Source organism: Ahaetulla prasina, chromosome 13, assembly GCF_028640845.1.
Source record: "Ahaetulla prasina isolate Xishuangbanna chromosome 13, ASM2864084v1, whole genome shotgun sequence".
NCBI lineage: Eukaryota > Metazoa > Chordata > Lepidosauria > Squamata > Colubridae > Ahaetulla > Ahaetulla prasina.
The window spans coordinates 20,154,547-20,219,426 of NC_080551.1; the positions used below are offsets into that span (position 1 = coordinate 20,154,547).

Below are 64,880 nucleotides of genomic sequence, written 5' to 3' on the forward strand. Positions count from 1 at the left end.
GCCGCCTTGCAAGGATAGCAAACTATGTTAGTTTAAAGATTTAAGGCAGGAACTTTGCTTACTTTCTGAAGGCAAGGAGAAGATCTATTTTGCATTAATGTTTGGGACAGCTAAGAACTGAGCTCTGAATCAACTCAGCTTTTGCATAGAGGCATCCTAGATTTTAAGCAGCATTTTAACTTACCTCAAACCTTCAAGTTTAGATCAATGATCATCATGGGTTTGCCCTTGACCCCAAATGGCACAATTTGCAATAAGCTGACTTTCGCATCCTGCTAGGGTTGCGCTGGCTGTTCTTTTGCATCCTACAAAAATGTAAACTAATCCTGGAAGGAGCTTTTCTGGAGAACAGGCCAGACCTGGGAAAGCAAGTCTGTTTTCTTAGCAAGCCCAGAGGATGGCGCAGGAAACTTGTCTGTGTGTGATACTGATGCTGTGGAAAGAAAATGGGGTTTGCAGTGGAGATAACCTCTCTGTGGCCCAATTCCCACCCCATCTCTGCATTATGCTGGAATTGGAAAAATAACACTGCATTTTTTTTTCTTATAAACATGTTTGGGTGAAGTCACAAGCAGAGAGAGATGACAACCCACACACACACACACCCGTAAGAAATCTGTGACTATGGTTGTTGAAGAAAATAGGATTTTAGGGTGCTGGCTGCTTCCTCCACCCTGTGCCCTTTTTATGACCGTCTATATTGGGCATTACCCTCTTTTCAAGGCAAATTTCTAGCTAAGAATCTCCCATCCCCCCTCCCTTTAAAGGTAGTCATAAACAATGCAAACAGACAGCGAAACCGATTGCCAAGTTTAAAGCAAAGAGATGATGCTAGCAGAATCGTGAAGCTTTGCATTTTTTCCTGCCTTCGAGGGCCTGCGCCAGCAGCTGGAAGCTTTCCAGAGGGGGGGGAAAGAATTTTGGGGGGGCGTGGGCGGGGCCAGGAGAGAGCACCAAGCCGATAATGTGATCTCTCCTTGCTCGCTCTCTGTGGCTGCCGCTCTGCTACAGCTGTTGCCGGAGGGGTGGCTGACTGTAGCCACCTCCCTTGCACTGCTGCTAGCTAAACCCCGGCTCGTCTCGTCTCGTCTCTCTCGCTGCTGTAAGAGAGACGTTCCTGGGGCTGGCTGGTGGCGGCTGCACCTCCTGCATGCTGCCTAGATTCCCATGGGCAGGTTTGCTCTCCACCTCTCTCCACTAAGCGAAGATGTGGTTGTGTTGCATGGCCGAGTGACGTCTATGGCACACGGTAAGCATCAGCAGTTCAATCACATGCTGGGCCAGTCGGTAGTGCAGGCGGGATAGGAAGGTGGAAGGTAGAAGCGAGCTCTGTTTACAGGCCATATGGTACTTTCGCTCCGGCTGGATGTGAGAAGTCGCTGCTTGCGGAAGCATCCCTTGAACGCTGCGAGATTGGGCTGGGTGGGGAACTCCCCAACACCTGTGCGGGTCCTTCTGGCTTTTCATTGTGTTTCTTTTTCCCCCCCCCCTCCGCCCCCAATTCCTGTTTGAGCAGAGTTTCCAGACTCCGAGGGAACAGGGACCGCAAGCAGGATGCTCTTCCCCGCTTCTGTCCAGGAGTCTCCGCGTGGTTTGCCCGACGCCAGCGACCTGTGCCTTGGATTGCAGTCTCTCAGCCTGCCAGGGTGGGATAGGCCATGGAGCACCCAGGATACAGATGCTGCAGCCCAGCCAAGCACGCAGTCTGGTAAGGGAATCTGCTGACGCACAGCAACAGTTGCTGGATTGCCTTTTGCAGCTCTGTCATCAGTAGCCGGTCTTGGTGAATGAACAGATCCCGGGCAATTTTTCTTCCTTCCTTCTTTCCTCCCTTCCTTCTTTCCTCCCTTCCTTCTTTCCTCCCTTCCTTCCTCCCTTCCTTCCTTCCTTCCTTCCTTCCTTCCTAACAAACCCACCCATAAGGACTCATAACTTTCTAAGTTTGCAGCAGTACAGAGAATATATGGGTTAATATTTGGAAGCGAGTTTTTTTTCCAGCCACATTTTTGGGGATGGTCCTGCAGGCACATGGGTTGGTATATGCAGACTGTTGTAATAGAGACGATGGAAAGGTTGGCATTTATTTATCCGGTCCTTAACTCCCAAGTGATTCCAGGCAGATTTAGACTGGTTAGTAGTTGTGTGTGTTCAGACTGTGGGGATATTTATAGTTGCTCACTGGATGCTCTGGAGCTAAACATTAAAGAGATGAGTGACAATGCTGCTTAGATCTGGGGTCAGGACTCTTCTTTTTGTGTGCTGTTTATTTTATTTTTTTAATGTACTTGTACTTCTATTCTTAGAGAAGATTGTGCTCAGTTTTTCCTTAAACCCAAGCTGTCCCTAAAATATGGAACGCTTATCTTACCTGTTCCATATGGCGTTGGCTTCCCACATTTGACCTTCTTGGTCAAAATGTAGCACTCTACAAAGGACAGTGACTAGACACCTATTGTGGTGAAGGCGTGTGTTGTGCCTCAATCCCGGATATTCCAGGATCCATGATGAACGTTGGGAACCTATAGTATTGTGGCAGGACCTCTCCACATATACCATTGGTTGGATTTTTAGAGGACTGGCTAGGCCGTTAACAAGCCCTTATGGCATCCACCTATGAATTCAAATAGGTTTTGAATGGCTTTGGAGGAGCTAAGTAAAAAGTCTCGCTTGTCTGCCCCTTAGACTGCTGAAGCTTCTTGGTGCCCATCCATTGTAACTGGACTAAGACCAGCTATTTTATGCTGCCATGCCATAAGTCTTGCTGCGGCTCTACAAGGCTATCTACGATTACAGATATGGAGAGTAGAGAAGAACCACACCTAATTGCACTTCTTTGTTGCCATTGCTGGCATTAGCCGTCTGGAATTGGCAAATTGAACTGCAGCCTTTCGTCAGCTTGGCCTCAGGTTGTGGCTGGTGGGGGTCTAAATGGCAGGGGCTGTCTGTAGAAGGCTTTTATAATAGGCTGCACTTAGCCATTCTTGGCATCTCCTGGTTGTTTCAGAAGTCTTGGACCTGCTAATTGTAATCTTTAACTCCTTGTCTTGCTGTAGGGTACAGTTGTCACACAGGCTAGGGCTGGGTCTTTCTGCAGACATCTTGAGGTGGGGCAAAACTGGAACTTGCCAACCGTGGGAATGTATAAAACAATAAAGGTCTTGCTTTTTAAGAGGGCCTGCGGGGAAAAAGTTAGTGGTGTTTGGTCAGTTAAGATCAAAATAGGGTCTTCTTCCTGTCCTTAACATCGTGTCCCATGTGGGTCAAAGAGTTCTTACAGTAGGAAATGAGGGGGAAAAAACCTCCTAAATAACATGTAGACAGCACTGAGGGTTTCTAAGAAGAGGAAAAATTCCCAACCCTGTCTGTTCAAAATAATTTTCTCAGATTTCCTGTAAGCCATCCTTTTGGCCCAATTATAAAAGCGCATAGCTTCGGTGCTGGGTGAGCAGCACTCCAATTTATCAAATTGTCATTTTGTCTTTGAAGAGAACTGCTCTGACATCAAATGGACAAATTCCACAGTTCCAGCTGATGGAAAATTAAATTTTATTTACCGGTCTAAAGGCGTTCATTGTCTGAGACTGTATTCCAGAGACATGATTGCATTGCAGAAATAGTTGAATGCTCTCTTTCTATTCCTTTGGCATTTGAATTCTATTATTCTAGCACCGTGGCGTGATCTATATAGTGACCCTGATACTAAATATACTTCCGTGTGAAGAATTATTGGGCACAGTGAATTAACCCTTTGCCGTCCCATGTTCAGCTCAACCTAACACTTAACATCCTTCTCGGTTTAAGAGAAACTGGCTAGAGAATTGGGTTAGGAGTAGCACCAGATTTCTATGTCAAACTCGGAAGCTGAGTTTATATTTGTTCATCCAACTTCATGCTGCATTGTAAGACTGCAGCTTTCATAGAAACCTCACCCTGATAAGGAAAAAAGTAGGGGTGAGATATCAAAAGTACCTGAACAGGATCTGGGAAACGAGAGAATTCCAATTCCGAATCCAAGTATTACACTTGGGAATTAGTAGTGGGCTGTATGGAGTGTGCAAGGTTCCAAATCCTGCGTAGATACCTGTTTATTTTTTTTCTCCAGCCCCACCCCCTATATATGCATAAGAGCACAAATGTGCCTACCGTTCCTGTTCTATTGTTTCCTTTCATTATATCCAATTAATATAGTTATTACATACTTATATATATATATATATATGCTTATATATTATTATATAGTTAATTTCATGCTTATGTTTATATATACTGTTGTGACAAAATAAATAAATAAATAAATAAAATATAATGACTTTGCAACGGAGGGGATGCAGATGCAATATTGGGGGGGGGGGGGAGGAAACGACCATCCGTGGGGAAGAGAGGCTAAATGCTCCTGTGCATTATTGGGCAGAGGGAGAATTCCCTTTGAGAAGGTAGCTCCTCTGGCCAAAAGCTTTAGGATGCCTGGTCTGGAGTTAGATTTCAGCAGGAAGCTCCCTTGCTGGGTTTTGATGCAGCAGCTGGCAGAACTGCAGCATTGCCTGGGTTTGTCGAGATCCCAGCTCGTGGGGTAGGGATGAATGCCCCTGCCAAGGAAGGAAGCAGCATCTTTGGTCTCTGGGCAGTTCAGAAGCTTCTACAATGACTCAGCTGTACCAAGCCTGAGGGAGTTGGCTGGCGAGTGCAAAAAGTTTGCAACCGGGCTAAAAATACGATTGCTGATTTGCACTCTCGGAGTGCTCGGGCTTTGCCTTCGGATGTGCTTGGAATCCAGGTAGGCTGTTGTGACTCTTCTAAATCCGAATGCCTTTCTTGGGTGGGGCCAGCAGGGATTTAAAGGATGGAGCTTGGTGTTTGTGTGTGTGTGTGTGTTAAATCAGGGCGTGCAGCCATGCTGTTTCTCTTGAAGCCCAGTATTGTTGGAGGGTGCTGGCAGATACCCTGGCAAGGAGTTGTATTCCCCTGCAGAAAAGGTGCCCAAAGTAGACAGCCTGGTACCCATCTTCCAGGGGAGGCTGGTAACCTTAGGAGCAATTAGCATATGTCTCCAAGCCTCTTTGCCATTGGCTTCAGAAGGTCAAAGGCGGAGACAGATAAAGCAAATTAAAAGCACCCCCCCCCCGGTCTAATAATGGAGGCACCTGGCTATTTACCGGGAGACGATGAGTTCTAGTTCTGCTTTAGGCATGAAAGCCAGCTGGGTGACATTCGACCAGCCGAACCCACCTCATAGGGTGGTTGTGGAGAAAATAGGGAAGGAGCGTAGCCCTCTTTGAGTTACTTGTAAAAATAATAATAAAGGCGGGATATAAATAAATATCGCCTCCTGGTTTTACTGCATTGCAAATGATTGCAGGTTTGGCCGTCTGTATTTTTGTTTGGCCATCCACTTCCCACTTCAATGATTTCTTAAGGATGCTGCAAACAATTTGTTCCCGATTTTGAGTTTCCAGTCTGTCTCCTCTGCCCCGTGGCAATCTCATCTCCAGCCAGAAATGTTTAGACAAGAGATATAATTTCAGATTATCAACAAACAGTATCGTAGATGTGGGAAAACAGATGCTCCTATTTTGGGGTATACACTGTTATATTTCTATATAAGTAATCCTTGACTCCTGATTCCTTTTTGACCAGAATTTGGGTCTCTTTAAGTGATGCTGTTGTTAAACAAGTCATCATGTCACCGGGTCCAGTTTTATTTTTACTGTGGTTGTTAAGCAAATCACACAGTCACTAAGTGACTCCTGATTCTGCCATTGACTTTACTTGTTGAAAGCTGGCTGGCATGGCCGCAAATGGTGATCGGGTAACTCCAGGACACTGCAGCCATCATAAATACGGGCTGGTTGCCAAGTGCTCGAATTTTGATCACATGACCCTGGGGATACTGCAATGGTCGTAAGGGTGAGGACCTCGCGTGAAAAAAGTCACATTTTTCAGTGCCATTTTCAAAATGGTTGCTAGATTGTAAGTCAAGAACTACCTGTAGTCAGTATGCATAAAGAGAGAGAGAGAGAGAGACCCACTGTCTTCTCTTCCTACTATTTTATGCTTAAATGAAGTATTAGATGCAGAATTTATTTCTGTAAATAAAATAAGGAGTCCTTTATTTGTAATATAGTTTGAGCAGGTTGGGAATCCAATCAAGGCTCTTAAGTATGCATCAGCAGCAGTCAAAATTGTGAATCATGCAACTATGGGTTTATTCACACACTGTTTTCCCAAACTGTCGTTTAGTAGTGGGTTGCATCCTTTTTGAACCCTGGGATAGGATGGGATAGATATAGGACAGGCTATTTTTAAAAAAACAACACAACAACAACAACCTTCTAACTCCTCATTGAGAAACTGATACACAGCAATTCTCATCTCTTGTCAAGATGATTATTTTTAATCTGCTACTTGGTTGTGACATTTTGATGTCAGAAAACCACATCGCTCCCAAAGTGACCAGTGGTGAAGACGAGAACATTTTGAGTGCTCCTCCGCTTAAAATTATCATTGGCTTTCTAATAAAAGCCACTTTTTGATTTATTTATTTTTGCAATCCGTTGTTTAAGAGTACAAAGGGTGAGGTCCTGGGGAGATTAATTGTTATCAGCAGGGGTGTCCCTCCAAGTTTGCTAATGGGTAGTAGGGACTTAGAGAAACCAATGCAGTCCATGAATTCTGAACTTCTGCGGTTGGTTACGCTACAGGGGAGTTACATTTTCCATTCCCCCCCCCTCTTTTTTACTGCCCAATTTACTCCAAGGAGGAGATTTCAGAAGAAAAGCTGAGTCACAAGTGTTAATAGATGGGCAGTTGGCCTTGGGGAGTGGCAGATAGACAAAAGCAACAGAAATAAATCAGAAGATAAAAAAGACCTGCTTAATTTTATTCCTGGGAGAGGCTGTTCCAGAGTGAGCATGCTGAAGTGATGCTGTGAGACATCATCTTCTAATAACGTCTTTGGAAAATGTCGGTTAAGAGGGTTCCTTTGTGTTTCCTCGCAGGTTTATTCTGAAGGATGTTTTCTTAAAGATGGATTTAAAGGGTCTTCTTAAAGCTGTGGCTGTTAAGAGCAGAACTCCTGGTTCGTCTTGGCTTGCTTTGTGTGGCTGGTCTTCGGTGATATTGAATTGTTCGCTTTCTGCGCTGTGAAATAATTTTGGTTGAATTTAATTGTGAGCTGTGCTTGGGAGGAAAAGACAAGTTTCTTAGGTCGCCTTTAGAGTGGAGATGGAAGGAATGAAAGGAAGTTAATTTCAAGGTTGTCCGAAGTTTGCTATCTTGACATGGGGATATATACGCCAGCTTGCTAGAACTATCTATTTCAGTCCAGTAGAAAATTCGTTCTTTTTTAACCTGTCGTGGGTTGGCTTAGCTCTTCTGTGGCTTCTCATTTGTGCTATAGATGCTTGATAGGGACTTCCTCACTGGAAGTTTTTAAGAAAAGATTAGCCAGCCATCTATCTGAAACGGTATAGGGCCTCCTGCTTGAGCAGAGGGGTTGGACTAGAAGATCTCCAAGGTCCCTTCCCAGCTTTATTCTGATGGAGATTGCTGTTTTTTTTCGGGAACCTTTGATTTCAGAGTGACTGTAGAGAGTTGCGAATGCAATAAGAAGAATACGGAAAGACTGTTTCCCTAGGATAGTGATGGCAAACCTTTTCGGCACCCGGTGCCGAAACTGGAATGTGCGTGTGTGTATGTGTGCCGGAAACACAAAGACCAGCTAGCTGGCATGCACTTGCCTGTTTTTTGGTCTTTTTCAGGTCGTTTTTTTGGTGTGCTGAAAACAGCCCAGAAAATGGCCTGTTTTTTTCAGCCATTTTTCAGCTGTTTTTCGGGCCGGTTTTCCGGCGCCCTGGCACCCACAAAGGCCAGCTGGCCGGCGCACCTGAAACTAAAAGAGCAGCTGGTGATGGCGCATATGCCCACAGAGAGGGCCCTGCATGCCACCTCTGGCACACGTGCCATAGGTGTGCCATCACAGCCTTAGGATCAAACTTCTCGGTTTGTACACCTAAAAGAACGGCATTAAGCGATCCCCTGCTCAAACAAATCATATATATATATATGTGTGTGTATCTATATATCTATATATGTAGGTCTTTGGTTATTCGGGTTTTCTCCCGCGTAAAATTGGAAGTGTCTTGGCGACGTTTCAACGAAGTCTCATTCGTCATCTTCAGGCTTCAGCTTCGTACCATTGCTCCCAGAAGCACGAAGCTGAAGCCTGAAGATGACGCATGAGACTTCGCCAAGACACTTCCAATTTTACACGGGAGAAAAACCCGAATAACCAAAGACCTACATATATAGAGATATAGATATAGATATAGATATATATGCTTGTGTTGGGCACTGGCATTCTAGCAATCCTTCCCTAAAGTCTACACAACACAACTCCTGATGCAGACTGTAGTTGGTGCTGCAGAATTCAAAGAATTGTGGATATAGAATTCTGGGAAAACAAATTTGTACTCTAGATACCTTTTTTGCAGTAGGATCTTAAACACACACACACAGACACATCCACACGCACGCACACCCACCATGGTTACAGGAGGGAAAATAGCCTCATTTATATTGGAAAAGATCAGAGTAATTTTAATCTGGAGTGAGGTAGGGGCTTTGCAAGGAAGGGCAGTTAGACTGCTATTTAATTCACCCCTTGCAAGGGTTTAGTTGCACATTTTAAATCTTCTGATTGCATTAGATTGCTTTTTTATTACCTTGTGGTTTTAAGGCTGTCGTTCTTTTTTACAGACTTATCTTTTTTATTATTTTGCTATTGCCAAGTGTCTTAGGAATGTAATGGAAGGGCATTGTAAAATGTTACTGTGCAACCCACATAATGGTGAGTTTCTGTTCCTAAAACCTAATTTGTCTTTTTACCTTTTCCCCCCCCTCCCCCTCGATATTTTGGTTTCATTTTGCTGTTTTTCATTTTTGTAACCGGCAAGTACAGTTTTACAATTAATTCACATAAAAAATATTAATCTATGTTTGTTAGATAACAACCCACCGATTCTGGCAGGATTGGCCGGGGGGGGGGGGGTGAGAGAGAATGGAAGGATTTTTTTATTTTATTTTATTTTATTTTTTTGCAGTCATCTGGTCCCTGAGACCTCTTGAGGCCACTTGGCGGTTTATCTGTGCCCTTGTGGCCCCCTGAATAGTGCAAATGGGTGGTGGAAACTTCTTGGAGCTGCTGAAAGGACTGTATTGTAGACAGGAAATTAGGTGCTGCCTTATCCCTCCCCCTTCGTTGATCCATCTTTCATACCAGGCGTCCTTTCATACCTGCATCTTTTCAATGATATAACGCCATGAGGGCGAACCTATGGCACGCATGCCCGAAGTGCAACATGGAGCCATATCACTTGGCATGCGCGGCGTCGCTCGTTCCTCTTCCGGGTTTCTGGCGCGCATGTGCAGGCGACGATCAGCTGGCTTTTGTGCGTGAGGCAGTTCCAGAAACCGGAAGAGCTGATCTTTGGTTTTCCGGCATGAGCATGGGCGCCAGCTAGCTGATTGACGTGTGCATGCACCGGAAACCAGAAATACCTTATTCAGCGCATGCATGTCCCCTGGGCAGCTCCTCTTCCTGACAAGCGCGCACTCAATGCCGAAAAGGTTCGCCATCACTGATATAAGGTCTCCTTATATAGAATAGAATAGAATAGAATTTTTTATTGGCCAAGTGTGATTGGACACACAAGGAATTTGTCTTGGTGCAAATGCTCTCAGTGTACATAAAAGAAAAGATACCTTCATCAAGGTACAACATTTACAACACAAATGATGGTCAATATATCAATATAAATCATAAGGATTGCCAGCAACAAAGTTACAGTCATAGAGTCATAAGTGGAAAGAGGTTGGTGATGGGAACTATGAGAAGATTGATAGTAGTGCAGATTTAGTAAATAGTTTGACAGTGTTTATTTTTATTATTTATTTACATTTATTTACATTTATATCCCGCCCTTCTCTGAAGACTCAGGGCGGCTTACATTGTGTAAGGCAATAGTCTCATTCTATTTGTATTTTTATATACAAAATTAACTTATTGCCCCCCCCCAACAATCTGGGTCCTCATTTTACCTACCTTATAAAGGATGGAAGGCTGAGTCAACCTTGGGCCTGGTGGGACTTGAACTTGCAATAATTGCAAGCAGCTGTGTTTAATAACAGGCTTCTTACAGCCTGAGCCACACCGCGGCCCTTAATAATTCCCTCACCGTGTTGAGGGAATTATTTGTTTAGCAGAGTGATGGCCTTTGGGAAAAAACTGTCCTTGTGTCTTGTTGTTCTGTTGTGCAGTGCTCTATACCGTCGTTTTGAGGGTAGGAGTATATAATTATATATAAGGACTATATAAGCACCAAGGACTCCTCATATAAGGATTCCTGCCATGAGCAGGGGGTTGGACTAAAACAGGGGTCTCCAAGCTTGGCAACTTTAAGACTTGTGGACTTCAACTCCCAGCTTTTGCTGGCTGAAGAATTCTGGGAGTTGAAGTCCACAAGTCTTTCAAGTCGCCAAGCTTGGAGACCCCTGGACGAGAAGTCCTCCAAGGTGCCTCCCTGGTCAATGCTTCTACCTCCCCCTGAATGTAGTTTCTGCAGTTTCTGGCTGACAAAAGGGTGTCGGTTCCTACCTTTAGATCTTGAAGCACAGCATGTTTCATTAACATCTAAAAATAAACAAACTGCTAATATAGCAGTTGCACAGTAACTTGTCTCGGAAGAATTATTTATCCGAGCCCCTCTCGGCTCACGGTGTTCCAGCAATCTCTGCAAATCTCTTGGGTTTCCTGATGTTTACAGTGAGACTCGGTTGGCTTTCTGTGACCTCGAATACCTGAAAGGGAATATTTATTTTTTTCCCCCCCGAAAGTTATTCCCTGGGGTCAGTTCCGTTTTGTTTGCCACCGTGATCTTAGGAGGCTTCCGAAGTTGGCAGTCATGAAATAGAGGCAGTCTTTGAGTCACGACCACAATCAAGCCCCAGATTTTTGTTGCTAGGCGAAATATTTGTTCAGTGAATTTTGCTTCATTTTACGACCTCCTGTGCCACGGTTGTTAAGTTGAATTGCTGCCGTTGTTAAGCTGGTTAAGACGGTTGTTGAGTGAATCCAGCTTTCCCCCATTGACTCTGCTTGTCAGGAAATCGCAAAAGAGGATCACGTGACCTGGGGACATTGCAACCGTCATAAACATGAGTCATCCAATGGTCTGGATTTTGATCACGTGACCATAGGGATGCTGCAGCGGTCGCAGTTGTGTGATAAGTGGTCATAAATCACTTTTTTTTCAGCGCTGTTGAACGCCCACAAAACGAACTATTGCAAGCCGAAGACTATTTGTACTGGAAGTTAATTCTCATAGCATCAGCTAAGAAGGCTCACTTGTTGACGTCCTTAAATCCATGATTTGATTCCAGAATACATAAGAAACATTGCCTTGTTTATTGCACGTTGTACAAACAGCTCCTGCTTGGATCTTCTCTCATCTCTTGTCAGCCAAGTTCTTAAGCGGGATGTTCGTTGAAGACGGTCACAAATATGAGAAACGCCCGTCTGACATCGTTAAGGGCTATAGAAACCGTCTTTTGAAAGGTCCAATTTAAACCTTCTGACCCTGTAGATCAGTGTGGCATCTCCTCTCTTCTTTAGCCCAACGTGGTGCAAGGATTTTTGTGTATTATTTTTGCCCTGGAGTTTGTGTGTGCGTGTGTCAATGCAACATGCCTGTGTCAACCTCTTTGTTAGAGAAACATGGATGGGGAATGCCAGCCTCTTTGGCTGTGTGTGTGTGGTTTTTTTTCTTCTTCAAATAAAGGTGCACAAGCTTCTGGCTGTGATACACAGCCTTTAGTGTACGTCTGGTGATTGGTCCATGTGATTGTAGAAAAGACAGTGGTGTGTAGGAGGGAATGTGTTTTTTTCCCCCCAAGAGTGGGAGGGCCGGCTGTAAAACAGATTTTATCCATCAGCTTCCAAAGATTTTCTAAGCTGAGAAGTCGAATAAATTCAGGATGGTGGCTTGCGGGTTTACAGCGTTACAGGTGACACTGCTGAAACCAGTGGTTTGCAGTAACCAGGTTGAGACTAACAAATGAGGAAATGTAAGATACCAATGGCAGGCCAGACAGATCAGTTGGATGGAAATGCGTCAGATATCCCGGAGTTATCAAGACAAATACAGGTATTCCTAATCTAGACAGCCTGACTAGGTGGCTCAAGCGGCTAAGACACTGTCAGTCAGAAAGGTCGGCAGTTCAGTGGTTCAAATCCCTTGTACAGGTCTCCTGTGGGAGCAGGGGGTTGGACTAGATGACCTTCAAGGTCCCTTCCAACTCTGTTAGTCACTTATCTGAAATAGTATAGGTTCTCTTGCTTCAGCAGGGGGCTGGACTAAAAGACCCCCAAGGTCCCTTCTAGCTCCTATTCTACTCTACTCTACTCTACTCTACTCTACTCTACTCTACTCTACTCATGACCACAGTTGACCCAAAAAATGACCATTGCTAAGTAAGGCAGTTGTAAGATCGGTTCTGTCCCATTTTACATTTTTTGCCACAGTTGTTCAGTGGATCACTGCAGTTGCTAAGCGAACCATCAGTCACTAAGCGAACCTGGCTTCCCCATTGACTCAGCCCTGGGAAGTGGCAAATAGCGATTTATTACGTGATCGCGGAACAGCGCAACCGTCATAAATACATGCCGGTTGCCAAGTGCCTGGATTTTGATCACGTGACCCTGGAGATCCCGCAACGGTCGCAAGAATGAGAAACGGCCATAAATCGATTTTTTTTTGTCAGTGTCGTAACTTTGAACGGCCATTAAACAAAGACTTGTAAAAGTCAGGGACTCCTTGTATAGCCTTGTTTGCATTTTTTAGCATTTTGAGAACCGGCGTCGAGGGCTGATAAAATTCAACCAGCCAAAATGGAGGCAAATTTAAGGCAATGCTTAATGAAGTCAGATGGGTTTGTTTTTTTTTAACCTCTCCAAGAATGGGGAAGAGTGAGTTTGTTTAGAGCAGGGGTCTCCAACCTTGGCAAGTTTAAGCCTGGAGGACTTCAACTCCCAGAATCCCCCAGCCAGCAAAGCTGGCTGGGGGATTCTGGGAGTTAAAGTCCTCCAGGCTTAAACTTGCCAAGGTTGGAGACCCCTGGTTTAGAGGCAAATCACCTGGCACTGCTGACTGGGGAATTCTGGGAGTTGAAGTCCAGATGTCTGAAAGCTGCCAAGGTTTGAAAAACACAGGTGTAAATTAAATATTGGAAGTCCCAAAGGGGCTTTTTTCTTTTTTTCTCCTTCAAAAGGCAACTGGACTTTCTTGGTTTTTCTTTGAAGATGTTTCGCTTCTCATCCCGGAAGCTTCTTCAGCTCTGACCGGATGGTTGGGAATGGAAGAATTTCCTCAAGGTGATGCAGACAAACCTCTAAGTGGCCTTGATGACCCTCTAAAAGGATGCAAATGACCAGCTGTCTGCAAGGAGTATCAATCTTTCCATTGCTCACCATCCAGTCAGAGCTGAAGAAGCTTCTTGGATGAGAAGCGAAATGTCTTCAAAGAAAAACCAAGAAAGTCTAATTGCTTGTTGGGGGAAAAAAGCACTTTTGGGACAAACCCTGACTTGGATGACTAAGAATGGACCTAGATAAATATCAGGAGCAGTTCTGCTTCCTAGTACATCTTAATGCAAACCCATAATGGATTTCTTCCTTTCAATTCTTCTTTTTTTTCCCCCGCACCCAAAAGATAGCTGAGTTTGAAGGAAGCTGACGTTCTGTGCCACTCTAGGAACTCTTACGTGCCGCTCTAGGAACTCTTCATTCACCACCTTTTCTGTCCTGCTTTGCAGTTCTCAACATGCTCAGCAATCCTTTCGGGAAGCCGTCGTTGGGCTTCCTGCCACTGGATCCCATCGGCTCAGAGCTGAGCGAGAACCTTCCAACTCCGACCTTGAGGGCCTCCCGCTTGGACAGCAGCCGTTCCCTTCTCTATTCACGGTCCAGCAGCCCCTCCGATTCTGACACCAGTGGATTCAGCTCTGGGTCTGACCACCTTTCAGATCTGATCGTAAGGAAGCCATGGATATTTTTTTTTTCTTGCGCGTGGTTTCAGGGACGGAGGTGGAAGGAAGGTAGAACTTCTCGAGTTGTGCTTAAACTTGCTTTAATTACCGTATTTTTCGGAGTATAAGACACACTCCTTCCCCCCCCCACCTTAAAAGAGGGTGAAAATTTGGGTGCGTCTTATACTCTGAATGTCGCCCCACCCAGCTTCTCAAACAGCATGATCTATAAATATGAGCAGGTTGCTGGCTGGGGAATTCTGGGAGTTGAAGTCCGCCACTTTTCAAGGGGGCCAAGTTTGGACATCCCTGCACTAGATGGATCTTCTTTAAGAGAGGAAACTCATAATGTGTCTCCCCATTGTGGTGGGTTGGATAGATGTAAGCAGGAAGGGTGGTCCTTTAAATCAGAGGTCTCCAACCTTGGCAACTTTGCGACTTGTGGACTTCAACTTCCAGAATCCCTCAGTCAGCAAAGCTGGCTGAGGAATTCTGGGAGTTGAAGTCCACAAGTCTCAAAGTTGCCAAGGTTGGAGACTCCTGCTTTAAATAACCTGACCCCCTCCCCCCAAGCCAAAAGGTGAGCCACACGCCACATTTTGAACTCATTGAAGATTGAATTTAGTGGGAGTTTAATTCTCGCATTGGTGTGAGGCTGGGTGTGTTGCTGCCTTTCCAGTTTCTTCCCAAATGTGAATTATTATTTTTTTTCCACGGTGCCTCTGATGACCGTCTTTTGCAGTCAAGTCTCCGTATCTCACCACCTCTGCCATTCCTGCCTATCGGAGGCATCACCAGAGATTCCTTGAATGGAGCGGGGTCTCGCCTGGATCAAGAGCAGGCTGCCTTGGCTGCTGTCGCCTCCTCCACTCCAGCCGCCTTGTCCAAGCAGTGGCCTGGGGCCTCTTCTTGGCCATCCTGGAACATCACTGACTCCCCAGAAGATCCCTTCAGCATAGAAAGAGAAGCCAGGCTCCACAAGCAAGCTGCAGGTGAGCCAAACCTGGACTGTGCGAGGGATGACCAGAGAGGCCAGGTAAGAATTCCCACCACTCTCCCCACCTCATAGATGAAACTCTTCTGTGGCTTTTGTCTTCAGCTGTGAACGAGGCAACCTGCACTTGGAGTGGGCAGCTCCCACCTCGAAACTACAAAAACCCCGTTTACTCCTGCAAGGTGTTTTTAGGAGGTGTTCCCTGGGACATCACCGAAGGTGAGTTCCTTGACAGCTCTTGTGCTCCTTTCGTGTGTTTTTTTTAAAAGACCCTATTTGGGTGTCCTGTTAAAGATGTGCCACGATAGTTCTTAACTTGTGGTGTGCAGGGGTGAAATCTACTTAGCTTCCTTATTGGTTCAGAAGTTCAGGCGCTTCCAAACTTAAAACCAGGAAGTAACGACACCTGGATGGGTGGGCGGAGCCTTACGCCGCCATTGCTACCGGTTCTCCGAACCACCCACCGCCATTGCTACCGAATCATCCGAGCCGGGAGCATTTCACCCCTGGTTGGTATGGCTTTCCAAGATGAGTCAAGGTGTGTCCAAAGGTTTCTCAGTGGCCAAGAAGTCTCATTGGGGTTAGCATGCTCAACATTGAGGTCTCATGCTGCAGTATTGCAAACTTGGCCATTTTTAAAAACTAGAATCGCTTTTGTGGTTTTACATTTAATTTTGCAACTTCATGAGGGTCACCGAACCCTCAGGAGTTAAGGCCTAAAAGCTTCAGAAACCCAGGAAGTCTCTTAGGTCCAACAAAAGCCATAGAGCAGGGATGGCGAACCTTTTCAGCACCAAGTGCCGAAAAGGGGGCGTGCGCGCGCCTGGGCCACAACCTGGAAGAGGAGCTGCCCAGGGCGCATACGTGCACCTGAAAATGAACTTCTGGTTGAAGCTAGTGAACTTCCAGTTCCAGCCAGGTACTCTTCCGGGCTTCTGGCGCACATGCGCACGCGACAGTCGTCTGGCGTGTATGATCATGCAGGAAAACGGAAGACCAGCTCTTCTAGTTTACGACACTGCCACAAGCAAAAAGACCAGCTGATCCTTGCACGCACATGTGCGCCAGAAACTCAGAAGAGGAACGAGCAACGCCGCATGTGCCAGGGGACATGGCTGCACGCGCCATTTCGGGCATGCGTGCCATAGAGGTAGTCCCCATTTAGTGGTTTCAGTTGGAACCAGCAACTCCATTGTTGAGCAGCACGGTCATAAAGTGAAAGCTCTCATGAACGTGCCCTGCTTATGACGGCGGTTCCAGAAGTGATGGTGAAGGAAATGGATCAAGGACGCTGCGATCACAACTTGTGATTTCCTGCTGGCTCCCCCAGTGACTTTGATCACTTGATTGTGGGAGACTGCGGCCATCATAAATGCATGCCAGTTTGCCAAGCACCTGGATTGTGATCAAGTGGCCATGGGGGGACACCGCAGTGGTCGCAGTTTCAAGGATCGGTCACATCAGTGCCATCGTAACTTGGAATGATTGCTAAGCGAGCGGTCATTTTTTTTTTTATATATCCCGCCCTTCTCCGAAGACTCAGGGCGGCTTACAGTGTATAAGGCAATAGTCTCATTCTATTTGTATATTTACAAAGTCAACTTATTGCCCCCCCCAACAATCTGGGTCCTCATTTTACCTACCTTATAAAGGATGGAAGGCTGAGTCAACCTTGGACCTGGTGGGATTAGAACCTGCAGTAATTGCAGGCAGCTGTGTTTTAATAACAGGCTTGTTACAGCCTGAGCCACACCGTGGCCCAACTAATCTTGCATTAGGTATTTGCCATCACTGGGGCAAGGGGTATAGAAACGTCCTCCCCCTATCCTTCCTCGCGGGGTCAGAGTGGGGAAACTGGGTTTTGTTGGTGTTCCTCCTATCTTAACGAAGTCCGTCTCTTCCACGCAGCGGGTCTGATCAGCACCTTCCGTGTGTTTGGCTCGCTGAGAGTGGAGTGGCCTGGTAAGGATAGCAAGCATCCCCGCTGCCCTCCCAAAGGTAATATGCCTAAAGGTAATACAGACATGGTAGGAATTCTTTTTATCCATGCTTCGTATAGACCACTGAGGGCTCCTGGGCATGAATGCATGCTGGTGACGGACAAGGAGAGCACCGTAGGTGGGCGGCCTCCTCCTGGTGCACAGGTGCTTCCTTTCACCACCTTCTCCACTTTGCCTAGGGAAAACGGCACACCTGAAGCTATTCAGGGCTGAGGACAGCAGGACTTTGGGGGGGGGGCAGGGGGAGAGGGAGCCCGGGTGCCCTCAACAGTTGTCCCCTTCACGGGCATCAGGACCACATTATCCTAAAATCCTAGGTGAGAAGGCACCTTGGAGCAGAGGTGGTATTCAGCCAGTTCGCGCGAACCGTTGGCGGAAATTTTTGAAACCCACCACTGCCTTGAAGATCTGGTCCAAGCTCACAAGGAATATAGGACACTGAGCTTGGAAAAGGAAGGAGAGGGCCATTAAGGAGGGTACCGTTTGTAGGGGGGGGGGAAATCAGGCAGCCCAAAGAAAGAAGAAGTGTGAGGAAGAAACTCAAAAGTGCCCAATGCCTTGATTTTGTTCAGTATAGCAATAGCACCTAGATTTATATTCTGCTTCACAGTGCTTTACAGCCCTCTCTAAGCAGTTTGCAGAGCCAACATATTGCCTCCAATAATCTGGGTCCTCATTTTACCCACCTTGGAAAGATGGAAGGCTGGGTCAATCTTGAGCCAGTCGGGATCGAACTCCTGACAGTGAGCAGATTTGGCCTGCAAATACTGCATTCTAACCACTGCGCCACCACAATTCATGGTATAAAGTGGGATGGAGAGAAATAATCTTGGGCAGGCTTTCAGGATTCCATTTTTCCTAGACTGCCAATCAAGGATATTCCTGGAATCCTGTTTCTTGACCTACCTGCTTTTGAAGGGTTCGCATCCACCTTGGAAAGCCTGCCCAGGTTTCCCTCTGTCCCTGCCTGAGCCCTGAACCAAAATCAAGGTGTGGTTATCAATTGCTTTCCCACGCTTCTCTCCATCACAGGATCTTTTCGGCAACTCCCTTCTTACCTGTTTATACCTTCCTTCTACATTGCTTTACAAACCCTTCCTGTCCAGAGCAGGAACCCTGAAACCATTCCAGACAAAGCAGCTACCCAGTCTTGAGACTTGAAAACCTCCAGTGATGCAACAGGGACAATTCCATTAGTAAATGCTTCTCTTAGTCAAGACGTTTGGGCAGTGATGAAATCCAAATTTTTTACTACTGGTTCTGTGGCTTGGCGGGCGTGGTGTGGTGTGGCTTGGTGGGTGTGGCAGGGGAAAGATACTGCAAAATCTCCATTCCCACCCCACTCTGGGGCCAACCAGAGGTGTTACTTGCCGGTTCTCCGAACTGCTCAAAATTTCCGCTACCGGTTCTCCAGAACCTGTTGGATTCCACCCCTGTTTAAAGCTCCCCTATTGGTTCCTGTCCTCTACTCAAGAGCTAGAGAGAATAAATTGCCCCTGTTTTCCTTGACAGCATTTTACAGCAAAGTATTTCTCAACCTTGGCAGGACTAGAATTTCATGGTCCTCCCGGCTTCTACCCTGGTGCCTTAATCACTGGACTAATCTAATTAGAATATCCTTGTTAGTATTGTGCTTCCTCCGATGATCAGTTGTGGGGAAGTGTTACTGAATATTCCCAAAAGAGTTGAACCGGTTGGGTCTCTCTCTCTCTCTCCGATATACAACAAAGCACTTCTTAATATTAAATATCCTTAACGATGAATGTGGGAAGAAGAGAACAGATGTGTCCTGCAGTCTTATATTCTTCCCCTTCTCTCTCTCTCTCTTAACCGTAGGTTATGCCTACCTAGTTTTTGAATCTGAGAAGTCTGTTCGTGCCTTGCTCCAAAATTGCTCCCGTGATATGCTGAGCCCCAGCGGCCTGAGCGAATATTACTTCAAGATGTCCAGCCGTAGAATGAGGTGCAAGGAGGTGAGTGGAACCGTCTGGCCTCAAACTCGAGGCGCAGATGAAATGAGCAGGTTAAGATGAGTGGTTGCACGCAAACATGTCCACAACACGCACATGGCTCGTTCTCACTTAGTGGCTGCCTCATTGAACAACAATTCATAAGTTACAACAGCGATGAAGAAGTTACTTTAATCTTCGTGCTGGTAGTCCTTGACTTAACAACCCTTCATTTAGTGACTGCTCAAAGTTACGATGACACTGAAAACAGAGATTTATGATTTTTTTCCCCCCCCTGCCCTTAATGACCTTTGTAGCATCCCCATGGTCATTCAGAGGCTTGGCAACTGGAATCTACTTATGACATTACAGTGTCCCAGGGTTATAGGATTCCCTTTTGCCACTTTCTGACAAGCAAAGTCAACAGGGAAGGCAGATTCACTTTAACAACCGTGTTGCTAACTTAACAACCGTTGCGATTCGCTTAACAACTGCAGGAAGAAAAGTTGTAAAATGGGGCAAGACCCACTCAACAACAGAAATGTTGTGGACGTAAGTTGAGGACTACCTTTATTTACGATGTTCGTGGGTCTGCATGCAAGTGAAATTGTGAAATCCTGAACTTCGCTTAGTTGCATGCTTTAAACGTGGAACCTTGCAAATATCTTTGGTGCTTAAAACCATAGGCAGGTACAAATGCCTGCATTTGCCAAGCAGCGTCTGGAGACAAAGAGGCGTCGTTTGTGCCCAAAGGACTGGTCATATAAGTCAAGCCTTAGATGGCATTTGGGGAGGTCAAGTCAAGCGGACTTAGTTTTTTGCAGCTCAAATGAGCCCGGCAATAACAGGGGAGATGCTGGCTGGGGAATTCTGGGGATTGAAGTCGCAGAGCTACCTGGCGCTTGGTTTAAAGCAGCGGTTCTCAACCTGGGGGTCGGGACCCTGTTGGGGGTCGAATGACGATTTGCCAGGGGTCGCCTAAGACCATCGGAAATATGGGAAGTATACTTGCGAGTCAAAGAATCGCGCTCCAATGGTTGACTCCACAAGCCAGCTGCAGGCTCTTCAAATTGCTAGCCGAATTCGGCTTCAGGCGCGATGAATTAAAAAAGAGAGAAATCTTTGCTCTCAAGCCAGCTGCAATAACTCCCAATCGCTAGCCTAATCTGGCTTCAGGCGCAATAAACTTAATAGGGGAGGAGTCTCCGCTTTAATGCCTCCGTTTTCAAGGCAATCGCAAGCAGTTCAGATCGCTAGCCAATACGGCTTCAGGCGCGATAAATTCAAAATGAAAATAATTTTACAGTTGGGATCGCCACATCGTGGGGAATTGTATTAAAGGGGTCGCCACATCGTGGGGAATTGTGTTAAAGGGGTCGCAGCACTATAAAGGTTGAAAACCACTGGTTTAAAGGATGGTGTGGGAATTTGTGCGGATGGCTTGAACAGCGCTAACCATTGTGCTCTCAGGTGCAGGTGATCCCATGGGTCTTGGCCGATAGCAACTTTGTGCGCAGCCCAACTCAGAGGCTGGACCCTGGGAAAACGGTCTTCGTGGGAGCCCTTCACGGGATGCTGAATGCAGAAGCCCTGGCAGGAATCCTCAATGACCTGTTTGGTGGAGTTGTGTATGCAGGTATTGACACAGACAAGCACAAGTATCCCATTGGTAAGTAAAGCCGGTCCTTGGCGGTCGGTGCCTTCGGTGGGGATGGCATCTGGGGCTTTGTGGAACCAGTGGCACTCCCCATATAGGAAGTCGAGGGAAATATAAGAGACTTAACTACCTTGGTTTCACTGTTGGACTGTCGTGAGCATGGGTGGGAGAGAAGGGCTGGCTAGTGGTCATTGTAATTGAATTGGAGCTGGATGAGTTTGTTAAGAGCCATGGTGACGCAGTGGTTAGAATGCAATATTACAGGTTAATTCTGCTGATTGCCAGCAGCTCGATCCTGACCGGCTCAAAGTTGACTCAGTCTTCCATCCTTCCAAGGTTAGTCAAATGAGGACCCAGATTGTTGGGGGCAGTTATGTTGACACTGTAAATCGAGTGCCATAAAGAACTATGAAGCAGTATATGGAAGCACTATTGCTATTTTCTAGTTGATCTTTGCCAATTCTTGACAACGGAGCAGAATTAAAAACGGGTTTTCCTCCCCCAGTTGCACTGGACATATTGAATGTTATTAAAAAATGGACAAAATCTGTTTTCAGTTCGGGTTGACTTGGCAATACTTTTACCTATGCATCTGTTGTCTTCCTGAATTAATCCTTGGTGCTTAAGAAAACCAAAATCTATTTCAACAGGACCAAAAAAAAAAAAAAAGCCAGCTGTGAAGTGTGAAATTTTATTAATATTCAAGTTCCAATCTAAATCTTAATCTGAGAGGTGCAATAAGGACATTTTGTACAGAAATAAGCTACGGTTCAATTCCTGAAACAAACTTTTTTTTTTCATTCGTCATCTGTCTATCTGAGTCTAAACAGATACTGCTCAGAATCCACTCTTTCTTCTCTCACTCCAATAGGGCAGACCCCTTATGTCCCGGGCAGGCTGGCTCATAAAGCTTTGTTATTGATCTGCCACTCAGTCTTATTGTACTAATAAACTGACTTGTTTCCAGGATCTGGACGTGTCACTTTTAACAACCAGCGTAGCTATTTGAAAGCAGTCAGTGCTGCATTTGTGGAGATCAAAACAACGAAGTTTACAAAAAAGGTAACTCGCTTCATAGTGTGGAGACACTGAAACTTGTAGTATGGCAAGTCCATCTGTAAAGTCAGAGTAGAGATCCTGGTTGGAGTAAATTAATACCATTAATATTCACCATTATTGATGTAGTTTCTATAGCCACTCACCTCAAGCAAGAGACTCTGAGTGTTGAAACAAAACCATTAAAAACAGTTACAAGCTAGAACAAAATTAATGCAAGACACAGGGAGACAGTGTATACTAAAACTGTCAGGCTTTGCATTCCCCAAGTACCAAGACTAACAGAGAGTCAGCAAAAAGAATACAAGAGTGCAGAGAAGAGCAACAAAGATGATTAGGGGGACTGGAGGCTAAACCACATGAAGAACAGTTGCAGGAACTGGGTATGTCTAGTTTAATGAAAAGAAGGACAAGGGGAGACATGATAGCAATCTTCCAATATCTCAGGGGCTGCCACAAAGAAGAGAGAGTCAAGCTATTCTCCAAAGCACCTGAGGGTAGAACAAGAAGCAATGGGTGGAAACTCATCAAGGAGAGAAGCAACTTAGAACTAAGGAGAAATTTCCTAACAGTTAGAACAATTAATCAGTGGAACAACTTTCCTCCAGAAGTTGTGAATGCTCCAACACTGGAAGTTTTTAAGAAGAGATTGGACAACCAGATGTCTGAAGTAGTGTAGGGTTTCCTGCCTAAGCAGGGGGTTGGACTAGAAGACCTCCAAGGTCCCTTCCAGCTCTGTTATTCTATTCTATTCTAAAATTATACATAATCTACTGTGAATATTTCATAATATGGGTGATGGGACCGTTTGCGGTTTGCAGATCATTTCCCAAAGCAGCACCTCTTTATTCTGTTGAATTAAACCAACGGGCTGTGTCCCCCTTTTCTTACATGCTTACATTCAGAAGGGATGAATTTCCTTTTCTCTCTCTCTACAGGTTCAGATTGATCCGTATCTGGAAGATGCCATGTGTCAGATTTGCAGAGCTCAGCCGGGTCCTTTCTTCTGTAGAGATCAGGTAATACGTTCCTTTTTCCATCCTTGGCCTGAAAATCCGGTAAGAAGGGATGTCCCTTTTTATTACCCTTGTTCTACTATGGTATAATAGTAAGCGTTTCGTATTAAAAAGAGTCTGACGTGTATCTGCTTTCAGCATAAAAAAGCAGGACTTTAGTTATAAAGTGGCTTCAGACCGACCTTCTCATGATCTTCTTGGTCCCACCTAGATGTGCTTCAAATACTTCTGCCGCTCTTGCTGGCACTGGAAACATTCCATGGAGATCCTGCACCACCACCGTCCATTGATGCGTAACCAGAAGAGCCGTGACGCCAGCTAGAGCAGTTGTCGGCGAGCTGCTCCTGTTTGCCGGGCAAAGCTCTTCCGTTGACTTAGGGAAGAGAAAGCCCACCGATCCTAGTTGGTGCCACACCCAGGCTGGGGGAGATGCCCGTCGGAAGGACTAACGGGGGAACCTTGCCTTCACCTTTGCACTTGGCTGGTCTTTTCTTTGTTTCTGCACTAATGCACAGTGAAGTTTTGTTTTTGTGTGTTTTTTTTTGGTCGGGGGGTTTGTTTGGGAGTTTTTGAGAGGGGAGGGCCCCTCGAAACAATTCTGCAGTTCCCAGACTTTGGTTCCTTGCTTGCTGAGGAGAAGCATCAAGGGACCATAGGTTGAAGAAGGTATTGAACGCAGATGCCTTCAAATTTCTTATTTATCAAAGGGCCGTTTTTTTACATTTCTTGCAATACTGATGGTAGAATGCATAATAATGCAGTTCTCATTGGCTCCACTTTGTTTGCAGTTGCCATACAGTGCCTTTCCATTCGTTTAATCTTCCCTCCCCTCCCCTCCCCTCCCCTCCCCTCCCCTTTCCCATCTGAACGGAATAAACTGGATGTTCAGCTGGTGTTTTTTACTGTAACAACAAGAAGACTTTGTTCTTCACTTGAAACCAAAATCATATTTCATATTTTACGCGCCAGGATTTTTACCGGTTCCTTTTTACACTCTTGAAATGGTTTTTAAGCCGTTTGAGATGAGATTTTTTTCTTTCCTGGCAGCTTTTAACATCCTTGCAACTTATTTCTGGGAGCTGTTAGTTTAAAAAAAAAAGAAGAAAAAAAAAACCAACAACAACGATAATAATAATAATTCCCAGTTGTGAATAGCAGTATTTGCAACCCAAGAAGGACAGGATATTTTGGATTTTGAAACTGGACCGGATAAATGGATCTTTGATCTGCTGTATATAGTTCGTTGCACTTTTAAGTTGCACTACAGGGGGCTTGACAAAAGGTTTTTAATCACAAAAGTCCACAAGACTTCAATTTTCTTTTTTTATATCTTGAGCGGAGGTAAGGGCTGCGCTGGGTCGGGCCAGCAAAGATTTTACGAGGAACCCTTTTCTGTTTTAGAGGGACAGCCCCCTCGGGCACAGTGGGAGCAGCCCCACCGATTTTGCGCTGGGAGTTGAAGTTTTGATTTTGTTTTATTTTTGGGTTTTTTCCTCCCTCCCCCACCCCCCTGTCTCTTGGAAAAGCTGTGTGCCAAAGAACGAATGTTCTAAGTTCTCCCTTTTTCCTGCTGAGCTCATGTTGCATATTCCAGCTGCTCTTTGTGGGGTTGTTGTGAAGCAGTATGTGAAGTCTACCTCATTGTAGCATATGCGGGCAAGACTGCATTCTCCTACAGTTGTGTGGAGTAAGCTGTGATGTAGTTCTTGGCACATAATAAAACACGTTGCAGCAGAACCTCTGGCTGGTGGTGTTTTTTCAGGGCTGCGGGTTGAAAGAGACTGGGCAATTGCCGTCTGTGCACAGATGATCCTCGACTTTACGACCACAGTCGAGCCCAAAATCTCTGTTGCTGAGACACAAAGGTTCTTTTTTCAGAAGGCCACTGGACTTAACTTTTTTCTTTTGAAGGCGTTTCGCTTCTCGTCCAAGAAGCTTCTTCCGCTCTGACTGGATGGTGGGGAATGGAAGGATTTATATTCCTTGAAGACAGCTGGTCATTTGCATCCATTTAGGGCAGCGGTCACCAACTGGCGGTCCGTGAACCACTGGTGGTCCGTGAGAAAATGTTGGTGGTCCGCAAAAAAATTATTTGCACTTTTGATATTGCACTAAATCAGGGGTCCTCAAATTACCGACCCTGGGACAGATACGTGCAATGAACGTTTGTGTTGCTGCAGGAGTCTCCCCCTTTGGGGTCTTTTTGGGTGGGTTGGAGGGGGGCAGAAATTCCGACTTGGGGTCTGCTTCGGCTTTGGGCGAAGGCTGGAGGGAAGCACCACTAGTGAGTGGCGAAGAGCCAAAGGGCCTTGTTCCAGTGGGACTGCATTATGGCCTGGAACTGGCTGACCATCTCATCTCGCTGAGCCTCCAGGCGCCTGTACCTAGTCTTGCACGCCCGCAGGTCTCCCCTCTGCTTGGAAAGCCTATGCTCCTAGTCCTCAGTGAGTTGCTTCTATTGAGCCGCCTCCTCAGTCAGATCCAATTTGAACTGAGCTGTTTTGCCAACTCTTTCTCGTGGTGGCTGCTTAGCTCCAACAACTGCTTCCTGTTGGGGCCCTAAGGAGCCTGGGGCAGCCAGGTGAGGAGTGGCGGGGGGGGGCAAGTAGAGGTTGGAGAGGCGCCCCTCGATATGAGTGACATCGAGTTGGCCACGCCCGCTCGGTCACATGACCAACTAGCCATGCCCACCCAGCCAGTCATTAGGCAGGTCCTATTAGTGGTCTGCAGGATTTAAAATTATGAATTTAGCGGTCCCTGAGGTCCGAAAGGTTGGTGACCCCTGTTTTAGAGGGTCGTTGAAGCACTTGGAGATACACCTGTATCCTCAGGGTTACCAGCAAATGATCAGCTGTCTCAAGCAGGTGTCTCCAATCTTGGCAACTTTAAGCCTGGCAGACTTCAACTCCCAGAATTCCACAGCCAGCAAAGCTGAAGTTGAAGTCTGCCAGGCTTAAAGTTGCCAAGGTTGGAGACGCCTGTTCTAGAGTATATAGACAGTATAGAGAGGGAAACAAGCAACTGCATTGCTGAAAGCACCAGTCTGCCAAAGTTTCCAAACTTGGGTTTGTTGAAATACCATAAAATATAGGAGTTTACCCATCACCCTTGCATTGCTGATACAAACAAAACACAAAAGTCAACGTCTATACAACAGTCGTATCCTCCAATTATTTTTTCCTGTCTTCTGGCACAATTGGGAACGAGTCTTGTTTTTTGTGGGGTTATTTCCTTTAAAAGCAAATGGGAATGGCGGAAGGAACAAGGTGGGCCATTCTGGTGGGGGGGGGGAATACATTGAGAGGTAAAAAGGAAAGAACTTTACAAGCAAACGGGCCGACAGCTGTGTTTGCTGGCAGCAGAATGCAGATATTTGGGACTGGAATGGAGTTGCCTTAAGAGGCGAGTGGCTGGCATGTTCTACTGAAGCATCTGCAGAAGAACCTTGTCTAATTTTGCTCCTGGTACAAGATCAAACTTCGCAGTAACGCAGTGCTTGAAGCAGAATTTCCTTAAGAAACATGAAATAAATTTCCACGTTAGACCCACTCGGCTTCCGTTACAAGTCTTTTATTTTTGTCCTTGACTTACAGCCACATTTCTAAACAAGGCAGTTAAGTGAGGCTTGCCCAATATTATGACCCGTTTTTAGCCTTGATTGGTAAGCAAATCACGTCATGAAGCAAATCCAGTTTCCCCTTGAATGCTTTTTTTTTTTTTGTCAAGCCAATTGGGAGGTTTGCAAATAGCAATCACATGACTCGGGAACTCTGCAATTGTCTTAAATGTTGGTTGCCAAGCACACAAATCTTGATGACATGATTGGGAATTGTAAGTGCAAAGACCAGTTGTAAGTAGCTTTTTTCAGTGCTGTTGTAACTTTGGTCATTAATAATAATAATAATAATAATAATAATATTAATAATAATAATATTAATAATAATAATAATAATAATAATAATGTTTTAATTTGTATACCGCCCTTCTCCCGAAGGACTCAGGGCGGTGAACAGGCAAATAAAATACAAACAGAAACATACACAATAATTAAAAGAACCCTTAAAAAACTGATTCAAATTTGCCAGAAAATTTAAAATAACATTACACCCCATAAAATTACAGAAATTTAAAACCCATCAAAATTCAATTAAAATTTAAAATTTAGAATTTAAAATCAGGCCAGTCCAGCCATACGAAATAAATAGGTTTTAAGTTCGCGGCGAAAGGTCCTAAGGTCAGGTAGTTGTCGAAGCCCGAGGGGAAGCTCGTTCCACAGGGTAGGAGCCCCCACAGAGAAGGCCCCCCCCCCTGGGGGCCGCCAGTCGACACTGGCTGACGGCACCCTGAGGAGTCCCTCTCTGTGGGAACGCACCGGACGATGGGAGATAGAGGCCGGCAGTAGACGGCCCCGTAAACACATGATTGTAAGTTGACTAGCTTTAGTAAGGCAGATGTTCAGATTTTTTTCAACATGGTCTGAAAAGGAATAGAACAATATAAGACTAGAATAGGATAATAGGAGTTGGAAGAGACATTAGAGGTCTTCTAGTCCAGGGGTCACCAACCTTTTGGATCTCAAGGACCACTGAATTCATAATTTTAAATCCTGCGAGCCACTAATATGATCTGCCTAATGATCGGCTGGGTGGGCATGGCCAATTTGATGTCACTCTCGTTGAGGAGTGCCTCGCCAGCCTTTCCTCACCCCTCCCCTCCTGGCCGCTCTTCCATGCCCGGGCTCCTTAGGGCCCCAAAAGGAAGCAGTTGTTGGAGCTAAACAGCCACCATGAGAAAGAGTTGGCAAAACAGCTGGCTCCGTTCAAATTGGATCTGACCGAGAAGGAGGCTCAGCAGAAGCACCTCACTGAGGACTAGGAGCATAGGCTTTCCAAGCAGACGGAAGACCTGCAGGAGTGCAAGGCCAGGTACCAGCGCCTGGAGGCTCAGCAGGCTGAGATGGTCAGCCAGACCTTAGGACCTTTCGCCGCGAACTTAAAACCTATTTATTTCGTATGGCTGGACTAGCTTGATTTTTATCTTTAGATTTTAATTGAATTCGATGGGTTTTTAAATTTTTGTAATTTTATAGGGGTGTAAGTTATTTTAATACTTGGGCTAATTTAAATCAGTTTTTTAAGGGTTGTTTTAACTATTGTGTATATTTGGTATTTTACCTGCCTGTTCACCGCCCTGAGTCCTTCGGGAGAAGGGCGGTATACAAATTAAAATATTTATTCATTCATTCATTATTCATTCATTCAGTTCTAGGCCATGATTGCAGTCCCACTGGAACAAGATCCTCCGGCTCTTCGCCACCAGCCTTCACCCAAAGCCCCGCACCAGGAGGCCGAAGCAGACCCCAAGTCAGAATTTCTGACCCACACAAAAAGACCTCAATGGGGGAAACTGCAGCAACACAAACGTTCATTGCACGTACAGTATTTAGCCCAGGGGCCATAGTTTGAGGACCCCCGATTTAGTGCAATATAAAAAGTGCAAATAATTTTTCTGCAGACCCACTAAAATTTTCTCACGGACCACCAGTGGTCCACGGACTATCAGTTGGTGACCGCTGCGCTAGTCCAACCCCCTGCTTAGGCAGGAAACCGCACACCGCTTCAGACAAAAGGTTATCCAATCTCTTCTTAAAAACTTCCAGTGTTGGAGCATCCACAACTTCTGGGGGCAAGTTGTTCCACTGGTCAATTTTTCTAACTGTCAGGAAAAGAAGTGAGTTGGCAAGCCATATAAATTTGTTTAATTAATAAAACCAAATAATCTGGTGGCAAGAAAGGGTCATTAGTACGCCAATACCTTTCTCAGAAGCTCATGCAAACTCTCAACGGCCAGCTTTTTAAAAATGCAGCCATCCACTTATTTTTTTTGGAAGAATTATCACCATATTTCCATCAGAAGAACATGTAAATAAATCATGGATGAAGCCACGTAACACTGAACTCCCATGAGAAGGAACCTAAAGATTATTCCAGCAGAAACGGTATGGAGATTGTGACTACATAAACCATATTCCAAGGATCCAGTGACTTCCCCAGAAGAGTATTTTCCTTGAGACCTTCCCTGACCCAGATCATGTAGTTTCTTGCCATTAATATTTTTTATTTCATATCATACATGTCCTTTCTATGTTGAGCAGTGTGCTCTCTACGTGTCCAAGATGTTAATATGCAAACATTGTCATAGTCATATATACATTAACAAATACGCAGTAACATATCAACAGATATGTGATAACATCCATCATATTTATAACATATATTGTCTTCCATTATGGTGTCGATTATATAACCATCAAGTAAAAAAAATTAAAATTACCCGTCTGTTTTCCTCTCATATACACCATATTTCACCCAATTTTACAACGACAGTCCATCTCTTTCGGTCTGTCTTCTTCCTTCCCTTCCTTCCCTTGTCCCCTCCACTTCTCTCTCCTTCCCTCTTTCCTTCTCCTCTCCTCCCCACTCTACTATCCTCTCCTTTTTCCTTTCCTCCTCTCTCTTCTCCGCTTCCCTCTCCTTCCCTTTCTCCTACTCCTCTCCCCTCTCTACTTCCCTCTCCTCCCTTTTCCTCTCCTCCTCTCCTTTCTCCTCTCTTTTTCTCCGCTTCCCTCTCCTTCCCTTTCTCCTACTCCTCTCCCCTCTCTACTTCCTTTTCCTCTCCTCTTTTCACTTCTGTCTTCTCTGCTTCCTTCTCCTTCCCTTTCTCCTACTCCTCTTCTCCCATCCACTTCCCTCTCTCCTTTCTCCTCTCACATAAGCTACCCAAAATGGTGCCCAAATCTGTGGCCATAAAACAAAAACAAAAATCAAAACTATAAGTAAATAATAGGTTCCCCTGTTATTTCAACATTCCAATTAGAGCATTTAATCCACCTTTCAAATTTGAACAATCTTTGATTATTATTTTTTTTAGATATCTTTGATTTTGGAGTGAATGAAATACAATTTGGCTTTATAGCTAAACAGAGCAGCGTACCCTGTGCATGAAAATGATCTGGTTGTTTAGACTTCGCTTGTGATAATAGTTTGAAAGGACCCCCAGGGGAATATCTTTTATTTCTGTGGCATCAGTATATATCTTTTTCTCAAACTAAATTGCTGTCCTCTCGATGCACTTCGATCAATACATTCGCTCGGCCTTTGGTTAAGATCAAATGTCAAAGGCAAGGCAGTGTTTATGGTGTAGAAACACAGGCAAGGCTAATGCATTCTGTTGTAATTATGTTTTGCATTGTGATGTCTTGGCTGGGGGAAATCTTGTTAATTTTAAGACTTCAATTAACTGCATAACTCTTGCAGTTTTGCAAAAATGCCAGTTTAAAAAAAATGAGCTCTTCATAATATTTCAGATAATATTGTCCCGTTTTCCGCCTGCAAATTTATTTATTAATTAAATTTATATAGTTGCCCATCTCCTCTCAAAGGGAACCCTGGATGGTGCACAACAATAAACAAAACAGTCAATATAAAACCAGTAAAAAGCTTTAAAAGTCACAGTTAATTCCTTTTCTTTCTTGAGGTCAATGGGAAAAATGCAGAAGAAATATTTTTATCGATTTAAAACTCTCCTATCTGTATCATTCTTCCATTCAAAGAAATGACAGAGAAAACAAGTTAGAAATAATTTGGAGCTGGAATCTCCAGTGTTGAGGGAGAAATATTTTTTTTAAATGGGTTGGGAGAACTGAACCAGACATAATAAAAAATATTAGGGTACATTTTCTTTAGTAACCCAGCGCAGTTTTACTTCTGGATTATCTTCACTCTTGGATAGTCTATGTTCACTACCAATAATCCGATTAGTTTTTCTCTAAAACTATTCTTCACCATAAAAATATATCTTACATACATATAGATCAGGGGTCTCCAACCTTGGCAACTTTTAGACTTGTGAACTTCAACTCCCAGAATTCCTCAGCCAGCTTTGCTGGAACTCTGGGAATTGAAGTCCACAAATCTTAAAGTTGCCAAGGTTGGAGACCCCTGATATAGATGTAAGATGATTCTATCCGACATAGATATAGTTGATGATTTGCTAAATGTTTTGTATGATTTGCTAAATGTTTTTGTTTCTCCACAAGTAGGTTTTCTCTCCAGATCCTATGCATTTCTGGGCTGGCCTTGAAAATTTGGCATCTCAGCCAAGTGCTGAGATCAATAGATTGCCTAGTAAGGCTGTTAGTTTTATTTTAATGATGATTTTTGTAGTATGATGAAGCTCCTATGTTAACGTGTAGAAACAGCATTGCACTACCTCATTCCTCCTCTTCTTCCACCCTTCCAAAAAAAGGAGAATATTGCTATATGATAAAAATTTTATCCAGAGCCCATAAAATACTGAAATTCTTCCATCAAGAGATATGGTTGGGTTGTATGCCCACAGTGGTGAATGATATTCGGTAAGGTCGTTTTATTTTACTTATTTTTTTATTTCTCTTTCTTTGCAGGGACAACTCTCTGTCCCTTTCCTGAATGCCGGCCGGAAGCCCAAAAATGCTGCCTTTCTATCCAAAAATCAAAATAACAGCGAAAAAGTTTTTATCAAAACCCATTGGACTCTGTCCCTGTATCTTTTCTTTTATGTACACTGAGAGCATCTGCACCAAGACAAATTCCTTGTGTGTCCAATCACACTTGGCCAATAAAATTCTATTCTATTCTACAAGCGGTCCTCCAGGCCGCCAGGGGCCGCCAAGAGAGGCGCGAGTCCGCCTCGCTTGCTTGCTTGCTTGCTCTTCCAGACCGACCTTTGTAGTTCCTTTCCCAAGATCCTTTGCTCCCTTTCCGACCGGTAGCTGCCAAGATGGTGAGAGGGGTGGACGGTGCAATCCGGGGCCATCCGTGGCGGCGGCGACGCTGGGAGGGACATGCGGGGCGGTCTAAGGGGCGTCCGGGAGGGGTGTCGGTAGGCCCGTCGGTAGAATCGATCCTAACGGCCGGCCTGGCCTGTTCCGGGGGATGAGGAGGGTGCCCCATTTTTTTTGCCCGCCGCAGTAATGGCTGCGGTGGTGGAGGCTGCGTGGGAACAGCTAGGCCGGGCGGGCTCTGGAGGCTTACGGCGGCTTTAAGGGGCCAGATCTGGGACTGTGAGGGGCGGGGTCCTCCGCCCCTCCGTCTTCGGGAAGGAAAAGAGGCGCCGTTTAGGGCCCGCCTGCCTGCCTGCCTGCCCCCTCCCCCCCTTTGAAAAGCTGCCTGCCAGGCAGAGATCCAACAGGTGAAGAAGATTCCTTCCCATCGGACTGATGCGTCTGCATGGGAGGATGTTCACCCGCAGTGTGTCAAATGGTAAATTGGAATCGGGATCGAGCTGGTAGGGACCCTTGAGGTCGTCTAGTCCAACCCCCAGCTCAAGCAGGAGACCCTGTACCGTTTCACGGAGGTGGCTGTCCAGTCGCCTCTTTATTTGAAAAAAGTTTTATTTTAACATTCTTATCCAATAACATATCCAATAACATATTTAATGTACCATCATATACAATTAATCGGACCTCCCCGGTCACCACCCCCTTCCTTTAACTCTCTTCCCTTCTCTACCTTCTACTTTCCACAACCATCCTCCAACCCACTGCTCAAGCAAGAAACCCTGTATTGTTTCACAGAGGTGGCTGTCTAGTCTCCTCTTAAAAACCTCCAGTGATCAATCAATCAGAATAGTACTGGAAGGGACCTTGGAGGTCATCTAAACCAGGGGTTCCAACCTTGGCAACTTTAAGACTCTGGGAGTTGAAGTCCACAAGTCTTAAAGTTGCCAAGGTTGGAGACCCCTGGTCTAGTCCAACCCACTGCTCAAGCAAGAAACCCTGTACCGTTTCACAGAGGTGGCTGTCCAGTCTCCTCTTAAAAACCTCCAGTGATCGATCAATCAGAATAGAGCTGGAAGGGACCCTGGAGGTCTTCTAGTCCAACCCCCTGCTCAAGCAGGAGATGCTATCTATACCGTTTCAGACAGGCGTCTGCCCAATCTCTTCTTAAAATCCTCCAGTGCTGAAGAACCCACAACTTCTGAAGGCAAACTATATTACTGGTAAATTAATCATCCTTGGATCGTTTCTTAGACTTAACACACCTGCCTTTTCTAGCGTGGCTTGTCACTGTGTGTGAATGGTAATGCCAGGTTGCCTAATTCTGTTTATATGGCTTGGGGGATAAAAGCAGCAGAATTCCTAACTGTTTGTTTCTCAACTTTCCCTTTGGGGAATACACTTTGGGATTAGGTGTTGCATTCAGCCTTATAAACTGTAGTTTGTAGTCAAAACCAGTCCAATCCTATCATGATTTAGCGCAACGTGTGACCTCCGTCATCGGGTATAGGTGGGGTTCAAAACCCATAAACACTTTAAAACAATTTAAAACAATTAGATCCCTTTTAATAATTTAAACAATATAGCCAGAAGATGAATGGAAGTAGATGCAAACATTTTGTATCGACTCATCAGTACCTTAGAAAAACGTTGTCTAAAAATTGCAGACTTTCTTAGGAAAGAAACTCTATAGTCCAGCTTGTCATCCACAAAAGCAGAATTTCAAAGGCTTTTCACTCCCGAGGACTTTTCAAGGGGAGATGCAGCCTGGAGGACATCAGTTTGGTCCATCCCTGGTTTCAAATTTCTCAGGGCTTATGCAGAATTCGAAAGGTTTCATTCCTTGACGTGCTGATTTGTTTGTTCCTTTGGCTCTCCTTAGGGACGCGTCCGTACCAAGACGGTGAAAAAAGCAGCACGGGTGATCATTGAAAAATATTACACTCGCCTTGGAAACGACTTCCACACAAACAAGCGAGTGTGTGAGGAAATCGCCATCATCCCTAGCAAGAAACTGCGGAACAAAATCGCTGGGTAGGAATTGTTGCTATTGGGAACTTCATGCAGAATTTCTACATGCGGTCATTCTAAATCTGGATTCTGCTCATTAGCAGCAGCAGCACCTGCATCGAAAGTGATTTGGGTCTCATTTGTGGCCTGGTCATTGATAGCGCAGGAAAAGCATTCTTGAGAGCATTTCCCGTGTTTGGCGGATTCCTCTATTTCCTACCAAACCCTGAGCTTTTCAGACATTACGGGAAACTGGGTGGTTCGAACAGATGTTACAACTTGTAATGTTTGGCGTTTTTCTATATTTGAAATTTTTGAGGCTAGGCTTTGTTGAGTCAGTTCAGAGCTTATAGAGATTTTTGCTTGAATGCCTGATTGTGTTTAGGGGGAGAAAAAAATCACAGTGAAATATACTAAACCCCACCCCTTCTTCTCCACAGGTATGTCACCCATCTGATGAAACGCATTCAAAGAGGGCCAGTCAGAGGTATCTCTATCAAACTACAAGAAGAGGAAAGAGAAAGAAGGGATAACTATGTCCCAGAGGTAAATTTTATATCCCAAATGAGTTTCATAGAGGTTCCATGTCTTAAATTTAAATGCATATTCAGGTCTAGTCAATTTTGCATGACAAGAAGTCTCTGAAATAAATAAGTCATCTTAGCAAAATGTAGTTTCTGGGTTATCTGTAACCTTCCTAATAAAACTTTTTTTCTGGTCAATAAATTGGGATTCAAATTATTACTGCAAATTAATAAAATCTATTGTGGATTTAGGATTGGGACGTTCAGTTTATTAGATTCTGGGCTCAGAATCACTCAGCTGACTTGGAAGTAATTATACTTTTCTTGCCATCTGTAATGTCAAGGTGTGAATTTAAAGCAGGGGTCTCCAACCTTGGCAACTTTAAGACTTGTGGACTTCAACTCCCAGAATACCTCAGTCAGCAAAACTGGCTGAGGAATTCTGGGAATTGAAGTCCACAAGTCTTAAAGTTGTCAAGGTTGGAGATCCCTGATTTAAAGCACCAGAAGAATGATCTATGAACCAAATGCATTTTAGGAATTTGTTCACATAGGGGTGTTACTGTGGTTGCCTGTGTGAATGGGGCCTAGCATTAGGTCAGGGAATACAGGTAGTCCTCGACTTAACGACAGTTTGTTTAGTGACCATTCAAAGTTAACAGCAACATGCAAAAAACGTAAGTTTTTCACAAGACCATTACACCATCCCCATGGTTACATGATCAAAATTCAACTGCTTGCCAACTGGCTCCTATTTATGACAGCTGCAGTGTCCCGGGGTCACGTGGACCCCTTTTGTGACCTTTTGACAACGTCAACGGGAAAACCAGATTCAAGTAACAACCGTGTCGCTGACTTAACAACTGCAGTGATTCACTTTAAAAAATTTTGCCAAGAAAGGTGGAAAAATGGGACAGAATTCACTTCACAAACATTTCCCTTAGCAACAGAAATTTGGGGCTGTCTGTAATGCAGAGGTTTTTTTGGTCCTGCATGTCTCTCTCCAGGAGGGACAATCAGCTGAGCCTGCATTCGAAAGTGATGAAGGCCTTCACCCTGTGGCCTCTGTCATTGATAGTGCAGGCAGAGAATACCTGAAAGCATTTCCCGTGTTTGTGGGGCCTCTTGCCATCTCCTTCAAACCCTGAGCTTTTCAGACACGGGTTTCATTTAGCCCAATAGCACCTGATCCTTCATACTTGATTTTGGGAGTCTTAATCATGGTTTTGATTGCTTTTTTCCTCATGAACATAAGGGCATTGTTGCTGTACTATATTCTGCTATATTCTTCCAAAACAATGCAGTTGTCTTTCTGTGCGGCTTATCTCTTGACAGAAGATTTCTAAAATATTGTTCATATAGTCTTGATTTCTTTCTGTTCTGATTATTTACAAAGTAATAGGCTTGCTCTGGTAGGACCCTGACTATTTAAAGCAGCAGTTGTTTAGCCCTATAGAAAATAGCCAAGCCAGGTAAAATTACTCTAGTTTTGTTTAGGTCATAATTAAGATAACGAACAAAAATGACAGGAAGTAAAATTTTAAAAAAATCTGTAATTTAGATCAACACAGTTTTAGAATAAAGTTAGGAGATATTTTCAGTTGCTCAAAGATATTTTGGATTATTTATCTACCTGAATCCAGTGCTGTCCTGATACAATTCCTTGGATATATTTAGGAGATGAAGCCTAATTGAAGTCTATTTTGTATCTGCTAATTTGGTTGTTTTTTCTTTTGGTTTTTTTCATTCCTGAGTGACTAAAAGTTAGAGGTCATTTTTTCCCCTGTAATAGTATTTAAGTAGGTAAAGAGCCATAATACTTTCTGTTTGCAATCTACTTTGGCAAATGCGGGCAGAAAATTACCTTTTGAGCAGCTTCCACAGGAGGTATTTTGTATTTTTTCTGAGACCCCAAATTTCAGTCTGGTAGAAAGGCTATTCTGTTAAGTTTCTAAATTTGGGGCTCCAGAATTATTAAAACATATTTGCAGTTATAGCTATAGGTACATTTTGTTCTTAAAGTGTTGCAGGTTAGAATATTTGAGAATAAAGGCTATCCCAAATGAATATATCACCTTATTGAGGATCTGTTTGTATTTGATGCCTAGTGCTTCTCTCTTTAACAGTAGTTTTTATGGAGAACAGATTTATTCTGATATATTGTGTGTCAGCCTTCCTCAACATATTTTCCCTCTTCCAAAAGTTTAGGATTAGGGGGTCTCATCATTCCTGTCCATCAGGACTGTTGATACCAAACTGATGTTCCTGGAAATGGTCCCCAAAATATCCGAAGGGCAACAGGTTAGGGAAGGCTGTAAACATACCAGAGTTGTATCTGCAGATAGTTTTGGCTGATGCTTTTAACTCCTTTTCTTGCTCATATTTCTTGAAGCATCTTGCTGACAGTCTCAGGCTGCCTGCAGGAAGGGGATTTATGATAAATGTATACATCACACAATGGCTGTGTTTTGACTCATAATTCTTGATCTCTGTTACAACCTCTTTCTCCTTCAGGTCTCTGCCCTGGATCAGGAGATCATTGAAGTGGATCCAGATACCAAGGAAATGTTGAAATTGCTGGTGAGTAGGGCATTGGCATGGCTGCCTACAGAATTGCTTTTTTATAGCCAAGTGGCTGGTGGTGTTTTTTTTTTTTTTAATTGGCTGTTGATGTGAGAGTCTGAAGATTAAGTGAAAATAAAATAGCCAGGAGAGACAATGTGGTGGAGTGGTAAATAGCACCAAACTGGGTGACTGTGAGTTCTAGTTCTACCTTGGCATGAAGCCAGCTGGGTAACTTCTGGCCAGTCCCTCCCTTGCACACTTAGGAAGAAGGAAATGGCAAAATATTATTACCAATAAAACTGCATGAACTTATCCAGAATTTATCCAGGCAGTCATCAGGAGTCAAGACATGAAGATGCCCTCCGCCCCGCCCTCCCAAAAAAGTCACCCCACTTGGTAGTAGTTCTGAAAGGTTGTGGGGGAGCAGTATTATGATGTAGCATGGTGTTTAAAAGCCAGGCAGATATAGGGGATAAAGCAAACATAACTTCTTGGCAAATCGCTAGAATACTTGAATACATGATGATTGCAAAAGCTTTCATTTGTTTTTGCACACCGAGGAATTCGAGCCTCAAAGATCACCCAAATGTTTTCAAGTAGATAATTTAGACTGAATGAAAAGATCTTTTCAGCTCGTCTTCCCCAGGGATCTACTTAGTGTATCTCTGCTCTCTTCTATTCGCAGGACTTTGGCAGCCTATCCAACCTGCAGGTCACACAGCCCACCGTAGGGATGAACTTCAAAACTCCAAGAGGTGCCATCTAAAGCCATTTCCATAGTGTCACTTTTACAATAAATATATAGAAACAACAGCTTAACTTGTTATCATTTCAAATACGTCTCTTCTAGGTAAGTGTTGTATACACTGACTGTCCATGTATAATAGAATAAGAATTTGTTCCTGTATCAGCTAAGCAATGCTTGCATTAACTTTGATTTGTTGATTAAGTCAGTATTGGTTAGATAGAATGCAGGCCACAACCAAGCAAATCCTATTCATGGGGTTTTAGAATATATACATCTTGGGGTTCCCCCAAGGCTCTCAGCTGCTTTTTGCATGCTGGGGAATTCTGGGAATTTGAGGTCCACAAGTTTTAAAGTTGCCACGGTTGGACACCCTTGCTTTATCTAATGTTTTGCAAAATAAAGACCCACAGTATCTATTGCAGGGGTCCCCAAACGTGGCAGCTTTAAGACTTGTGGACTTCAACTCCCAGAATTCCCCAGGCAGCATAGCTAGCTGGAGAATTCTGGGAGTTGAAGTTCACAAGTCTTAAAGCTGCCATGTTTGAAGACCTCTGGTCTGTTGCATTCCCATGGCCAAAACCCATAAAATGATTATAAAATTGTAATTACAGGACTATTTTTTTTCTTGAGAAGCACTCCTGTCAATCAAGATGCTTTAGTATTAAAGGCACTCAAACTGACTGCTTAAGGATTTGCTAAAGAATTTTGCCCAGGATCAACATCAAACTGACCGAATTCTTCTTTTCACCCTTTTTTGAAGATAGGAACAACCCCCACTGTAATCCCTTTACTAATTTTCAGGCACTCTGCCTGTGCTCCATGATTTTTCAGAGGCCATGGAAAAGACTGCAGTGTCCCCAGCCTCTCAAAAATAGGTGCCCCTTATCTCATAATTCCCCAGACAAGTTGTCAAATATCTACCTGTAGAAGATAGGTAGGATTTTATCGAGAAATTAATGCATAGTCTTAGCTGAGATTAAAATAACATCTCTCTGGTCCTATACTAGGAGAGCACTTTCTTACTTGGCTTCCTCCAGATGTGCAGATTTTATTTTCCAGAATTCTGTGCGGTGGCCCTGCATCCTGAAAGTTCCCCATTAAGGCAAGCAGTATCGTGCAACCAATCATGACCCCTCTCCCCCCACCCCTCCCCCGCCATTTACTCTCACCCCAGAGAGGAAGGCTGTGACCTGGGGACGACAGTTGAATTCTCCAGAGACAGAATTAGTAAATTTCAGCATGTATTTGAGGAACAATGGTCAATACTAAAGATTTTATTTGCCACTTGTAGAACAACTCAGCACTAAAATTGTGCAAAGTTTTAATCCAGCTTCAACATATACAGAACGAGAGTGACACACAAAAGCCAGGTACTAAAACATCCGGACAAAGAAATGGAAATGTTTCTTATCCTAGTTCCAGAACATTAATATAGTCATCATCATCCTCTTTTAACGACCCCATAATCCCTTGCGGAAGGGGAGGGGGAGTCTGGGCAACTGAATGGAGCTGTTTACCGGCCAGATGCCCTTCCTGTTGCCAATGTGGAGCTTAATCTCAGCGTGCCCAGAGAGAAATATCTGCCTCTAACTCACATCCTCCTGATTGTGAGGTGAGAGCTCCAGCTCTAGGCCACCACACCACTCATAACATAAATATGGTCCACTAAAAATTAAAAATTAATTAAGGGGGGGGTGTTGTCTCTTGAGTGAATTCCTCAATGAGATCTGCTTTCAGGCGTACCCAGACTAAAGATTCACACAGCTGCTGCCCTGTGGATCCTTTGATGAGCGTTGAGGTGTGTGCTTCTGCTGAAGCTCTTCCCACACTGCGAACAGGTGTACGGTTTCTCCCCCGTGTGCGTCCTCTGATGGGAAGTGAGGCTGGAGCTGACCCGGAAGCTCTTCCCACACACCATGCACTGGTAGGGTTTTTCCCCCGTGTGAATCCTCTGATGGGTGTTGAGATCCGAACTCCGTCGGAAGCTCATCTCGCAATCCAGGCATTTGTAAGGCTTCTCCCCCGTGTGGATCCTTTCGTGGTACGTGAGGCTGGTGCTCAAACAGAAGCTAATCCCGCACTCCAAGCATTTGTAAGGTTTCTCCCCCGTGTGCGTCCTTTGGTGGTACGTGAGGTTCGTGCTCACGCAAAAGCTCTTGCCGCACTCCAAGCACTTGTAAGGTTTCTCCCCCGTGTGAATGCGCTGGTGGGAGGTGAGGCTAGTGCTCACCCGGAAACTCTTCCCGCACTCCAAGCACTTGTAGGGTTTCTCGCCCGTGTGAATCCTCTGGTGAGAAATGAGACTGGTGCTCAAGCTGAAGCCGATGCCACACGCCAAACACTTGTACGGTTTCTCCCCGCGATGCGTCCTCTGGTGGTAAGCCATGCTGGTGCTAGAACTGTAGCTCTTGCCGCACTCCGAGCACTTGTAGGGTTTCTCTCCAGTATGGCTCCTCTGGTGACTGGCGAGGCTGGTCATGGCGCTGAAGCTTTTGCCGCATTGGAAGCATTTATAGGGCTTCTGCGTGTGCATCCGTCGATGGGCGCTGAGGTGCGTGTTCAAACCGAAACTCCTTCCGCACTTCTCGCATTTAAACGGCTGCTCCTTGACGTAGCTGGTGCAATGAGCTATGAGGTTGGAGTCCAAATGAGGTTGGAGTCCAAACTCTTCTGGCGCTGGAGGAAAGTATTCATTTCATTTCCTTTGTTGTTTTTTCCCAGACTGGCAAGCTGGCCAGGGTGATTCCTCATCTGGTTTAATTTGGTTTTCCTTCTCTGAGGCTCCCTTTTCTTATCTCCCTTCTTTTCTCCGTCGAAAACACACAATTCTTCTTTATTCTCCATCTCTGAACGGCCAACTTCTGTAATGAAAACAGGAAAATAAGACTTCAGATTTGTCTACCATTTGAGATTTCCACTGTTTTATTATCTTTTTTAATTCAAAGATAAGGGGTCATTATTTTGTAACAATGCCACCATCAGAATAACTTTAGATGTCAGGCAAATTTTACAATATGTATTTTTTTTTACTCTTAATAAAAATAATGGAGCAGGAATTCTTCACTGTGGCATCATTTCTGGGCTATTCAGAAATGTCAGTAAAAGTGCTTCTTAAATCCCAATTTCTGAGATTTCATGATAGTTCTTAGTGTTGAATAATTGAATGAGCTGACGTTCAATTATTGTAACCAATGACTGCAGAGTTGCATTACTAGGAAACACAAATGTTTTAATTAGCCATGCCATATAATCTTTTGGTACACCAAAAGAAAGTCATGAAACAGCTTGTGCAAATCATTCTGATTCTTAAATCCCATTCAGAAAATTGGAAGACTTACCGGTAGGGCTCATAACCCCACAACTCTCTTCCATAATTAGACTGTTAAGAACTCTGCTCAAGATTCAGCAAAATTCACATCTCTGCAACGCACAACTTTCTCAAAATGCAAGTGACTCTATACAAGAAAAAGGAAGATGCTCACTGACTTAAATACAAAATAGGCATCCGTAACATACGAAACAGCTTCGGGAGAGACATCAGGTTCTCTTCTGTATGATTTAAACCAGGGGTCTGCAACCTTGGCAACTTTAAGGCTTGTGGACTTCAACTCCCAGAATTCCTCAGCCAGCAAAACTGGCTGAGGAACTCTGGGAGCTGAAGTCCACAAGTCTTAAAGTTGCCAAGGTTGCAGACCCCTGGTTTAAACCATAGCAAGCTTGGCCCCTTTAAAACCTGTGGATTTCAACTCCCAGAATTCCCCAGCCAAACCATCCAGGCAGGTGACTTCTGGGAATTGAAGTCTTAAAGTGACCAAGGTTGGGCATGCCCGATTTATTATTTTTTAAAAGTTTTATATTTTTTTTAATACAAACCTTTCATCGTTCATTAAACTGTGTGTCGTCCGGGTACACATTTTTCGTGCCATAACAATTTTAAACTTACCACCCGTATTCGTTATTTACATCTACTCTCATTTTAATACAAACAGGTAATACTTAACACATCTATTATTGTAACTTCTCTCTTCTTAACATATTCAACTTTATAATACCTTGCTTTCATGTTTATTCTCTTCACCGCTGATAAAAATAAATCCCATATATTATAATAGTCAGATTCTTCCTTTCCTTTAACTGCAAGCGTTATAATCTGTTCATATCTGCACGTTCTAATATTTTGGGCGATGCCTGATTGAAACCTCCGGGAACAGCATCCATCACAATTGCTATGCAAAGTGGAGACCGAGTAGAGCAGGGGGTCTCCAACCTTGGTCCCTTTAAGACTTGTGGACTTCAACTCCCAGAGTCCCTCAGCCAGCAAAGCAGGAGTCTCCAACCTTGGTCCCTTTAAGACTTGTGGACTTCAACTCCCAGAGTCCCTCAGCCAGCAAAGCAGGAGTCTCCAACCTTGGTCCCTTTAAGACTTGTGGACTTCAACTCCCAGAGTCCCTCAGCCAGCAAAGCAGGAGTCTCCAACCTTGGTCCCTTTAAGACTTGTGGACTTCAACTCCCAGAGTCCCTCAGCCAGCAAAGCTGGCTGAGGAACTCTGGGAGTTGAAGTCCACAAGTCTTAAAGGGACCAAGGTTGGAGACCCCTGGAGTAGAGGAAGCTTTTCTGGCCACATTTCAAGGCCACCCACCCCCCATTTCCCTCCCCCCACCCACGAACCAAGAAAGAATACAGGGTTAGCCTGAAAAGCCCCTCTGCCCCCCACCCCACCCACCCAATTCCCGCAAGGGCTACAGCCTGGGGGTCTCCTCCACCTCCTGGGCCGCCTCCCCTGCAGCTCCAAGCCGCCCTTCTCCCCCCAAAGCATCGAGGGTGGGGAGGGGGACTCACCAGCAGCAGGTCCGACCCTGCAGAAGCGGCCGCTCAACCCTTTCCCTTACCCCCCCACCACCACCACTCACCAAAGCCGTCTTCTGGGAGGAGCCCGTTTCCTAGAGAGGCTCCTTCCGGTCTTCTTCCTGTGGCCTTCTCGTCCCCTCTAGGAAATCAAGCCGTCGCTGGCTTTAACCCTCGAGCGGCCGCAGCAAAGCCTCGCTCACGCTTTCCTGCGGCGGGAAGGTGGGGGGTGTGGGGGAAAATATCTTGCTGGGAGGGTGGGGCTTTTTATTGCCCCCCCCTCCCTCCCCTCGATGAGCGGCAGAAGATGCACACACACACACATTGCAACTTTGCATGGCTTTGCATTTTGCAGGCATCGGCTGCTTGCCTGGGCACGCCCGGCCAGCGGTGCCCAGATGTTTTCGCCTGCTTGCAAAAAGGGCGGCGTGGAAGGAGGGGGGGCGATCCCTCCTGGCGGCTTTGCAAGGGTTAAATGAAACGAGCCAACCTCCTAGAGAGGAAGGGAATTGAGGCAGGAAGGGGGGTGGTCTTTCCCTTGCAAGCCATCCTCCAGCCCAGGGCTCTTCCTGCTCCGCCTTTTCCAACGGGGGGGGGGAGTGGGTGGGTGGGGAAAGGTGGGGGGGAGTGGCCTTCCCCCCACCGCTCGGAGCTTTGCATTGCAGACCCCCTTGAGGGGGAATTGGGTGAGTTTCCAGCCCCCTGCACCGCAGCTTTGCAGAGAGGGGAGGGGGGGGTCTTCCCAGAGCTGCAGAGGCGATGGGTGGTGGGATTCCCTCCCCCGGGAGAGGAAATACCCAGGCTCGAACCTCCCCTCCCTCCCATTTACAAAGAAGCGAAACAAAAAGGGCAGGGCGGGATCTGCTGGTGGGGAGGGAAGGGGGGGAGGTCTTCGTCCTGCAGTCCTGGCGCTTCCTTCCTTCCTTTCTGCAAAGCCAAAAAGTGGGGAGGGGATGGAGATGAGCATCCAGGTATTGTTCAACGAGAGAGAACAATGAAGGCAGGTACGGGAGTCCTTCTCTTCCCCTGCCACGCGTGGGGAGGGGGCGAGCATTGCAGCCCCCTTAGCTGCCCCCTCTCTCGTGCATGGGGTGGGGTGGGGTGGCTCTTTAAAAAGCAAATGTCCCATGGAAAGAAGCCAGGGGGATGCCTGTTTTCTACGGGGAGTGGGTGGGAGGTGGGCTGCCATTCCGGGTTTTTTTGCAGCTTTCCTGTCTTAAGGCAGCCCACTGGATCTGGATCCGGCAGAAAAGTACAGGTAGCCCTGGACTTGCCACCGCAACCGAGTCGCCAAAATTTCTGCCACTAAGCGAGACAGTGGGTTAAGTGAGTTTCTCCCCCGTTAGATGACTATTCGTGTCACCGTTGTTCAGCGTTGCATGCATTTAGTAACAGTCGTTAAGTGAATCTGGCCATCGGAGGTCACCAAAGGGGATTCCCGTGATCCCGGGAGACATTGCAACTGCCATAAATATAAGCCAGTTGCCGAACTTTCCAAATTTTGATCATGTGACAGTGACGATGGTGCGACAGTTTGTTGAGTGTGAAAAACGATCATAAAGTCACTTTTTGCAACTGCCATTGCACTGGAACAGCACCTAAAGGAATGGTTGAAAACTTCAAACGGTCACTAAATGAATGGTTGAAAGTTGAGTGTAATCTTGTTTTAGAGGGAAAAGGGAGTTGTGAAGGCAGATGGGAAGTTGTGTGGTTTTGGACTAAGGCAAAGTCTCGCCACTAAAACCGGATGACATCTTGGAGCAGGGGTCTCCAACCTTGGTCCCTTTAAGACTTGTGGACTTCAACTCCCAAAGTCCCTCAGTAAAGGGACCAAGGTTGGAGACCCGTGTCTTGGAGGATGCTGGCTGGGGAATTCTGGGAGTCGGAAGTCCACAAGCCTTAAAAGTTGCCAAGATTGGACAATCCCCCTTTTTTTACAGGATAAAACAGTTTTGAGAGTTTGCCTTGTTGTCTCCCACTGCTGGGAGACCTTTACTCCATCCTCCAAAATCCTTGGGAATGAGTGCCGTGTGACGTACCTAATAAATAAATGAAAAGATTTTTTTTAAAAAAATTGGACGTCCAGAAGGGAGAGGCCCATTCATCAGGGATTTCCTCTGGTTCCTTGATAGCCAACCCAACCTTGGCTGGGAAAATGCTGGAAGAAAGAAGAACCTTGCAATGACACGACATGGTCTTGACTTTGCAGAACATGGTAGCCATCAGCAGTCAGAGCCATCATTGCCTTAGGAGCTTGTAACTGACAGCCTAGGAAGGCCGGCTGTCCTGGTCGGGAAAATACCTCAAGGATGGATGAGCAAAATGCAGCTGGCCCAGAAACTGGAAGGGACCCTGAGATCATCAAGTCAGGGAGCAGTGGAGAAAACTGGGGGCTCCGTCCGGAGGTCCATCGTCAGTGTTTCCGGCAGTTCCACTACCAGGATGTCAAGGGGCCTCGAGAGGTCTGTAAGAAGCTCCACGATCTCTGCCATCTGTGGCTCAGACCAGAGCAACACACCAAGAACCAGATTTTGGACATGCTCATCCTGGAGCAATTCCTGGCTGTCATTCCTCCGGAGATGCAGAGGTGGGTCCGGGAATGTGGAGCAGAGACCAGTTCCCAAGCCGTAGCCCTGGCAGAAATTTTCCTCTTGACCCAAGCCGAAGACAAGAAACAAGAAGAACAGCAGGTAAAAAACGTTTGGTCCCGATCCAAGCGGGGGGGGGTGGTCCTTCTTCTCAATTGCTCAGAACTTTCCGGTTATCTTTTTCTGCGGGTGTATGTGTGGTGGGGTTCCTAACCACGTCACATACACACACGCACATGCACACCCTTCGTTCTACGTTTCAGTATACAGAATCGGGCCCCAACTTTCCCGAACCATTCAAGACGTCCTCGGATGCCCGACAGAGTGCTCTGCGAAGGTGGATGAAACACGAAAGTGACGGAACATCCATCCTACAAGGTAAGGATGAACAGGTTGCTTCTCCCTCTTCTGGTGATCCTAAAGATCTACCGTATTTTTCGGAGTATAAGACACACTTCCCGTCCTCCCCAAAAGGGCCTCTGGTGGCTCAGACTGGTAAGACAGTCTGTTATTAACAGCAGCTGCTTGCAATTACTGCAGGTTCTAGTCCCACCAGGCCCAAGGTTGACTCAGCCTTCCATCCTTTATAAGGTAGGTAAAATGAGGATCCAGATTGTTGGGGGCAATAAGTTGACTTTGTATATAATATACAAATAGGATGAAGACTATTGCTTGACATAGTGTAAGCCGCCCTGAGTCTTCGGAGAAGGGTGGGATATAAATGCAAATTTTTTAAAAAAGTGTGAAAATTTGGGTGCGTCTTATACGCCAAATGTAGCAAAAAAATGCGAGGCACAGAGGAGGCGATGGTCTGTGGCAATCCCTGCAGCCTGGAACAACTGATTGGGGGTATTCCGGAAGGCCGATCCACCCGCCAATCAGCTGCTCATACTGAATCAGGATGCAATAATGTACTGAAACTGACCTGGCTGCTCGCTGTTTACTGCAAGGACTCAAGAGTTTGCACACAAGTAACTGATTCAGCAGGATTCAATAACTTCTCTTTATATATAATATAACATGTGAAGTAAATATACAGTACCAAAAATAGGTTTTCCAACATGGTAGTAAATACAAGCAAAACACAAGCAGAGGAGAGGAGTTTCAGTTTTAGTTTCAGAGATCAGCACAACATGCAGCTTTAGAACACTTGAGCTAAGCCACGCCCAGGCTCCTTGCTGTCTCCTTCCTCGTTGCTCACACAGCAAATATTGTTTCAGTTTCCAAACAGCCCTCAATGCTCTCACACACTGACAGGATGCTAGCCAGATGAATGGATGCTGGTAGGCAGAGACAGATTTTTTTTTCTTATTTTCCTACCCAAAAACTAAGGTGCGTCTTATACTCTGGCGCATCTTATACTCTGAAAAATACGGTACTTTTATAGGTCTTCTGAGTCAAAGATAGATCTGCGTCTTGTTATTTTCTTCATATTAAAAAAAATGTTTCGCAGAGAAACAGAAACGTTGGTCTCCATTGTGTTTGTAAGTCACAAACACAAAGAAGATTATTCTCTTTTCAATGGATCAAAAGGTATTGAAATTCATGAAATCATCAAAACTGCAGTCCCAACTTCTAATTTTGCATGTGAACGATGCATGTTTCCGTCTTTTTGCTCTGCTTCCTTTTAGCATATTTGCTCGTATCGATCGAGTTCTTTTAGGATAATGACCGGATCAGGCCAAATTGTCACCTTTTTTCAGTGCTGTTATAAGTTTGAACGGTCACTAAATGAACTGTTTTGTAATACAGTCAAGGACTGCCTGTATTATTATTACCTTTGTATTATTTATCTGCACCTCTATAACTGTCTGGTTTGGTTCTGCAACCCAACAAGACAGACATAGACTTCAGAGGATAATTAGAACTGCAGAAAAAACAATGGCTACCAACCTGCCTTCCATGGAGGACCTGGATACTGCAGGAGTCAAAAAGAGGGCTGTGAAAATGTTACAGACCCCTCACATCCAGGACATAAACTGTTTCAACTCCTACCCTCAAGACGCTATAGAGCACTGCACACCAGAACAACTAGACCCAAGGACAGTTTCTTCCCGAACGCCATCACTCTGCTTAATAATTAATTCCCCCAACACTGCCAAACTATTTACTAAGATTGCACTACTATTAATCTTCTCATCATTCCTATCACCCATCTCCTTCCACTTATGACTGTATGACTGTAACTTTGTTGCTTGTATCATTACAATTTATATTGATATTGTTTCCTGATTGCTTAATTGTACCCTATGACTATCATTAAGTGTTGTAAGTGTTGTACCTTGATGAAAGTATCTTTTCTTTTATGTACACTGAGAGCATATACACCAAAGACAAATTCCTTGTGTGTCCAATCGCACTTGGCCAATAAAAAAAATCTATTCTATTCTATTCTCTGGTTTCTTCCAGGAGATGGAATGATGTCGGTGATACGTGCCCAGTCAACCTCTCTTCTTTGTGGCGGAGGAGACATAACAGCTGCACAACAGACTCAGGTAGGGGAAAAGGTTGTTTTGTGGGGAGAGAGCGAGACAGTTGCAAGTTGATTGCTTCGATTCTTTGCTCAGCCTCCCCGTCTGTCGTCCTCTTCCTTCGTTGGAGGTCTGTGTGTTAGTTGCATCGGACCTGCAGAGATTTGGGTCTGTAACGGTATGTGGGAATGACTTTGAGGAAGGAGAAGAAATGCTGGTGACCTTCTACCACTGTACCATAGAGAGTATTTTAACTTACTGCACCTGTGTATGGTTTGCGAGTTGCACAGTGGCAGATAGGACAGCCCTCCAGAGGGTCAACGTCATTGCCCAGAGGATCATTGGTTGCCCTCTCCCCTCCTTGGAAGAGTTTTATAGCTCCCGCTGCCTTAAGAAAGTTCAAAACATTCTTAAAGATTCATATCATCCTGGGCACCCTTCTTTTTTTTTTTAACTATTACCATCTGGCAGACGGTACAGGACAATAAAAACAAGGACAAATAGGCTAAAAAACAGCTTCTATTCCAGGGCAATAACTATATTGAATGTATAGTGCAATATTGGGTTTTCAATTTCAGTTATATAGAATGTAAAGGATGTATGTTTGTGTTGGTTTTTTTATAGTTATGATGTACACTGAAGATGGCATTTAATTTCGTTGTACCATGTGCAATGACAATAAAGTAAACTAAACTTTGTAAACACTCCCCTGAAAGACTGTTTGAGAAACCTTTCGGACTGGGAATGACAATAATTCCCAGCCTTACGAATTAAAGAGGTTTGCTGGGACTAAGATTGTGCTGTATATTTTCTAAGGAAGCCTAGGTCAGAACCAGGGGTGAAATGCTCCCGGTTCAGAGCAGATCAGCTGATCCGGTAGCAATGGCAGCAGGTGGTTTCAGAGAGCCAATAGCAAAAATCCCTCCCCCACCCACCCACCCAATCCCGGTCATCCGCTTCCCTGCTTGCTGCTGCTGTTAAAAAATGCTCTTAAAAGGTTAAAAAAAGAGGCCCTGACAATCACAGCTGAGCCGCGTGATTGACAGAGCCTTTTTTTTTTTTGGACTTTTTAAAGCATTTTTTTAACAAGCTATTTGGCTGAATAGATTGTAAAAAAATGCTTTTAAAAGTAAAAAAAAAAAAAGATCGCGTGCCATAGCTGATCGCACACACACCCCGCGCGTTGTTCTACTTACCCCACGCCTCCTTTTGGCATGCACTGCGCATGCACATCTTGCATTTGGTGTGTAGTGCACACTGCACATGTGCGTACACTGTACCTGTGTGTCCACCCATCTCCTTCCACTTATGACTGTATGACCCTAACTTTGTTGCTTATATCCTTACAATTTATATCAATATTGTTTCCTGATCGTTTAATTGTAGCCTATGACTATCATTAAGTGTTGTAAGTGTTGTACCTTGATGAAAGTATCTTTTCTTTTATGTACACTGAGAGCGTATGCACCAAAGACAAATTCCTTGTGTGTCCAATCACACTTGGCCAATAAAGAATTCTATTCTATTCTATTCTATTCTATTCTATTCTATTCCTATGACTATCATTAAGTGTTGTACCTTATGATTCTTGATGAAGGTATCTTTTTTTTTATGTACACTGAGAGCATAGGCACCAAAGACAAATTCCTTGTGTGTCCAATCAACCTTGGCCAATAAAGAATTCTATTCTATTCTATTCTATTCTATTCTATTCTATTCTATTCTATTCTATTCTATTCTATTCTATTCTACTCTACTCTACTCTACTCTACTCTACTCTACTCTACTCTATTCTATTCTATTCTATTCTATTCCTATGACTATCATTAAGTGTTGTACCTTATGATTCTTGATGAAGGTATCTTTTCTTTTATGTACACTGAGAGCGTATGCACCAAAGACAAATTCCTTGTGTGTCCAATCACACTTGGCCAACACACTTGGCATGCGCATGCGCAGCCAGAGAACTGGTAGTAAACCGGTTCAGATTTCACCACTGGTCAGAACAGCAGGTGAGGCCTCCTCCTCCTATTAGCTGATCATTCCCTAGGCAGCATCTCTTCCCCTCGTTCCTCCATGCCGTTCCCACAGAACAATGCAGGATCCTAATCATAGAATAGAATAGAATAGAATTTTTTATTGGCCAAGTGTGATTGGACACACAAGGAATTTGTCTTGGTGCAGATGCTCTCAGTGTGCATATATGACATTTACAACACAATTGATGGTCAATATATCAATATAAATCATAAGGATTGCCAGCAACAAGTTATAGTCATACAGTCATAAATGGAAAGAGATTGGTGATGGGAACTATGAAACGATTAATAGTAGTGCAGATTCAGTAAATAGTCTGACAGTGTTGAGGGAATTATTTGTTTAGCAGAGTGATGGCCTTCGGGAAAAAACTGTTCTTGTGTCTAGTTGTTCTGGTGTGCAGTGCTCTATAGCGTTGTTTTGAGGATAGGAGTTGAAACAGTTTATGTCCAGGATGTGAGGGATCTGCAAATATTTTCACGGCCCTCTTCTTGACTCGTGCAGTATACAGGTCCTCAATGGAAGGCAGGTTGGTAGCAATTGTTTTTTCTGCAGTTCTAATTATCCTCTGAAGTCTGTGTTTTTCTTGTTGGGTTGCAGAACCGAACCAGACAGTTATAGAGGTGCAAATGACAGACTCAGTAATTCCTCTGTAGAACTGAATCAGCAGCTCCTTGGGCAGTTTGAGCTTTCTGAGTTGGCGCAGAAAGAACATTCTTTGTTGTCCTTTTTTAATGATGTTTTTGATATTAGCTGTCCATTTGAGATCTTGCGATATGATAGAACCCAGAAATTTGAAGGTTTCTACTGTTGATACCATGATTCCATCTCGCTGGTAAACTAGCCATTGAATTTTGCTAGTGACACAGCTTTCCATTCCTCTTTTCAGGACACAGTGACAACTGAGGATGTGGCAGTCCAGGCCACCGAGAAAGAAGAAGTTCTGCCAGATCCTGACCAGAAAGGTTTCCACAAGCAAACTGTGGAGCAAGATTGTGGACTAATGGCGGCTTTTGGTAAGCTGCTCTCTTTCACCCATTATGAAATCATCACCGTGTTTACCAACTTGGAAGACAACCCTGAATTACAGCTTGCGTTCACTGGGTTTGGTTTAGTGCCTCTGTTTCCCAAAAGAGCTTTGACTAGCTTCCTGTGTTCGCTGCAGAAGCCGATAAGTGGGCAGTCGAGAGAAAAGGAGACCCATCGGTGGGGCTGCCAGAAGGAGATGGCGTTAAAAAGAGGGAGAAACAGAGGAGAAAATCGGTACCGAATCGGAAAAGGATGATGGAGCTGAATGAGTGCCCCGCTTCCCAAAGCAGCAACTTCCATCAAAATGCAGTCCAAGAAAAAATAGAGAAAATGAACAGTAAGTGTCAAATGCTGGGCCACTGCTTATTTAGCAATCGCACTTAGTCTTATATACCGCTTCACAGTGCTTTCCAGCCCTCTCTAAACAGTTTACATATTTGCCCCCAACAATCTGGGTCCTCCTTTAACCGACCTCGGAAGGATGGAAGGCTGAGTCAACCTTGAGCCAGTCAGAATCCAACTCCTGGAGTGAGCAGTGCAGTGCTGCATTTGAACCACTGTGTCACCACAGCTCTGGTGTTTAAATCTGGTGTTAAGAAGATGTTAGCAATTCTTTGGGTCGAAAGCATATATGCATTTAGCGTGTGGAAGGAGTCCCCTTTAATGTTCTGGTTTTACTGAGCATGGAATGCTATAAATGAGTAATGGAAAGACAAGATAGCAGCTTTGTCAGGCCCCAAGAACCAAGAACGAGACCTGGAGTTACTTCTGAATAGTTTCTATATTGCTATTTGCCTACAGACAGAATCTTGCCAGACTAAAGTACTAATATCTGCACAGCTAGAGATATATCTTGTGAACTCCTAGGAGGGGTCTGTTTCAGGGGTGAAATACTACCAGTTTGGACCGGTTCGCTAGAACCGGTAGTAAAAAATGCTACCAGTTCAGCCAAACTGGTATTTCCGACGATCAGCTGTGCCACATGATTTATATTCGCTAGGAAGCAGGAAATCCTGCTTTTTAGCGAATATAAATTGTGCGGTACAGCTATCCCCCCCCCCGCTGTTCTACTTAGCTTTGCAGACTCAGAAAAGGCTTCTTAATTCTTTTCCAGAGCTGCGCAGCAGCGCATGTGGTGCACATGCATACAAAGTGCATGTTCAGTGTGCACATGCGAGGGCAAAGCAAACCAGTAGTAAAGCGAACCAGTAGCAGACTTCAGAGCATTTCACCCCTGCAAGGCAGGTCCTTCTTCCTGCCTATCAGGCATTCCAAGCTCTGCTTGACCTCTGGGAGGGAGCCTCTCCCTCTTGGGAATCCAGACTACACTCCATCACATCATCTGTTTATGGAGTATAATTACAAAAAAAATCCTTTAAAAATGCCTTTGCTTACGGGCAGGTGCTGAATTATCCTGTTTTACTTCTCGTCTTCTTTGTAGTTGCAAAAATAAGCGAGCCAGCCCGTAAAAGACAAAGGACGTATCTGTTCCATAAAGAATGGGAGGAACGGTACTGTTTCATGGATGTGAACGGCAAATCGGTGTGCTTAATCTGCTCGTCCACGGTCGCGGTGGCCAAGAAGCACAATGTCCAGCGTCACTTTGAGAGAAACCATGGCACGTTCACCAAAAACTACCCCCTTGATTCCGAGCTTCGCAAAATGAAAGTGAAAGAGATGAAGTCCAAGTTCGCCTCCCAGCTGACTGTCTACACCAAACCCGTTGTCCACTCCAAAAACACCACCATCGCCTCTTTCAAAATTGCCAGTTTGCTGGTTAAACGAAACAAACCCTTCGAGGATGGCGAGCTGCTGAAAGAGGTGTTCTTGACGGCGGCTGACTCGATTTTTGAAGGCTTCTCCAATAAGAAAGAGATCATGACCGCTATACAAAAACTCCAGTTGTCCGGGAACACCGTTTCTCGCAGAATCCAATCCATCTCCAACGATTTGGAGTACCAGCTGCAAAGCGACCTGCAGAAATGCCTCTGGTTTTCCCTGCAGCTGGACGAGTCCACCGACATAACCGACACATCCCAGCTGGCCATGATCGTCAGGCTCGTCTTTAGCGATCTGGCGGTAAAGGAAGAGCTCCTCAAAATCCTCTCTTTGAAAGGGAAAACGAGGGGCGAGGATATCTTCCTGACGTTCAGAAACTATGCCACCGAAACCAACCTCCCTCTTCACAAACTTTCTTCCATCACGACCGACGGGGCGCCAGCCATGGTGGGCAGCATGGACGGGTTCATTGCTCACTGCCAGAAGGACGAAACTTTCCCAAAGTTTATTTCGTATCACTGCATTATCCACCAAGAGGCACTCTGTGCCAAAGTGCTGCAGTTCAAACACGTCATGGACGTGGTTACAAAAATCATAAACTCCATCCGTGGCGTCTCTTTGCAGCATCGCCTCTTTAAAGCCCTCCTGAAGGATGTGGACGCAGAGTACGGGGACCTGATCTTGCACACGGAGGTCAGGTGGCTCAGCAAGGGCAAAGTCCTTGCCAGGTTTTTAACCCTGAGGGATGAAATAAAGGCGTTTTTAAAAACTAAAGACCAGTATGTGGAACAGCTGGATGATCGGTTTTGGTTGGTGGATTTAGCTTTCCTTGCTGACTTGATGCAGGAACTCAACAGTTTGAACATTGAGCTGCATCGAAATGATAAGCATCTCTCCGGCATGATTTCTTCGGTCCACTCCTTCAAAGGCAAACTGAGGTTGTGGAAGTCGCATCTGCAAGTGAAGTCCCTCCTTCCCTTCCCTTCCATGAAGCAAGTGGTCGGGGACAGCGACTTCAACAACGCGCCGTTTGTGGGTTACCTCGAGACTTTAGAGGAACAGTTCCATGCCCGTTTCCAGCAGTTCACCAGCATCGAGCCGGTGGTGTCCTTCTTCGAAAACCCGTTCAGTCCGATCGACGTCGCGGAGACAGCCGTAGCCATCGGGGAACTGTGCCAGGCCTTGGTGGGAGACGTCGAGATGGAGATTGTGGGCCTTCAGAACGACATCATTCTCAAATCCAACTCGAGCCACGCCAACTTTTGGAACCTGGTGGACGCCCAAAAATTCCCTCTGTTGAGGAAGACGGCCGCCAAGATCAAGTCTTACTTCGGGTCCACTTACCAGTGCGAGTCCGTCTTCTCGACACGGAGGTTCATCAAGTCAAAGAACAGAACTCGCATGACAGACAAACACCTGGATGACTGTTTGCGAGTGGCAATCTCTTCCTACACTCCCAATTACAACCGGCTTGCCGACGGTATGCAGTGCCAAGCGTCTCACTAATCCGGAGCCGTACTGCGAGACTTGGGCAACGTGTGGCTGTTTTGCACCAATCAGTAGCATGTGTAGAGCAGACTTCACGTTGCCAACTTTTCTATTTTCTATTTTCTGTGTTCCATCAAATGGTAGAGATACTAGGCTTAAATGTATACCAATTTATTTGTACTGTGAATATAATTATGTACTGGTAGTCTAGGAATAATGTTGAGTTATACACCTACCTGCTCTCTCCACTATGCAAATAAATGCTCTTTTATATGTGGAAATCATCCGTTACCAGCAAATGTGTCACGATGGGACCATTTATGTACAGGGATAACATTGGAGGTGCAAAGTGTGTTGCGTCACATATAGACAAGTCCTTGAGTCTCCCAAGTTCCCATCATAAAGGTATATAGTTTTAGTGTCCATTTGTTTCTGCCCCCTTCTTCCTGATTGATGGCAGAACGGCAAGGTGCCAAGCCAAAGCTGGTAGATCTGGCAGGGGCTGTTTTGAACATTTGCCCTTTTAAACTAATCTCTCTATTTCAGTACTTAAAATAAGAGTTTTAATATCTTTCACCTCTCAGAATCCTAGTGTCGTGTCCCACTCCTCCGCTGACGGCCGGGTCAGGGAAATCCGAATCAGGCGTGCCTCTGCAGCTCTGCCAAAGTCCTAGCAAAGTCCTCAGGGCAGGCAGGAGACCAGAAAGTGACTTCAGCAAGATATGTTTAGACTTTGCCTGACTCAGACAATGCCAGAAAGCAGGTCCTTTATATAGGCCATGGGGTGTGGCTCCATGACTCAGCACTTATCCAGGCCTGCCCCTCCCTTCCTTCTGTTGCCTCCGTCTATCAAGTCTTCTGACGCGAGGGTCACTCCAGTCTGCAGCTGTTGGCAATTGACCTCCCTCAGGCTCACATGCTGTGGAGGAGGGGGAGGGGTCTAGTTGCTCCATTTGCCTGGGCATGGAGCCAGAGCTGGGGGCTGGAGATACTTCCTCCTCTTCAGCCTGTCTGGGCATGGAGCCAGGGCTGGGGCCGGGAGGCATACTAGGACATTCCTCCGTGTTCGGAAGCAGATAAGAAGGCCCCGGCTGTGGTGAGATCGGACGAGACACAACACCTAGGAACTTTGCTATTCTCAACAATTGTGACCAGATTTTAAGGGCCGCAGGTAGTCTGTCATGGCGTATCCCAGGGAAAATGCTTACAGCTTTAATAAGCAACATGAAATCCTGTAAGTAAGAAATGTGTGTGAAAACGTAGAATAGGAACAGATTACTTGCTGCATGTTTCAGTTTTTTATTCAAATATTTGAAGCAGTGAAACTGCTACCGATATTTCTCAAAGACAACTGTGTTAATTTGTGGTTACAAAAATCAAGAGGAGACGAAATATCTGTGGAGATCCTCAGTCCTCCAGGTCACGGTTGTCCCAAAGATGTTTTTTCAAGAGGCAACTGGACTTTCTTGTTTTTTCTTTGAAGAGATTTTGCTTCTTAACCAAAAAGCTTCTTCCGTTCAGCGTCTTGGATGAGAACTGAAACATTTTTTAAGGAAAAACAAAGTCCAGTTGCCTTTTGAAAAAGCACCTTTGGGACAAGAGGAGCCTAGTAGCACTTTTTCTGACTGATTTTGTTTTGTTTTCAAAAACTTAAATCAAAATCTTAAGAATTGTTAATTCTTATAAATGCCAGATCATAAGCATTTTATATCTGAGATGAATATCCATAAATGGCATGCACTGTATATAGATGTCATGCAAACACAACTAGTATGATTTTATTTTATTTTTTGCATTTATATCCCGCCCTTCTCCGAAGACTCAGGGCGGCTTACACTATGTTAAGCAATAGTCTTCATCCATTTGTATATTATATACAAAGTCAACTTTTATTGCCCCCAACAATCTGGGTCCTCATTTTACCTACCTTATAAAGGATGGAAGGCCGAGTCAACCTTGGGCCTGGTGGGGCTTGAACCTGCAGTAATTGCAAGTAGCTGCTGTTAATAACAGACTGTCTTACCAGTCTGAGCCACCAGAGGCCCGATTTAAGTGCTGAGACATTAAGTGTAGACATAAGGTAGGTAAAATGAGGACCCAGATTGTTGGGGGGGCAATAAGTTGACTTTGTAAATATACAAATAGAATGAGACTATTGCCTTACACTAGGGGTGTCCAAACTTGGCCTCGTGAAGAATGGTGGACTTCAACTCCCAGAATTCCCCAGCCAGCATGATCTATAAATATGAGCAAGTTGCTGGCTGGGGAATTCTGGGAGTTGAAGTCTATCACTCTTCAAGGGGCCAAGTTTGGACACCCCTGCCTTACACACTGTAAGCCGCCCTGAGTCTTCGGAGAAGGGCGGGATATAAATGTAAATTTTTAAAAAAAAGTGTGATATGGGATTTATATAGAGGTCACGCCAATGTTTGCCAGGCTACTGCCAGTCAACCAGTTCTCTGAAAACGATGGAAGTTCTTTAGTTTCATATGAAGGCCAGGAGATAAGAAGTCTGACTAAGAATATTCAGAATCTCTCATAAAGTACAATGAAAATCTATGTTACATCTACCAGTAGCAGTAACAGAATTGGAAGGGACCTTAGAGAGGTCATCTAGTCCAACCCCCTGTATTAGGGATTCGAACCACCAAACTGCCGACCTTTCTGATCGACAAGCTCAGTATCTTAGCTACTGAGCCACCTAGTCAGGCTAGGATATGGATGGAGGGATAATTTCTTATAATTCCTCCATAGTGAAAACTCTTGATTTGTGTGTCTTGTTTTCCAAATGAAAGCAAAGCATGTGTTGACAACAAGGATGATAAAAGATGTTTGGTAAATTGCATCAAACAGATATGTGTCCTGGCAAAGCCAACTAAATCAAAAAACACTGCTTCGAACATCTCAACAAAGGTGAGGAGAGGTTGTGTCTATTTTCTATATACAATGTTTAGCATTCAACTTTCTCAGAAGAGAATTGGAGTGTTTGGAGAATAGGTTTATTCCTAAGAGTTGGAAGGTGAGGGGGTTGTGTCTATTTTCTGTATGCAATATTTAGCATTCAACTTTTCCAGAAAGATTTGAGGTGTTTGGAGAATAGGTTTATTCCTAAGAATTGTAGCAGGTTCCTACCAAGGTGAGCACAAAATGTTGAGGTAGTCTCAAAACACAAGACCACCACTATGAAAGCACCCGAGGTCGTCATGTGATCCCAAACCAAACAGAAGTAGTCCCTTTATAAATGAAGCTTGTCCCCCTTTTCACAGGTGTTGCACGAAAGCAGGAGCTGGTTTCTGGTGAGGAAAATGGCAGACTTCGATGTCTCCAAGGGAGCTGGCTGGGGGATTCTGGGAGTTGAAGTCCACACTTCTGAAAACATCTCTCAATCTGAACCATTTGAAGATATGTGGACTTCAATTCCCATTCTGGCTGGGGAATTCTGGGAGTTGAAATACACCTACCTTCGTGTTGCTAAGGTTGAAGAAGCATTGCCCTAGAGCCATGATGGCAAACCTATGGCATGCGTGGCGAAAGTGGCACACAGAGCCATCTCTCCGGGCACATGAGCTGTCATCCATTGCCCTTCCGGGTTCCCTGGCATGCTGGCCAGCTGGTCTTCACATACAGGGGAGCGTCTGAAACTGGAAGAGTAGCCACCTGGGTGTGCATGTGTACAACGGGAAGATGATCACCTGGTCTTCCAGTTTCCGGCACGCACACATGTACAGCCCCATTTAGGCACTTGTGCCGAAAAGATTCGCCAACACTACCCTAGAGCAGGAATCTCCAACCTTGGTCCCTTTAAGACTTGTGGACTTCAACTCCCAGCTTTGCTGGCTGAGGGACTCTGGGAGTTGAAGTCCACAAGTCTTAAAGGGACCAAGGTTGGAGATCCCTGCCCTAGAGAATTAAATGGGAGCAAAGAGAGGAAGGAGCTACAGATTTCTTTCATGCAACAGCTTCATGCGTGCCGTGCACCTGACGTTCTTCGTTGAAAAATGGCCCATTTGGTGCCAAGTCTCATTTTTATTTAATGGCAGAGCAAAACTATGTCAGAATTCACTGTCAACTTAGGAAACCCAAAGAAAGGAAATATACACCTCTAGATGGCACCACAGCCAAGCTTAGAATTTTGTTCCAAAAACCAGTTGATAAGGAGGGGGGGGGGAGGACAAAAAGACCGCTCGGCCTCTTGAAGTTTACTTGTCCAAATCTATGTGGGGCATCTTGGCCTTGTGTGTGAATCCTGAAGAGCTTCTGCCAGTTATCTGTGTTGAAAGAAAGATGGCTTTGCTTTGGAGATGAAGCAAAGTTTTTGATTGTGAGGAATGGATTAAGAGAACACAGCAGACCATGGTTTTCTGAGGCTGGAAATGAGAGTTAAACTTCTCTGAAGCAATTGTAGCCTAGGGTCACATACGCCTGGTTTGTGCAAAACACAGAAAACATTTTTTAAGTATTTGGTTTAATTTTAGTCCAGAGTTATGCTATTCCAACCCGCCGTGGTCTTGGCTTGGTGACGTCAAAGAGAAATGTTCCAGCTTTCATTGTTCTTTTAGACATAATCAGAGCTAAAATATAACATAGGAATAAGGAATCTGTACCTGTCTCATGCTAAATTGCAATTCCAGCATGTATGATGTCAGAGAACACATCAGAAAAGGAGGACTTGGGGTGACATGATAGCAGTATTCCAATATTTCAGGGGCTGCTGCAAAGAAGGGGTCAACTTATTTTCCAAAGTACCAGAGGGCAGGACAAGAAACAAGAAGAAACTTCCTAACTGTGAGGACAACTAATCAATGGAACAGCTTCCCTTCAGAAGCTGTGGGTGCTTCATCACTGGAGGTTTTTAAGAAGAGACTGGACAGTGACTTGTCTGAAATGGTCTAGGGCAGGGATGTCCAAACTTGGCCCTTTGAAGAGTGGTGGACTTCAACTCCCAAAATTCCCCAGCCAGCAACTTGCTCATATTTATAGCTCATGCTGGCTGGGGAATTCTGGGAGTTGAAGTCCACCACTCTTCAAGGGGCCAAGTTTGGACACCCCTGGTCTAGGGTCTCCTGCTTGAACAGGGGGGGTTGGACTAGAAGACCTCCAAGGTCCCTTCCAGCTCTATTCCGATTGAGCTGCAAGACCACACATTGCACAATCTAGCTATTCTTGTCTTGTAGGATGCTGGTTACGATATCCAGATTCAGGATCGGATTTGTTCCCGTTTAGCCTGCCGTATGTGCACCTGGTTATCAATTCAGAAGGAAAAGTGCATCTTTTCTAGGACAGCTACTGCTGCTATGACCTACTTTGACAATGTGGGATACGTATGCAGCACACATATGCAAGAACTCTATGCAAGCACAGGGGGGCTGAATTATTTATGGTCAGTCCGTGTTAATGCAGGATTAAAAGAATCTCCTCTATAATTCAGAGAGCACGGTGGTCCCACACTTGACTCTAGTGCTCCTTGGGGGCCATTTATGCCTAGGTGAGCGGAACTGCAGAACATGGCTGGTTTGACAAGACAGCGAGGTGGGAATGGCTCAACCAAAATCAATGTGGAGCCTAAACCGGCGCCAATGAAGAAGCAGAAGGCTCAGACACTGAAAGGTGGTGGGTTGGCAGCGGGAAGGAGACGTTCTAAAGCAGGGGTCTCCAACCTTGGCAACTTTAAGCCTGGTGGACTTCAACTCCCAGAATTCCCCAGCCAGCTTTGCTGGCTGGGGGATTCTGGGAGTTGAAGTCCACCAGGCTTAAAGTTGCCAAGGTTGGAGATCTCTGTTCTAAAGCACAGGTGTCCAACTTGGGTGTCAACTCTGAGAGTTGAAGTCAACACAGTCCAACACAGGTGTCAACTCTGGGAGTTGAAGTCCACCAGGCTTAAAGTTGCCAAGGTTGGAGATCTCTGTTCTAAAGCACAGGTGTCCAACTTGTGGCCAATGATGGCCCCTTCAAGATCTGTGGACTTCAATTCCCAGAATTCCTTGAGCCAGCGCGGCAGGCTGGGGAATTCTGGGAGTTGAAGTCCACAGGTCTTGAACAGTTGCCAAGATTGGACACCCCCAATTCTAAAGAGAAGAAACATGAGCTTAATGGCAAAGCTTGAGCTTTACATACAAAAAGGACTTCCAGTGAAGACGATTAGATAGCAAGTGGTAACTACTCAAGGCAACCTGGATCAATGGTTTTTACCTACGGTAGGTTGCCTCTTATTTGGGAAAGGATTGAAAACTACCAGGCAATTGTCAGAACACTCGGCTAGCAAAGGGCTGGAGAAGTATTCTTCTCAAGAAGGAAACCTGCTTATTAATTAAGTGTAGGTAACAATACACAAAACAGACCAGTAACACAGTCAAGTGTGAAAGTGCGGGTGAAAATGTTTCTCAAGAAAAGCAACTCAAAAGTTGAATCGACTTCTTCAGAATCTTTTATTTACCGTAATGATGGAACGATCATCTTTGCGTTGTATTGGTAGTGATCTTTTTTATGGTTGTCCCTACTTCTAACGCATCCCTTGGCTCAGCAGACTAAACCGCCGTGGGGTTTGGTCGGATTTTGTGAGCAGAGTGTGCATGACTCGGTCACTCTGACCATAAATGCAGTGGGTAAACGTTAAAAGGTGTTATCCCTTGAGGATTTCTTTTGACGCCAACATCTCTTCAAGGTCATGAAAAACCCTAGATGATGAGATACCGAAGGAGTTCCTTTTTTGCTGGTATAGAGACTTTGGATCGCTTGAAAGATAGCTCAAGGTTTTGGTTCCAATTGCTCACTTTGGAACAATGCTCTGTTCCTTCTTCTCTCTTGTTCTTGCGGTCAACACTCAAAGTACTAAGAGAAGCAGCAGGTGGAAGCTACTGTTTCAAAGAGTGAATTTAGTGCTACGGGGACCCTTCTAAAGGAAGCTTATTGTCCCTTCTTCCCACAACAAGCTAAGTTACAGGAACAGGTTAGCGAGCGTAGCTTTCTGCCCTGCATGGCTCTGACAAGTACAGAAGGACACCCATCCAAGACTTACCATATTTTTCGGACTGTAAGACACACCGATATATAAGACACACCAAGATTTCGAAGAGGTAAGTAAGAAAAAAAAAAGTTTTTGCCCTCCCCGGCCCCCAGGAGGACTCTGCAGGCCTCCCAAGCCCTCTGCGCAGTCCAATTTTTATTTTTTTTTGAAAAATGGGCACATTTTTCACAAAAATGGGACGAGCGAGGCGGGGCTTCGAGAGGGCAAAAATGGCTGTATTCGGTGTATAAGATGCACCAACATTTCCATCCTCTTTTAGAGGAGGGGAAAGTGTGTCTTATACTCCGAAAAAGTACGCTAGTGCAGGGGTCTCCAACCTTGGTCCCTTTAAGACTTGTGGACTTCAACTCCCAGAGTCCCTCACCCAGCTTGGCTGAGGGACTCTGGGAGTTGAAGTCCACAAGTCTTAAAGGGACCAAGGTTGGAGACCCCTGCGCTAGTGTGTCCTATGGAGCAGATGCCACTTTAAATTAGGGGAAACCACCTTTATTTGGGACTTGGGGGAAGCCACTCTGTGTTCCATGGACAGCCTCCAGGCTAGCCTCCAGCTCGTGATGGACTCACACACTCAGGCCCGATGACATGAAAACCCAAATTAACCGTTGTGGTTTACCATGTGGAAATGCAGCTACGACCGATAAGGAGAGCACGAACTATAAAAACATAAAGCAGGCCAAGTCGAACTGAAAAAGGAGAGTGGCATTTGAAAACTCATCAGGAGGTCCATGGCCTTTGAACCAGGTGTTCTATTCAGCAGGTTCTGGAGAACCGGTAGCGGAAATTTTGAGTAGTTCGGAGAACCGGCAAATACCACCTCTGGCTGGCCCCAGAGTGGGGAAGGAATGGAGATTTTGCAGTATCCGTCCTCTGCCACGCCCACACCACGCTCACCAAGCCACGCCCACAGAACTGGTAGTAAAAAAAATTAAATTCCACGACTGCTTTGAACCCTCGTATAAATTTGTGAAGAGCAAACTCTTTGGGAGGGTGTTTTTGACACTAAATTGTGGCTATTATTGAGGTTGGCACCAAAGTTCCGTTGGGTTCGTGTTTCTTCATTATTTTGGTTGAATTAATTTTATTTTTTTAAAAAGTTTTTTTTATTAAATACACAATTAAAAACATTGGAGATGGTGCAACTTTTCTGGTTTAAGTCAGTTGAATTAATTTTAGAGGTCGTCCTCAGCTTAGTCTCGCTTAACGACCATTCAAAGTTACAACGGATCTCCCTCGAGCCAACTCGTGACCTGGTTATGAAGTTACCACGGCTGAATACTATCCCATGGTCATGTGATCACATTTTGGGTCCCTGACAACCCAGCTCCCCTTTGTTTACCGCATCCTGTGGTCCTGTGATTTCAATTTTTGATTTTATTTGATTTTATTTGACGGTTTCCAGCTTGTACTTCCCGTTTCCAGGAAAAAAAAACGTCCATTGAGGAAAATGGATCGACTTAAAAGTCACCAAAAAACCCCTTTGTAACTTAAAATCCAGTCACATGATGCTTCGACTTGTGACTTGCAATGACCTACGGCTGTAATTATAAGATGCTGAGATTGTCGATCAGAAAGGTCGGCAGTTCGAATCCCTAGTATAGGGATGATGTGTGAGCAGGGGGGTTGGACTAGATGACCTCCAAGGTCCCTTCCAACTCTGTTACTGTTACTGTTGTTGTTATTATTATTATTATTACTACTACTACTACTACTATTAATTCCAGGCTCAATTCCAGTTGTAAGTTGAAGAATTACCTGTATTGAGTTTTCACTGGACTACAAATGGACAAGAACTAAAAATGATTACGGAAGTCTATAAATATCATTTTTGTTAGATTAATTTCCTCTGCTATTTACTGCAAACCTCCCTACGGCAGCGCCCGCCACCCCTTTGTTCGCATCTAGGGTGGGCCTTGAATGCAGCAATGAAGCAGCTTCTTTTGCAGCCATGAAAACGCCGGTTGGCTGAGCAATTGTTTCAACTTGACTAAAAGTTATCATTTATTCATCAAACATTGCTTGCTTGGGATCACTACAGTCAAACTTGCCTGTTTAATGGAGCAGGTGCCTCCATACAGTCCAAGTCCCAGCAGACACCGAGGAAAGGCAGTCTGCGGTATATCAGGGCAAAATATTCTGGAAACTAGGAAAGAAACAACAGGCCCACTTTTTTTTTTTTTTAAATCACATTAAACAGGAGAAAAGTAGAACGGGCCAAATCATTACCACCAAAGGCAAAAAATAGAATAGACGGATCACCTGTCATATTAAGCCATATCTTACGGAGCCCTGCGTTTTGTTTAAATTTTAGATAACGATGAGGTTGGTTTATAGTCTCACAAGGGTCTTCTCAGGGTGCCGTCCGCCAAGCAATGTCGGCTGGCGGCCCCCAGGGGAAGGGCCTTCTCTGTTGGAGCACCTACCCTCTGGAACAAACTTCCCCCCGGTTTGCGCCAATTACCTGACCTTCGGACCTTTCGCCGTGAATTGAAAACGTATCTGTTTATCCAAGCGGGACTGGCTTGATTTTTAAATTTTAAATTTTTGAATTTTTAATAATTTTAATTGGGGTATTTTAGTATGGGACAATTTGACGGTTTTAATTCTCGGCCATTTATAGAATATGTATTTTAAATTGTTGTTTTAATTTGTATATTGAATTGTTTTAATCTGGCTGTACACCTCCCTGAGTCCTTCGGGAGAAGGGCGGTATAAAAATCTAAATAATAAATAAATAAATAAACAGCCCTTGTTGAGTGTTCGAGGGGTTTTTCCAACACTTTTTCAGGTATACAAGTGTTGGGTGTTGGGTTGCTTCCGGTTTGCACCGGTTCAGGAGAACAGGTAGTAGCGGCGGCGGGAGGCTCCGCCCACCCACACAGAAGTCACGAAATACGCTCTGCGCATGCGAGCGAACCGGTAGCAAAGGTAAGCAAAACCCACCACTGGTATACAGATAGTCCTTGACTCAAAAGAGTTTGTTTAGAGACCAAAGGAACTGAAAAAAAGTGACTTATGACCGTTTCTCAGAGTTACGGATCTTTGCAGAATCTCCACCATCACGCGATCAAAATTATTCAGATGCTTGGCAACGGACTCTCATTTATGACGGTTGCAATGTCTCGGGGTCACGTGATCCTCTTTTGTGACCTTCTGACAAGCCAAGTCCATGGGGAAGCCAGGTTCACTTAACAACCGGGTGACTCGCTTATCAACCTGCAGTGATTCACTTAACAACGGTGGCAAGAAATTTCATAAAATGGGGCAAAACTCGCTTAACAAACCTCTTATTTAACAACAGAAATTTGGGCTCAATTGTGGTCGTAAGTCAAGGACCTCTTGTACTAGGCTGATTAACTTATCCCCGTTGAAATGTTTAGCCTTCCTAGAATTGCAAACTGCTAAAGATAAAGACTTACCTTTGCCCAATGGAGGTAGAGGGTTCTTTATGTTTGATACCTGATTTTTTTTTTAATTTGGTAGGAACAGATGTTCAAGTAACAACCCTGTGACTTATCTGATATGAAGAGCACCTCTAGTTATGATTCTGTAACACCACCAACTTGAAATTTGATTATATGTTTTTTGAGGGACAACGGCTACTCTCGAAATTTCTTTCCTAATTTTACTAGTAAATGTATTTCATTAGAGAACTACTTTCCATGAGACTTTTGGTAGGTCTTTAAAACCAGTGCAGTGTAGTGGTTAAGGCTAAGAGTAAGGAAACCCACATTGAGATCCACCTTAGATGGGTAATTCTGGGCCATTCATTGTGTCTCAGCCCTAATCTATTTCTCAAGGAAGTCAAGACTTAGAAAGAAGGGATCTAAACAGTGGTGGGATTCAAATAATTTAACAACCGGTTCTCTGCCCTAATGACCAGCTGGGTAGGTATGTCTTGGTGGTCATGTGACCGTGTGGGCATGGCCAACTCAACGTCACTCACATCAATGGGCGCTTCACCTTAGCTATTACAATGTAATAAGGATTAACCACATTAACCTGTAAGCAGGGCAATAAAAATTAGGCTAGAAACACTAGAATGTTTCCTTCCTGCCTCCCTTACAGGATTAGCCCTGTAAAGTGGGGAAAAAACAAAATAAGATTTCTTCCAACAACTGGTTCTCCGAACTGCTTAGAAAGTTGTCAACCGGTTCTCCCGAATAGGTGCGAACTGGCTGAATCCCACCACTGGATCTAAATCA

At 44.8% G+C, this 64,880-nt stretch overlaps 4 protein-coding genes and 2 non-coding genes across 13 annotated transcripts; 5 read left to right on the forward strand and 1 right to left on the reverse strand.

The window, feature by feature from the left end:
- Window positions 1-1,113: 1,113 nt before the first annotated feature.
- On the forward strand, window positions 1,114-24,402 carry CPEB1 (cytoplasmic polyadenylation element binding protein 1). Its single transcript, XM_058156358.1, has 11 exons — window positions 1,114-1,249; window positions 1,517-1,708; window positions 13,867-14,084; window positions 14,822-15,071; window positions 15,179-15,292; window positions 16,982-17,071; window positions 18,910-19,046; window positions 20,493-20,691; window positions 21,647-21,741; window positions 22,674-22,754; window positions 22,963-24,402. The coding sequence occupies exons 1-11, from the start codon at window positions 1,168-1,170 to the stop codon at window positions 23,071-23,073; spliced, it is 1,569 nt and encodes a 522-aa protein (XP_058012341.1). The 5' UTR covers window positions 1,114-1,167; the 3' UTR covers window positions 23,074-24,402.
- A 7,055-nt stretch (window positions 24,403-31,457) lies between these two features.
- On the forward strand, window positions 31,458-37,481 carry RPS17 (ribosomal protein S17). 2 transcript variants are annotated; one of them, XM_058156368.1, is made up of 5 exons: window positions 31,458-31,574; window positions 33,452-33,603; window positions 34,020-34,125; window positions 36,618-36,683; window positions 37,354-37,481. In XM_058156368.1, the coding sequence occupies exons 1-5, from the start codon at window positions 31,572-31,574 to the stop codon at window positions 37,432-37,434; spliced, it is 408 nt and encodes a 135-aa protein (XP_058012351.1). In that variant the 5' UTR covers window positions 31,458-31,571; the 3' UTR covers window positions 37,435-37,481. The 2 variants fall into 2 exon arrangements, with proteins under 2 accessions (XP_058012351.1, XP_058012350.1); XM_058156367.1 differs by lacking the exon at window positions 31,458-31,574 and adding an exon at window positions 32,006-32,053.
- Window positions 33,691-33,821, forward strand: LOC131184939 (small nucleolar RNA SNORA71). The gene has a single exon (XR_009152063.1). It is a non-coding gene; the product is annotated as a small nucleolar RNA SNORA71 (small nucleolar RNA).
- LOC131184938 (small nucleolar RNA SNORA71) lies at window positions 35,128-35,263 on the forward strand. The gene has a single exon (XR_009152062.1). It is a non-coding gene; the product is annotated as a small nucleolar RNA SNORA71 (small nucleolar RNA).
- Window positions 37,482-38,674: 1,193 nt separating the features above from the next.
- Window positions 38,675-42,770, reverse strand: LOC131184701 (zinc finger protein ZFP2-like). Of its 4 annotated transcripts, none has more exons than XM_058156359.1 (2): window positions 42,328-42,770; window positions 38,675-40,277 (listed from the first exon to the last, which is right to left on the reverse strand). In XM_058156359.1, exon 2 carries the CDS (start codon window positions 39,947-39,949, stop codon window positions 39,173-39,175), a length of 777 nt encoding a protein of 258 aa, XP_058012342.1. In that variant the 5' UTR covers window positions 39,950-40,277; window positions 42,328-42,770; the 3' UTR covers window positions 38,675-39,172. The 4 variants fall into 4 exon arrangements, with proteins under 4 accessions (XP_058012342.1, XP_058012343.1, XP_058012344.1 ...); XM_058156360.1 differs by lacking the exon at window positions 42,328-42,770 and adding an exon at window positions 42,257-42,312; XM_058156361.1 differs by lacking the exon at window positions 42,328-42,770 and adding an exon at window positions 41,469-41,871.
- A 102-nt stretch (window positions 42,771-42,872) lies between these two features.
- LOC131184699 (general transcription factor II-I repeat domain-containing protein 2-like) lies at window positions 42,873-53,950 on the forward strand. 4 transcript variants are annotated; one of them, XM_058156355.1, is made up of 7 exons: window positions 42,873-42,948; window positions 44,203-44,952; window positions 45,114-45,228; window positions 47,260-47,345; window positions 50,248-50,374; window positions 50,524-50,724; window positions 51,829-53,950. In XM_058156355.1, exons 2-7 carry the CDS (start codon window positions 44,572-44,574, stop codon window positions 53,670-53,672), a joined length of 2,754 nt encoding a protein of 917 aa, XP_058012338.1. In that variant the 5' UTR covers window positions 42,873-42,948; window positions 44,203-44,571; the 3' UTR covers window positions 53,673-53,950. The 4 variants fall into 4 exon arrangements, with proteins under 4 accessions (XP_058012338.1, XP_058012340.1, XP_058012339.1 ...); XM_058156357.1 differs by having other exon boundaries at window positions 42,875-42,948; window positions 44,472-44,952; XM_058156356.1 differs by having other exon boundaries at window positions 42,893-42,948; window positions 44,395-44,952.
- The last annotated feature ends 10,930 nt before the right edge of the window (window positions 53,951-64,880 follow it).

What these genes read in the sequence shown, in the direction of transcription:
- CPEB1 (XM_058156358.1), top strand. Translation starts at nt 1,168, where the DNA reads ATGGGCAGGTTTGCTCTCCACCTCTCTCCACTAAGCGAAGATGTGGTT. An exon ending in AGTGACGTCTATGGCACACG is followed by an intron (nt 1,250 to 1,516) that starts GTAAGCATCAGC and finishes CTGTTTGAGCAG; the next exon opens with AGTTTCCAGACTCCGAGGGA. An exon ending in CAAGCACAAGTATCCCATTG is followed by an intron (nt 20,692 to 21,646) that starts GTAAGTAAAGCC and finishes ACTTGTTTCCAG; the next exon opens with GATCTGGACGTGTCACTTTT.
- RPS17 (XM_058156367.1), top strand. Translation starts at nt 32,021, where the DNA reads ATGGGAGGATGTTCACCCGCAGTGTGTCAAATG. An exon ending in CACCCGCAGTGTGTCAAATG is followed by an intron (nt 32,054 to 33,451) that starts GTAAATTGGAAT and finishes GGCTCTCCTTAG; the next exon opens with GGACGCGTCCGTACCAAGAC. An exon ending in CTGCGGAACAAAATCGCTGG is followed by an intron (nt 33,604 to 34,019) that starts GTAGGAATTGTT and finishes TCTTCTCCACAG; the next exon opens with GTATGTCACCCATCTGATGA.
- LOC131184701 (XM_058156359.1), bottom strand. Translation starts at nt 39,949, where the DNA reads ATGCACACGCAGAAGCCCTATAAATGCTTCCAATGCGGCAAAAGCTTC.
- LOC131184699 (XM_058156355.1), top strand. Translation starts at nt 44,572, where the DNA reads ATGGATGAGCAAAATGCAGCTGGCCCAGAAACTGGAAGGGACCCTGAG. An exon ending in CGGAACATCCATCCTACAAG is followed by an intron (nt 45,229 to 47,259) that starts GTAAGGATGAAC and finishes GGTTTCTTCCAG; the next exon opens with GAGATGGAATGATGTCGGTG. An exon ending in TGGACTAATGGCGGCTTTTG is followed by an intron (nt 50,375 to 50,523) that starts GTAAGCTGCTCT and finishes TGTTCGCTGCAG; the next exon opens with AAGCCGATAAGTGGGCAGTC.